The sequence below is a fragment of the Buteo buteo genome, chromosome 3, assembly GCF_964188355.1.
Source record: "Buteo buteo chromosome 3, bButBut1.hap1.1, whole genome shotgun sequence".
Taxonomy (NCBI): Eukaryota; Metazoa; Chordata; class Aves; order Accipitriformes; family Accipitridae; genus Buteo; species Buteo buteo.
In genome coordinates, this window is record NC_134173.1 from 13,788,486 (window position 1) to 13,860,574 (window position 72,089).

Genomic DNA, 72,089 nt, shown 5'->3' on the forward strand with positions numbered 1-72,089 from the left:
GAGAAGAAAGTTGAACCAGATAACCTCCAGAGGTCACTCCAACCTAAATTATTCAGTGATTACATGCTAAAATCTGTTTTCCCTTTCTGTGTGACTACTTAACTAATATTCAGACTCATGAAGATAGCCTTCTGTTAGAAGGTATCCATCTGGGTATTTTACTAGTATAGATCTGTTTATTTAGAAAGAAGATACAGGGAGAATATACTATTTTTTGAACCCAGCAGAGACAAATACCAGAAGGCAGTTTATCAGCTCATAATTAATATTTCCTTTTCTATCCAGCTCTGTGTTGTAGTTTAACCCCAGTTAGCAGCTAAGCACCACACAGCAGCTCGCTCAAATGATGCGCAGTGCAATTGCTCACCACCTGCCAATCAACACCCAGTTAGTCCCTGAGTGGCGATTCCCCGCACCCACTCCCCAGTTCCTATACTAGACATGACATCCCATGGTATGGAATACCCTGTTGGCCAGTTTGGGTCAGGTGCCCTGGCTGTGTCCTGTGCCAACTTTTTGTCCCCCTCCAGCTTTCTCGCTGTCTGGGCATGAGAAGCTGAAAAATCCTTGACTTAGTCTAAACACTACTTAGCAACAACTGAAAACATCAGTGTGTTATCAACATTCTTCTCATACCTAACTCAAAAACACAGCACTGTACCAGCTACTAGGAAGACGATTAACTCTATCCCAGCTGAAACCAGGACAATCTGTTAAAAGAAATTTTCCATCTTCCTTGTGGTCACCATGCTAGTTCCTCTTCCCCCAGTTTCTCTAGGGGTTTTCATTTTCAGCACATTCCCGCTGACATGCCACCCTTGCTTTCCCAGCCCATTCCCAAGTAACCAAGTTAGTTTCAGCTGGCCCTTGCTCTGGCTTTCCTGCATTCTGAGCAGTGATCTGTCTTGTACCATGTAATCCCTAAAAGTGTTTTTTGTTTGTTAGGGGATTTTCTTGTCTGTTTTGGTTTTTTTTTTGGTTTTGGTTTGTTTTATTTGTTGGGGTCTGGGAGTTTGAGGTTTTTTCTTTTTTTAGGCAAAAAAAGTCAACTGACATTCTTAACACAACTGTCTGGCTAGAAAACATAAATTATCTTGAGATTGTGTGGAAGAGAAATTATCATAATTTAGATGAAACTAGAAGCTTTGACATTTCATAACTGCATGATTTCCTTTTGGAAAAGTTGACATTCTCACTGGAAGATGTGAAAATAATAAGAGCCCCTCAGACAGGCAGTTGACTTATCATTGCATCAAAATTATATCACAAGATGGAAATTTCACTGTGGATGTGTTTTCTTATTGTGATAAACTCATTTTAAATCATAAACTCATATTCATTCTAGACATAACACCAACAAGTTCTTTCAAGGTCTGTAAATGCTCAGAAATGAACGACATGATTGCATAAAGTCATCAACAACCTCCATAGCAATATAGTAGAAGTATATCTCTATTCTTCAATAGGAAGTTTTTTCTATTTGTCAGTTTTTGGGGGTTCATTTGAGGGGTTTTTTTTAAGACGTTCATAAAATGCCATAGGCTTTCAGAATTCAGTGACACAAAAAGCCCACCAAAGAAACATTAAGGTGTTTCTTTCTTATTTTAAGATATAAATAATCTCTGTGTAGACAGAATGTTTGTAGATCTACCATTAACTATGGAAAAGTTAGATTAATCTGGCAGTTCTCTTACTTTTTACTGGCACTTATGTATAGTTTCAAAATAAAAAACAAAGAGGTGAACTGAAAAAATTTTAGCTATACAGTTCCTTGCCAAAAAGGTCAGCTTTTCTCAGACTTCCTGGTGTATAGCTCCATATTCCAAATAAGAATTATTTAGAGTATAGTATATTTTAATAGACATAATTTATTGAGCACTTTCTAAAATCACTGGTGCGTAACTATGCATTTCCCTTTATGTGATTCATTGCTCTCTGGTTGTACTTGAATCTCTGATTCATATTCTCTAATAATTGTATTGTGTAGGAATCCCCTCTTTGGACTGTAAAGGTTGGTATAATTATTGCATCTCAACCACTTTTATGGTATGTACATACACATCTTGTTGGGCACTTTTGCACTTCAGCACCACATGGCTCCTTCAGTTAGAACTAGTAGCAGTAAAAAGCCTACCTTGACTTTTCACCTCTTTACTTGTATAACAATTCCTCTCCCTCAAAAAAGAGTGCATTCTGACATAAAAATGAAGTGTGGGTGAAAAGTTCTTAGCGACTTTTTCCGTTATAGGAACAATAATGTCATTGAACTTTACACACTGATTGGCATACAGAATGGCAGCTATACTGTAAGGTTATTGCAGAACAGAAATTGGGTGTTGGAGAAAGATTTTTCTGGTTCTCCATTCCACATTGTTACTGAATGTTTTGAAGCAATACATCATTGCTATTTTTTTTGCTTACATTATCTCTGAACATTATACATAGATTGTGAATATTTTTAGAGGTGTGTTTCCTTAGACAAGTTATAGGCGGCTCTATATGGTCAGCTATTTTTTTTTCTTTTGCAATACAAAGAGTAGTCATTCAGTTACAATAAGATTCACATTTGGTCCAGAACATGATGTAGTAGTTTTAACTGTCACAGGAATGTATTACAGGTAAATCCTTAGCATGTATGTAAGAAACATGTATTACTCCTCTGATATAAACTTTTGAAATAGAATAGTTCATCTTTAACCTTGATAACGTGCGTATAAGTTTTGACTTTGCTGGAGTCAGAATTTCATCCTCAGAGGTAAAATATTAAAGAACTTTCTTAAAGTCACTACAAAATGTATTTCAGAACAGTATTTAAGCACAAATATTTTAGTTATGCAAATAATACTTAATTTCAAAACATTAAAGAAAAAAGTCTGATCTCAACTCCTTGCACTGTCACAGGGAAAAAACACTGCTTTCAGGCATGTTATCTGTGTTCTTCTTGTTTTAGTCTAACAGAGCAGAAGTTTTGCACAGGAAAACAGGGCACAAGAGGCCATAGGATAATTTTCACATGTTTCTTGAAGCATAAAGCATCTCCTGGTTTCACATCATAATTTTCCTTTGTTATTACTTGTTGATACTTGTGAAAAACAGAAATGGAAATACATTCAAAAATACTGAAATAAATACAGAATGGTACTTGGTAAAACCTTCTGCATTATTGAACTAAAAACCGTAAGTAGCAGCATTTTAAAAAGTATTAAGCTCTTACAAAGTATTAAACACCAAAAAAAGAGTATTCAATCTGCAATAGGTTTTGTTTTAAAAAGTATAAATAATTGTCGTTGAACATCTGGAAGTAATTAAACACTAATGTGTTTCCTGTCATATCATTCATGAAGTCCAAAAAATGAGAAGCAAGAAAAGGTTTCAGCAATTATTTATGTGTTTTCATATGTATTTATAAAGTTCTTACATTTATACATACATTACAGCTTGCACATATATAAATAAATATGTGCGAATGTGTAAATGTAGAAGTCTGTATACGTCTATACCTGTATACAGAGAATTTAGGGTGTTGCAGTACCATGCATGTGTTTTAGTAAAATAGATGTGAGGAACCATGCTAAACCAGATTTTTTAATTACTGTAAAACCATTTGTGCAGATCCCTGAAGAAATAATGCATTCTTAAATGTAATAATTGATTTATCTTTAGGAGCAGTCTACTTTTGGAGACCATTATTTTGGGCCACACTGGATTTAAAAGCTGTGGTTAGGCCTATCAAGAAAGCAGGAATTGCTCTTGCCTAGACAGCCTCTGCTTTGTGGAAAGTATTATAGAGATAAGTATGGAACAATATGCATGTAGGTTTATGTACACAAGAATGAATTTCTATAAAATAGTACAGCTTCTTCTTGTCTCACAACTTCATGTCCCTTGAACTACTTTCATTCTTGGACCAACAAAACCAAATCAAATCTGATCCTTGTGGCCCTTTCATACAAACTTGCTGAACCGCAGACTGAATTCTAGGAAGACATTAACAAAAAAGTAAAGTTCAAGCAATACAGATATTTTAATAGAAGTTTCTTTATGTTTATTTCAAAACTTCTGTGACAAAAAAGTTAAAACTAAGTGAGAAGAGCAAATATAGCCTTCTGGACTATTATGCTGGATTAGATATGGCCGTTTGACCACTGAGTATATATAAACATACCTTAAATATGCATATTTTAAAGAGCAGTGTACAAGATAAACTGTAGCTTTTATGTTGATGTTATTGTAGTACAGACATCGTGGTAATTGTTGGCATACATACAGTAAAAAGGCAAATTAAACTACAGAGAAGGCCTTATTATGTAGGTTTATAGGGAGCAAACATAGATTTCCAGAGTTTGGTTTAACATTTACGAGTTCTGCTCTAGGATATACACATTGTATACAAAACCAGGCAGCCATTTATGGGTGTGGCCCCTGGTATATTTCAGGGGATAACACAATGAACAAATGGATTTTAGGAGTGGGACATGAAAATTTAAATGTATTAAAATGCATGTGGTGAGCATCCGTCTTCTGTTGTCTGTAAAAACATTTGTTGTCATGAAAAGGCAATGAGTCATGAGTGACTTCCTTTTTCTCTCTTCTCTATAATTTCATTTCCATCAGAGAAAAGCAGATGTCAGCTCCCTGAAAGAGAAAACAATGTTTGTTATCATAAATAGTGGTTGTCAAATCAATACATCCCTCAATCTGGCTCAAGCTAAATGCCCTACTTGGAGTCTATGAATGAAGATGATAGGAGAAAATTTTCTTGAATATCATTATCCTTATCCTTTCTGGGTCTTTCAGAGGAAACAGAGTTCTCTTCATTCTCAGCCATAGGAAGATAGTAAGAACATAAGCATGTACTAGAAAGTAAAATCATATGTTTTTTCTCAAAGTGATACTGCAGTGCTGGTTTGAGTCTCTCACTGCTGCTGGGTGCATCTACACTACCATTTTAGCCTGAATAGCTAGCTGTGCTTAGTTTGTTTTGAAAGCTGTGCTTTTTGAACTGCTTTGCTTCTCGGAGTGGAGCAGCGTTGGGAGTGCATGAGCTAGATTTCTTTCAGATGAAGCTGTTCTGGAAGATGCTCTCTAGGACCACATTGAATGCCATCCATCCGCTATTGGGAAATCAGGCTGGTGAACCAAACTAAAACAAGTCTAAAGTAAACAGGTAGTGTGGACGCTGGATCCTTAGCACCATCCATTTCACGTGGTAGATTCACTGTTACTGAGCTACTTGCTGGCATAGACATAATCCTTATGTCCACTCCTCTACTGGAAAGTTTTTCAGGAATGAAAAACTTTCATTCTCTCTTCATCCCTCAGTTACCACTAGTTTTAATATTTTAATTAGGCTAAATACTAGCATTGTGTTGCTGAGTCAAGGAAGGACTGTTAGTTACCTTTTAAACTTCTTTGAAATTATCTACCCCCTGGATCTCCATATTCAAGATCAGCCATTCACTCTAATCTTACTGGACAAATGGGGATTCTATCTCTTGGCCGTGTAAAAGGCAGCAACAAGGAATATAATACAAAGTGTAGCAGCCTTCTGCAACCCTACCCCCTGCTAAGGTTTCAACCACATGACAATGTTAAACCCTTGTCTGTTTGGACAAGGAAAAGATGGTGGGTGATTCAGAGGTGGTGTATCTGCAGATCAGAAGAGTAAGATAGATGTCCACACTTTGTACCTGAATTTGAAAATCCTATCTGTTCTGCCATTAGCAGTACATACTTAACTTAGCATATTCTCTGAATATTCAGCTGAGTTAGGTTAAATATCAAGACTCCGACCTTTCTATTTCTGGTTTAAAGTGTAATATTAATATGACAAAAGGCTATCTCTGTTTATGAAAGCTGGAGGTACTCTGTCACTGACGAGCAAAGTAATAATTCAGCTTTCCTAAGTAGTAGCAATTTTATTAAAAAAAACTACCAGTTGATCTTTTGTTCTCTCCTTTCTGGGAACATTGTAAAGAATCTTCCATCAAAGTTATGTGCACAAGGTAGTTCAGATACCAAAAGCTGACTCAGTTTCTGGAGGCAGTCTAGCTGCAAGGTAAATATCCACTATGGAGCTCTACTGCTGTTACCATTGCCTGACTCACTTCTGTGAAAGTTCAGTGGTTTGCTTCATTTACGTGTTCATGTACATTATTTTCCTTAACTTCTTTTCCTCTAACTTATCCTAATGCACTATAACATGAGTTGTTTTTCTCCTGTCTTACCCATTCTGTCTCTGTTCCTGATTTCTGTGCACCAGTAAATTCCTGTCTTGCCAAGCTCAGGCCCTCCCCCCTGAACATTTTCTTATTGTTTTCTGTCCAGGGTTTCTTTTGCACACCTCCTCACCCAGCAATTCCCGGTCTGTTCCTGCCCAGAGATTTTTCTGACTAAAAGTCTGGTTTTTTTCTGTTGGTTTGCTGCTTGGTTTTGTTTTTTAAATATAAGAAACTTATCTCCAGCCAGCACTACCTTAAATCTGATGTGTGTGTTTGGATAAGGATGCATATACATGTATAGAGACATGAATTTAAGGGACGTCAGGCACTGAGATTCTTGTTTTGACTTCCTTTACCAATATGTCTTTTACAAATGTTATTCTAGCTTTTGAGTCTTCTGTCATATGTGGAAGGCCAATAAATCAGATCAGATGAGTGTAAAGTGTTGAAATTAACTCTGTATGATGACTGCCTAAGTACATGCATTGCTTTCAAAGGGAAAATGGCTTTTTCCCCCTTCTCATCTCTTTGTATTACCATAATCTGAGACACTGTTTGTAATAACAGTAGGGTACGGGGGGGGGGGGGGGGGGGATAAAAAACAAAAAAAAACCTAACAAACAAAAACCACAAACAAAAAAAAAAACCCAAAAGTATGACTTAAAAATTGTCAGTGGGCTTTTAAGTACCATCATTTGCTTCAGAAAAACCCAAACAAAAGTACCTTTATTCTTTTGTTTGTGTGCCAGCTTCCCAGCTGTTTGCTTTGTGGGTCACCAAGGGGCTTATTTTAGAAATGTCAATCCATAATACACCTGCTGGATGGGCATATTTTGAGAAGAAAAAAACCCACACAAACCCAATTAAAAACAAAACAAAACAAAACAAAACCAACAACAAAAAAACAACACAAATTTTTCATGCAAGTAGAGCTAGAAATACAAGTTTACCAAACTAAATTTGTGCATTTGCATCTGGTATCTAGTCTCTTAGAGGTCATGTCCTCTAGGGGCATAAGAAGAGGATGACTTTTTTGCTTGTGGGGTGGTGATACGTTCTGAAAACCAATGAGGCGGGAATCCCTTTTCAAATATTTATGAACTGTTTCATACCCTGGAGTGGTGGTGTGTCTGTATAGTCTCTATAATAGCAAACATTATGTGTCTTAAAACTAGCTAGCTGATATACCATGGAAGACAGGAAAAAAGTTGGAATACAAGAAAGAGAACAAGTTGTCCCATGACCAGAAATATTACTATATTTTTATACATTAATAGTGATTTAGAAAGGGAGAGAAAGGAGTCTAAAAATAATCAGGTTTCTACATAAAAATTACCTTGTTGCCTTTCATTAAATTAGTTCCTTGTTATTTCTCCAGCATATTAAACTAAACTTGTAGCTGTACTTAGGGTATAAGTGAACTGCTGTTTCTCACCATTTGCCCTTTAGCATGACATTTTTTGGTGTAATTTTCCTGCTCTGAAAATGACCAAAAGACTTAGTTAACTTGGAAAGATCACTCAACTTATCCCACAAATGCCAAGACTTTCATGTGTTGGGATGAGTGACAGAAACCATGTGTGACCATTGCATGAACAGGAGTGGTATGAAATGGCAAAAATGCTACCAAAATAACTGAATTTCTTAATGAGCCTTGCATGTTAATAAGTACTTCTGGAATCGGTTCTGCTTGTCTCTGAAGACTAGCTACCTGCTATCTCTCTTTGTAGAGATTATGTGCTCAATCATAGTACATAATTGGTGTCCACTATCTGCTAGTAGTGGCCATCACTGGTCAATTAACCTAACCTGTCTTCTATTCTGACAAGCTCTCAGGGTTTACACTTTTTATTAATGTACCCTATACCATTCGAGTATCCCTCGTTGATTATACCCCAAGATTGCAGGGCTGTTTCCCTTTTTTTAAGGTTTGGGACTTGTTCTACCTTTTAAATTACCACTAACAAGAAATGTAATATTTAATCATGATTTTTAATAACTGCTTATTACTTGTTTAAAAAGTTAAATGTCTTTGCAACTAAACACATGCACAGAAATTACTCAGTGAGCTGGCTCCATTACCCTTTCAATACTTAACTTTCAACAGTAGTTATTTTAGTTTGGAAGAAATAAACTTCCTCTAAACTACAGGTGAGCAGAGAAATCAGGTATGTTTCCATGACGTGAGGCCAATTAGAACATGTTGGAGTAATAGTATATACATCAGCCAACACTGACATAATGGTAGCACAGATTTATCAGTCATAGTGAAAATTTAATTACAGATTATTTGTTTTATCTTTTTTTAAGAAATACTGCATGGTCTTGTTTCCTTTTTATTGATCTTTCTATATCAGGCTGAATCAATAGAAAATGGATGTGAATTTTATTCATTCATAGAACTCAGAAAAAGTTTCAGGTTAGTGTTTTGTTTGGTATTTTGGCAGTTTCATGATGTAATAAGCTACAAATATGTGTTGGTTTGGACAGAACTGACTGTATTCTCACATCCAGTTCTATGGAAAATGCTCTTCTCATTAAGAACTAAGATTTTGTTGTGAAATGGATTCAACTCTGTCAATAAAAATTTATAAAAAGGAAAAAAAAGGATTATTCAATGATTGTTCAGATGGCTAAAAAAAATCTATTTGAAAAACAATTGTTTGTGAAATTTTTTTGGTCAATTTTAATCAGAACTTCAGTATGCCATACCACTTCAGTTTTGGTAGTTGGTGGGTTTGGGGCATTTGTTAGGGTTTTTTTAAGATAAAATTTTATACTAAATTAAAATCTTTGTGTTTGTTTTTTAAATGACGATTGAATGAAAATAATTTTGGCATTTCCAAATTATATTTGACTATAACTGACATTTTCCTGTGGAAAAAAATATAGTTTAATTACAACTGTATTCTTAATTGGGAAAACTCTATGCGAACAATTTCTATGATATGTAACATTCCCTTCTGAATTCTGTGGTAGTTCAAGAGATTCACTTCTCACTCAGAACTTGGTATTTATAGGGGATTAGTCCTTTTAATGTCCTCATGGACAAAAATGTAAGTATACAAGTATTTTAAGCAACTGAAAACACATTACTGAGCATTTCTAACTCAATACACTAAAGCTTTTAGTTCACCTAAAGAAAACTGCCTCCTTGTTGATATCCTCATCTGTTCCTCTCACTTCGCTAAACTTGGGATCCTAAGTAGGGGTAGGGCCTATTTTGAAATTTACAGGGGAATTTTCAAAAGCTCCTATTTGGAGGTAAATCCCCTTCTGCTAAAACCTTTCTTTTCCTTTGGAACACACCTGAAAAGAAAAATGCCTAGGCTTTGTTGGTTTTTCCTAAGTTCTTGATCTAGTATAAGATAAAATTTCAGGAGGGAAGAGTATCGGTGATACTGAAATGTCAGGTAGCTTAGAAAGTTCAAGGTACTTCAGAAAGCAGCAGAAACCTCAAAAACTATAGGTCTTTTCAGTTACTCTACAATGGAGAAGCAGCAGCAACTAGAGAAGGCAACAACGTGCTATTGAATTCACGGTTGCATGATATGGAGTAAAAGTGCAGAGTTTAAGCAACAGGAGAATTGGAAAATCTTTTTTTAGCACAATGACAATTGTTTACCTGCTAAATTTTACCTGGCACAAGCCCTTTGAGAAGCAAGCCACTCCTCTTCAATGAGACTGGTCTCCCTGACGAGATCATGCTGAAGAAATGGGCTGTTGCTATCTACAACTGTGTCTTGCTATCATTGTCACTTTTTCTCCCATTGTACCAAGATGACAAAATTGTTCCAGAATGTCTCCAGGTTTTGTTGCCGATTTTCACATACAGTGAAAATCCCTTCCTCTGCTAAGTAGCTGTATGTGATGTTGCTTTCAGAAACAACTGGCAACGTATTCAGTCTCTCCTTTCAGTCAATATAAGACATAGTGTTATGCCTATAGACCAAGCAATAGCAACTGAGCAAAGCAGCTTAAGTGTCTTTTATGTCCTTACTAAAAAATAAGAGTGTCTGGTAAAAAAATCTGGTCTGAAATAGATTGCTCAGAAGGTATTGGACACAACAGCGGTCTTATGTTAATGTATGACTCACTGATGCCTGCCAACTGCCAAATTACTCCTGATATACCGTAAGTTAATAAATAATTTACTTGCTGTTAATAGATCCAAAATCTGAAGTTCCTGTTGTAGGACTATATTGTGCCAAGTCATCCAGACTTAGTAATGAAAAAGCCAAAAAATGATGTTGAGTTAAAGTGCTTTATGATGTTTACTCAAAGTGTCCTTGGACTATCCATCATAAGCACTTGGTTCTCGGTAAAAACTGTAAATCTAACTTTCACAGTCATTTAATATACAAACTTTTTTTTTTTAAATAACAATTTTTTCCCCAAATAACTCCCCATATTTCCTAATCAGAGCTGCAAAAGATATTTGAAATTCCACATTTATTACGGAATGTAATAAACAGGAGATGGACTCAATGATCCTTATGGGTCCCTTCCAACTCAAGATATTCTGTGATTCTATGTATGAGGAAGAAAGCAGCTGGCTTGAATCTTTGACTCCATTTCCCTCTGTAACTGTTACTATTTGCAGAGCTGAACATGCACTGTTAGCACAAAGAACAAACTTCCAATATAAGCTCCTTTTCATTCTTCCACCTTCTGTTCCCATAGTGTATTGGTTTGGGGCTGAAATGCTTCGTGCTGTAAATTAAATCAGTCAAGTAAAGAGTCAGTCACAGCCTTCCTTCAAAGGAAGGCAGCTTAGAACCAATTTGTCAAAACAGCAAAATTAGGAATATGCTTAACTAGATCATGTGTATAGTAAAAATCAATGTAAGAGCTCTGCTGAAATATGATTTTATTAAAGAAAAGGGACTACTATGAAGCTTCTGTTTCCAGCTTCCCCCTCACTTACAGAAAGGCAAACTTTTGTCTAGAGCTGTAAAACACAAATTGGTCTCTAGTTCAACACTAATATAAAGACAAGTAAACTTGACAATACAGCTTAACTCACAACTTTAAATTTAACCAGTGACTAGCAGCAGGCAAGGAATCAACAACTTTTATTACACAATTATTAACACAATTTTAATCTTTTTTTAACATAAGCAGATAAAGATGAGCAGTAAAAAGGTGCAATATTATGAATTTTTTTCTCCATCAATATTATAGAAGTGCATTAAAATAAGTATTTGTAAAGGAGATCAAATAAATTGACACTGAACACTTAATTAACTTATGCTGAACTTGATTACCCAGGTTCACCAGGCTCTAGAATTAGGTTATTATGTATAATTACATATTGTGTGCCGGGATTAAAAACAAAATAATATCATTTACAAACTCTATAGTTTACTGCTAGAAAAATAGTCAGGAGCTGCACAAAAAACATTAACACGTATGGTCTAATGGACTGCACAAATGACTTTTAGCTCTGGTTTACTGCATAAATCATAGATCTTTGCTTCTTTCCTCTAGCCACATTGCAATTCACTTTGTTACTCCTCCTATAGCCCCAAGAGACTTTATTTTCAAAATTACTTTTATCTGTCATGCCATGTAAAATGTGCTTTAGAAGTCTGAACAAAATAATGTCAACTACCACCCTTTGTCACTTTGCTCCATAATCCTCAGAAAAGTCAAATATATTTGTTAAACTAGAGCTGCTGTCCCTGAATTCTTACTGATCTGGAAGTTAATGAAATCTCCTCCCTCAAAATAACTTCCTTAATGTACAAACTACACTTCAGTTAGCTTCAAAAGATTCAGTCCTACAACAGGAAGGGGTGTTTTAAGTTACTGAATACTAGGTAAATTTAGTCCAGAAATTACTTATTTCTACCAATCTAGAGCACAGTAAATAGTAGGCCAATTCTCATCATTCTCTCTCTTAATGACTCTTGAGATTTCTAGTATTGCACATATCTTTGCCTTGCTACAATGGCATCCAAATTAAAAATCAAACACAATAATTTCAATTATGAACTGTCATCATTGAATTATAAATGAAAGAAAAGTAAATCTGAGGAGAAAAAAGTTAAAGACAAGCAAAAAATAATGGTCATCTCAGAATACCTTTTATATATCCTTCTCTTAGAGAGTTTGGACAATGGTACCATCTTTGAAATCATCTTGGAGAAGTTCTCCATCCACAAATTCAAAGACGAAGTTTATTATTTCTAGAATTAGAAGTCAGCTGTCCTTGAATATGTTGTCAATAGGTCAAGAGTTGTCATTGTAGAGTAAGTGTACTTCATTTTGTAAGACTTTACACTAACTTCTTATACACTATTTCAATAACACAATGCATTTCTAAACCAAAGAAAATTCTTAAGAGAAGCTCCTAAAGGTGTTATCTTAAACCAGTTGTGTAGTGGAAATTAGAAATCTCAAATTCAGATAAATGCAACTATTTCTCTCTATTCACAAGGAAGAGTCACCTCTCCAGAGTTTGAAGTTTAAACGGCAAAAGCAGTGTAAGATGAGGAGCTGCCACCTCTTCAGTAACAACAGGATTTAAGCATTCCACTTAGAGAATGACAAAACCATTTTCATGACATTCCCTTTGTAGTATCTTTGCAAAATACTGACATATTAGCCTTGAAGCCATATGGTGTTATATTCTTGCTTGGGGGGAAAAAAAGAAAAAAAAGGAAAAGAAAGAAAGGAAAAAAAGTGTGTAGAAACAAAATTAAAGGTCTGAGACAGAAGGGCTACAGAAACTGAAAGAAGAATATGTCGCTGTCTACATCAGAACAGGTACAGTTTCTATTGCAATCAGTGTTTTTGCAGTATTTTCTCATACACATACCCAAGTTAACACCCTCAGTCTTTTGTGTAGGTCTCAACATGAGCTAATCCCCAAGATTCACTCTTGGGGAACATCACGGAGTGCGCGTTGCCAAAGCCAGACCAAGGCAGCCAGTCACAAAATAACAACATTAACCCTCCAAAGACTGTGCACTCTTCAGAGTCTCCCTGAAGCTGCACAACACAGGTCTTTAGAGTTTGACTGAACACGTTTGCAGTCATCTTTTCATTGACTCAGTATGTGCATGTGTTGGTTTTGTAGCTGGTGACGACAGTCTTAATAAATATGCAGTAGGCATTTAATTGCTTCTGCTCTTGAGAGCATGGAATCTCAGAACATGCTTCTAGTTTGTGTTCTAGATTGTCGGGGGTTTTTTCTTTTTTTTTCCCATCTTCTGAAGGACTTTTAATGTCACTGTAGCTTAATGGGATTTGAAATTTTATTTCAAGGGAGTCCAAATGTTATTACATCCCATAGAAAGGAAGCTTCTAGTTCTAAGAATCATCTTTATTACTTGTGCAATTCTTAAGGAGAATGTTTTAAAGCTGAATTATCATCAAAGGAGTCCGTGTATGTTCCTGTCTGTCTCCGGAAAGATTTCTTCTATCTTTTTAATTATAGTAAGGAATTTGCTTAAGCTGCACTAGAAACCTAAATAACTTCTTAATTTTTAACAGCACTTTATATGACATTATCCATTTCTCTACAGAAGACATAATATACTGCCTAGTCTTCTTTCCAAATTAAACTGTAAACGGCTGTCAGTCACATAGCATTTTATTAATACTTTTAATAAGAAGCTCTTCATTAGTTTTTTCAAAAAACTTTGTTCACTAGATATCAGCAAATGTCAACTCATTACTCACTGGTCCTAAGGGGCAGAGAAAGGAAAGGAAAGGCCCCTACATATTTTATTAAAATTTTAAATAGATGACAAGTATATTTGTGCCTAAATGAGAATTCTAGGGTTTGATTTTCATAAGTATACTGTCTGGGGGAAACAAACCCCTCAACACAACCAAACAAGAGAGGACCCAAATTGAACTTTGGCATACTACCTGAGACACTCTATCCCCCAATGTCCAAGATGGGTTTGCTATTTATGAGGCCTGAAGTAAATGTAAGATGTCAAAGCTCCAAACTGGAGACTAGAACAGTGGCGTTTTTCTGTGGATGACTGTATTAGAGATGGTAAATTTGGCAGAACATCTGATGCCACGAATGAGAAGAAAAGCCAAATTAATCTCTGATTCACAGTCTTCCAAGAGTCTTGCCTCTAACTCAATAGTCAAACTATTTTTTTGACTACCAAAGTGGTTTTTAGTTAATCAGCACTTATGGGAAAGGGAGTATTAAAACATTAATTATGTAGTTGGGAAAGAAATGTAATATTATTTTAGCCCAAAATAAGTGCAAATGTTTAAATTAATAAATATTCTCTAGGAGACCAGAAGATCCTAAATCCAACCAGGGAAAATAAAAATTTGAAGCTTAAAAATTCTTTTCAAAATTTGTAATGGTCATATCATTCATGGATACTTTACCCTGTGTTTTGAGAAGCTTCAGCACATAACCTAAGCAGAACTGTGGTTTTTTTAAAAGAAATCTTTGTTATGTTCATGTAGCACAATTGATAATGCTTATTGCTGGTGTTGATTTCAGGTAAGAAGTTGATCAGTAAGTGAATATGTAGCTAATCCACATTTTTGAGTTTGATTGCTGCTCCATTTGCTCCATTTGTAAATGTAGTTGTTATTTATTCATCAACAAGTTCCTCAGCTAGTGAAAAATACCATAGCTTAATCCACTTCAGTACAATTACATTGATCTTTCACATGGCAAGGTTAAAACAGTTAGGGCACATCTAAGTACCTTAGAATCATAGAATTGTTTAGGTTGGAAAAGACCTTTAAGATCATCAATTCCAACCATCAAGCCAACACCAGCATGCCCACTAAACTATGTCCTGAAGTGCCTTGTCTATGCGTTTTTTTAATACCTCCAGAGATGGTGACTCAACCACTTCCCTGGACAGCCTGTTCCAATGCCTCACAACCCTTTCAGTAAAGAAATTTTTCCTAATATCCAATCTAAACCTCCTCCAGCACAACTTGAGGCCATTTCATCTTGTCTTATCTCCAGCCACCTGACAGAAGAGACCAACACCCACCTCACTACAACCCCCCTTCAGGTAGTTGTAGAGAGCGATAAGGTCTCCCCTCAGCCTCTTTTTCTCCAGGCTAAGCAACCCCAGTTCCCTCAGTCGCTCCCCATAAGACTTGTGCTCCAGGCCCCTCACCAGCTTGGTTGCCCTTCTCTGGACACGCTCCAGCACCTCAATGTCTGTCTTGGAGTGAGGGGCCCAAAACTGAACACAGGACTCAAGGTGCGGCCTCACCAGTGCCCAGTACAGGGGGACAATCACCTCCCTGCTCCTGCTGGCCACACTATTTCTGATGCAGGCCAAGATGCCGTTGGCCTTCTTGGCCACCTGGGCACACTGCTGGCTCATATTCAGCCGGCTGCCGATCAACTCCCCCAGGTCCTTTTCTGCCAGGCAGCTTTCCAGCCCCTCTTCCCCAAGCCTGTAGCGTTACATGGGGTTGTTGTGACCCAAGTGCAGGATCCGGCACTTGGCCTTGTTGAACCTCATACCATTGGCCTCAGCCCTTACTTTCTTTCCATTTCCATTGTCTAACTTGATTAATTTCAGTGGCCTAGTTCCTCATTTATTTGGGACCAGTGTGTTCAAATTCAGACCTTAGTAACCTGGTTTGATCCCTGGATCAAATAATTCACGTACTAATTTAGGGTTACCAGCTGTTCCTTGTTCACAGGGGAACACCTCTTGATACCAATGCCAGCATAGACTGAGGATAGAATGTATCTTTTCTTAAAAAAAAGGAGTAAACGTGATGCAAGAAAACACACCTTACCTAGAATTTGGAAAAATTGTCTTTTCCTTACCTTATTTACCATTTCATTGTCATTCTATTACTATTCCATTCTCCTTTACAAAAGCTGAGAGAATCGTTAACACTAGGTGCAGTACAGGAAATACATTTTAAAGTCAAATGAGTTCACCTGAGTTGACAGTCATTCTGTATGCTGAAGAAGGCCACTGGAAGGCTTGATCCTCAAACTGTAGTGTTCTGTCATGTTTGAATCCCTAGGAAATAAAGGACTCCTGTGAGTTGCAGATTTTACTGGTCTGCGAAAATCATTGGGATAACTTAAACCCAAGTATGATGTTCCATGGTTTATAGACATTTGTGCAGGACTACCATCCTCTCACATATGTTCAAGGAGAATTGACTAACCAAAACCAAATATGGAGACAATTGCAGTATTAAGTATCATAAAACCCTGCATATATCTGTAATGAATTAGTTTGTTACCTGAGTCTATTTAGTTTCCACACAGTCAATTTGGTCTTGAATTGCAACAAGTACTCACCATAATTGTTTGTTTTTCTTCCTCTTTATTCACTTTGGTTTGTTGAGAACCCCAGGTATTCTAGCTACTTATTGTCTACAACATGCATGCACACACAAAATTATATAGTGGAATGAAAAAATGCAGTTCTCTGCAATGTGGTTATTCACCTAAAGTATCTAATTTTAGGGAACAATTTTCTTTTATCTTTAACTCATTTTATCTGCAGAAATGCATTTAAGTAGTAAATGCTTTGTAATAATCCCCTATTGTAAATTGCTGTTCCCTCTGAAGAAGGGACCATACTTTTCTGCTTCATCTGACCTGGGTTTTTAGGAAAACAGCTTCTGCAGAAGGAAAAGGTATCTACTTTACATAGGAAAGGGATGGAGAAGGATATTTTAAGATGACTGACTCCAGCCTGAATGCTACCTAAGGCAGTCCAACCGGAGACCAAGAAGAGAGAATGATGCCTTTCTACACTAGGCAGGTAGGGGTTTGAAGATAACAATAATCCTTAGAATTGGTTGAAACTTCATGATCAATCTTTTGATAGATCCAGGTATCCATTCTCTGAAATATCCCTTATATCTTGGGAGAATGGCAATAGTAAGTATATGTGCTCTGAAGCAAGAAAAACTCTGTGTCACTTGTAAAAGAAATCCTAAAGAGAACCGCAGCAGACCAGTGTGGGCATTATATATTACAAATCAGTGTTTGCAGTCTGATTAGCTTTAATTTTTAGACACCCATCATGACTCTTAAGGTTGAAATTAATGATTAGATATGTAACAATGTGTGGTTGATTGGGGGAAATTTCTACGGATTAGGAAGAAATGATGTTTCAACTCCAAACCCCTGTAGTGTTTCATATTTTGAAATGTTACTATTATAGTAAGGAATGCCTTTAATACTCTGAGCAGGGCTTGAATTTAGGTGTGAATTATCAAATTAACTTTTCTATATGTTCCAGTGATTATTTCATCATGTATACAAAGCTGGCCATCTCCAAAGGAGGAATAGAGAGACATTTCAGTGTGATCCAGGGCTAAACTGGCTTGTATGGAGTAAAGTCTGCTTCTGCCTCCAGTGAATTTGACCAATTTTCTAAAAGAGAAAGGAAAGTTTAATAGGCTTTGGCATAGAAGAGGCTTATTCATGTGTGTCCTCTTTGGAAACCTTATTATCCTGGGATAAAGTCCTCTAAAAAATTCTGAAACTCAGAGTTTCATTCCATGTTAAAATTTCACATGACTGTATGAAAGGTGTTTTTAATATTTACATAAATATTTACCTCTTTATTGTCTGGACTGTCATGAGTCAATGTTCTTTCTGACAACACAAAAAATGTGAACTAGTGAATGAGTGATGATTCAGTGCATAACCAGCTTTCAGAAGCCTCTTTCTCTATTTCTAGACTTGTGCATGACCCAAACCTAATTTGTTTTGGTTTTCTGTTTGTTGTTTTCTTTTCAACAGAGCTTCTGCCCTTCTACATTCAAACTATTCTGGAATCTAAATTACCTGAAAATCTGAAAGAAACAGCTTTTAATGGTTTGTCCGATTGAAATGCACTGAAAAAAATTTGAAAGAAATTTTGCCTTGTGGAGGATCTGAAGGTAAATATTACCACCTACAAGAATTTGCACAAAAAGCCTAATGTTTTGTTTTTCTGCACAGAACTTGATCTTCATTATCTTACAACTAGAACATAAATATCAGTATGATACTATGGGATTTTATCGCACTGATGAGACAGTTACGCCTCCATAAGACACCACTGGGGTTTGTGATGAAGTTTCCAGGGGTTGCAAAGCTGTCGTAATTATCTGCCTAATGACTTTTTTTTTCTGCATGGGTGCATGGAGCTCCCGAAAGAGGGTCTAATCTATTAGCTGTGTGGACCATTAACTATATCCAGATTCAGAGAGCCATGAAGACGAGTTTTATCCTGTGTCGCAGGCTGCATGTAAGACAGACATATCAACTCTCCACTTTACTTAGATACATAGTGCATTACAAATAGGACGGGAAACAGTAAAAATTAAAGAGAAAAACAGATGAATCAATGAAAGAAATAAAGAAATCTTCCAGTGACTCTCAAAGCATTCTTTGTTTCCCATTGTACTAGATGGTCTTTTTACTATTAAAAATGTATAAATGTTGAAACCTAGTGCACTCCCAGAAATTCTTCACAAATTACAATAGTAATATGCAGATGGTGTTCAAAATGTTTCTGCTGCTGCAAACATCAACGCTAACTCTGCAACTCCAGTGATATATGTTTTTCCTAGTAGTCTGATTATATTTGTAGGGTGATGCAGTGAAAAGAGATCGTAGTACATGTTACTTTTACTCAAGAACAGCGTGTGTGTGTGCGCGTGCACACGCATGCAGGTAGGGAGGTGTGTCTCATACAGGATCAATTGCAGAGTATGACGATACAGTCTTTATGGTTTAAGGGTTGTAGGTGTGCCAGCTATAGGATGGATGGATGAATGTAAGCTATAGCCCAAGGAGCTCCAAAGCATGTAAGAGAGTGTTTGAAGAAGTCAAGCCTGAGCAGCCCAGCTCCACTCAGTTGGTTGTTTAGATTTTTTTCTACTCTAATGAGACTTTCTTGCTTAATGTTCAGCATGTGATGAACTGATTAACTGAATTTGAACTGAGGCCATATTCTTTACCTCTTTGCATGCCCTTTGGTACAAGTTTATTGTTCCTCTTCAGGCAGCCGTACTCTTCTCTTTCTTGCATACTGGCACTGCAGTTATCCAGTTTACATTTTATGTGGATTGGCGAGAAAATATTGATTTAAAGGTTTAGGTATCATCATGAATCAAAGAGACTTTGTTTAGGCTTCAAGATGAATTGGAATTCAATTATGCATTCCTCTACTTACTTTTATAAAATGACAACATAACAACATAATTTACCTTGCTGCTTTTTTTTTTTTTTTTCCCCTTGTGAGAGATCGTGGGATTTTAGTAAAGAATATTTAAGGTTTTTCAGGTAATTCACCTGATTAGAGCTGGGGAAAATCTAGAAAAGGAGGATGATGCAAACTGTCAGAATGAAGCAGTTGGAGAGGAGATATGACTGGCAGCAATTGTTTCAGGTGGAAACAGTGTAAAATGGAGAAAAACAGACAAAACATGTCCAGATTTGAAAATCAGTATTGGTCTGGGTGACTTTTCATTTCAGAATTTCTAGCCCATATTTGGGGAAAAAAAGCAATGGGGAGGCAATAGGGGGTCATTCTTCAGCCCAAATATCACTGAGAGTTAATGTTTACATGTTCTTTTTAGCATTTACTTCTTGTTCTTAAGTACTATACTTAAAAGCCAGTAATGAACAACCATATTGTGTAAGCAGACAGCCATCAACTGGACTGTGATTGTTTGCAGGGAGTTCATAATTTTTGACAGATCAAGAATTATTTCCTTAAAAAGACTGGCAGAGATGCATTACTTTTGGTTATTCTGATTTTGCAGTCTGGTTATTCTGATTATTTGATTTTTGGGCAGCTTTATATGATAGGAATCAATTATTTAGATATCACTTTTGGGGGTATGTATTTGTTGAGTTCTTGTTTTCTCAAGATTGACCTTAAAAGGTGAAATCCCTGCCTCCCAGCTGTGACTCACTGGTTTGGCAGCACTGTCTTCCAGTGCCCGGCATGGCCAGATGGCTTTGCTCTCACTAGTGTTTTTCTGGGCCTAAATACAAGGGTGCAGCAAATCCTTAAACACTAGCAGCTAGACAGGATGGTTGGAAAGCAGACTGTGATACAAGCGTGGGCTTAGACCTGGCCTGAAAGTACAGTGTTGACGTAGCCTTAAATTCCATGTTCATTAAGTGCTTCATATTGTAAACTATAAAATGTTATCAAGTCCTTAGGAAACAGAAAATAAGATAGCCACTGAGAGAAAAAAAATAAATGTGTACCGTATGTACACATAGCGCATAGAGAGACACTGCCTTAGATACATTATTATTAGCGCTCTTCGTGAACAACGCTACTCACTATCATCATACTTGGAAATTTTTTTATATAAACCTTGTTTGGCAGTAGCTGTGAGGAAGCTGAACGTTGTGATTTTGGGAAAGTGAGGGCTTGTCATAGCCCCCATGCCAAAAGGACACTGGAAAGGGGGTACACATGCTCAGTGCTTTGCTCAGGGCTGGCATCTCAGTGCACATGACCTGGGTTTCGGTTTTCTATTTGAAAGCTGATAACCTGAAGCATGGTTGCATTGCCGTTCTCAGTCATGCCTCCCCTTCCTTTCCTCCAAACAAAAATAACCATTTTGTTTTGTCTTACATTGGTGGAAAGTTCAACACAGATAAAAGTATGTAAGTAGCTTAAACACATCTGTCATTGGCACATGTAATGTTTAAGCAGAGCTGTAAAAGATACCAAAAAATTGTGCTTGGTCTTGAAAAGTGACAGTTACAGAGATGCCAGCTGCTTTGCAGTCATTGCAAAACCTATCTCCAGAATCGGTTTCTGCCTTTTTTACAGAACAGAGCTGACATCTGAAAGACATGTCCGTGGAACAACAGTCTCTACAGAGCTGCACTGAAATCCCTTTTGTCACCACAATGACAAAGCATAATAAAGTAATAATGATACTGCTTCAAGAGCATCACAAGCACAAAGTCATGAAAAGAAGTGCTACCAAATGCTTTTGGTATTCTTTTCCCCTGTGCTGTGGCTCCAGGCCTACAAAGGTTTATGTACATAAAGAGCAAAGCACAGTGGGACTGTTCATGTGCCTCAAGTAAAACACAGGCTAAATCTTTGTAGGCCTGAGACTTTAAGTTCAGGCTATCTGCATATTAATTTTCCTAATACATATGTATTATATAATATATGTAATACATATGTAGCAATTGCTACTTAAAGGAATGATTCTCAATGTGAAATTTATTTTATTTTAAAAACATGTATTGTTCTTGCATTTGGCAAAAGTGTATCAGAGCTCTGATTCATTGTTTTTTCTTTAATTTAAAGGCATTGAATTTAATGTCATTCAGTCCAGTGTACTGAAAAAGCTTCAGATGTGAAATCCCTTGTGAAGGCCTCAATATTAGAATTGGAAATGATAAGTCCACCTCAAAGTCCCTAATGTAAATGCCTGAAATTTTACGGTTGTTTTCTTGTACTGAGTGTTTCAACAATTCCCTGGAAGGAAAAGTACAAGATGATGGGAATGACTGCTTCTGTGTCACCTCTTTTTGTCTATGCCTTCAGATGCTGCTATTTTTCTATGCAGTCACATGCAATAGAATACGTTGGGTGTTCAGCGTTTGGGACAGACATGGATCAGGCCATGTGAGCCCCTTTACAGCGAAAGATTACCTGGGTCTACTACTCTGAGAGTTCTGCCTAAATCGAAGGATGTGATCAGAGGCGTATGTGGTTTCCCAGATGTATGGGACAAACATATGTGGTTTCCCAGAGGTGTGGGACAAACATGTATAAAGATCCTTCAAAACAGATCAACACGTTACTTTACAAAAACATCTCTCTCACCTGTAGCAATACTTCCTAGGAGAACAGGGAATGACTAAACAGTAATGTACCCCAAAGATTCAGTTCAGGACAGAAAATTCATTTTCAATTCTTCTTCCAATGAAGCTGTTAAAAGCAAAGCCGACAGCTATTCCAGACACAGTGACATATACTCCTCAGGCCCCTGGGCTTGGCTCTCCAGCCTTTTGGCATCAAATAGGCTAACTTCCCCTCTCTATTTCCTTGAGAATCTCAGACATTTACTGGACTCTGGCTTTGAGTCTGATTGTAAGGAGAGACAAATACCACTGCTCCCAGATGCCCTTATCCAACCCCAAAGAGCTTTCATTCACAGTAGATTGCACAACCGTTCAACAGGTAATGTTCCATCTCCTTTCCTACCTGCTCTGATGAGGACCAAAAGAAGAAGTGACATGTCACGAGTGTTTTCAGGGACACCCAATTTAGCAGCCACTAAGGTGAATGGGATAGGTCATACCTTGTACTGCAGTTGTTTAAAAGTAGCAGAGAGCTGCCATTGCATCTATTGCCATGGTTTGTGAGGCCACCTCTACAGTCATAACAGCTAAAACTTTCTTTTGATAAAAGCTTTAGATTCTGGAAGAGAACAATGTAATGCTGTACTGATGCACAATGACTGGATCTGGACTAACTATATGTTTCCTGGTGTTTTCAAAAGAGACAAAGATTGCTGTTCAGAACTATTTCTAATGAGGCAAGAACAGATGTCTTCACAGACCTGCGAAAGCTGAAGGGGTATGAAATTTTGTTGTAAGTCGTGGAGCTGTGACTGAAGTGAGGTGTCTGTAATTCACATCAAGGTCCTGAACTCCTTGGATGGATGGAAGCCTTGCTGCATCCTAGACAACATTTCAACAGCCGGTGGCTACTTTGGATTTTCTCTACGCTCACCTTAGATGAAATACCATTTTCATAGGTTGGGATCGGATTGTAAGTGTTCTTTGGTTGAGGAATTCCAGTCTTCCCCATTTCAAATAAATGAGGCTCTACAGCCAGAGCAGCAGCATTCTCTTAAAAATGTCTGACAACAAATCTCACCAGTACATTAGTTTAACTATTGGTGAAAATTGTGAACTCTGGTGGAGGAAAAGTGAAAAAACATGACACAAATAAAAGCTGAATGAACTACATGACTGAGTCATCAACAGCCAGAGATCTTTTTCATTACCAAATGAGGGAAACTAAGACTCAAATCTTTTGGGTCTCTCAAATGTCATCAGAGTTCTCTGCAACCCTGTGCTGAGGCAGATTGAGCATGTAAAGGTGACCAAGTACATCTGTTTTAATTCTCCAAAGCTATAAATAGTCTCTTGGTTCATTACAGTTTTATTTATTTCAGAAGAAAAATTAATTTTAAAAAGACTGAACCTATCTGGTTTTGCTCCCTACCAGAATGGTTACACCTCTGTATCATGGATAAGATTTTCCAGAGCAAGTTGTGCTTTTCATATCCTGTTTTGTGAGCGTGCAACTTGAGACAACATACAGAGGCCTGTTTACAGAGCAGTTGCCTTCTCAAAAAAAAGTGTATGGATCTTTCAAGCAGAATCAAAAAAATAAAGCAACAAAAAACTGAGGCAAAGAAATGTATGAACAAAAGAGTTATAGATTTCCTTCTGTGTATGTCATTAAAGAGACAGTCTTCTACAGCATTGCTTTTCAAACCTGATTTTGTATACTGAATTGCTAAACTCAGAACTAACTAAATGAAAGCATTAATAATGTAATCTATCTATGCCATATATTTTTATTTCTGTGGATTGCTTTCAGAAATGTCAGTCTTCTCTGCTAATACAAATTATCATGCATCAGTAAAAACATGCAATTTGGTATAACTTTGTTTTCCAATTAGAACTGGAAGGCCTGCCTTGAAACCTAGCTGAATGAACTAGAGAAGCTAGGTAATGCAATTGGAGGCTGTGGCATCTCTGTGTTGTATTTCAAAGTCCTGTTTTAAGAGTCTGTCTTCGGAAAATAAACAGGCAGTATCTCAGTTTTAAATATCGCATTTGCGTGACCTTTTATAGCAACATCTCACCTGTAGCAAGAAGGTCAGTGCAAAAGAAATAGTTTTAAAAACACTAGTTCTTCCCAACTCTCACATGGAACTAACACATAATAGCTACATGTACCTGATATATACCTGTAGTATCTAATATTTATGTAACATCTATCTATATGTTATGAGATATGCAATATCTGTAAGATATTAAAATATATATAAAATATATATAATATCTAACATATATAAACTTCAGAGAACTTTGTATATATTGGCTATGATCCTGAAGGAATCTCCTGTAATGAAACTTGGAAACGTGCTATGTTTATAGCAACTTTTTGATTAGAAATTTCATTTAGAGTCTTCAGTCTCTGAATTCAGTTGGGAGGCTCAGAGGGAGGATATTAGGTGGATGCATACATTTTTGCAGGTGTAAGAGTATAAATGAAGTCTTTAGTTCTGTTAGCTAGGAGTTACATTTTAAAAATATGCTTTCCGTATTTAAAAGATCAAGTTGCGAGTTTGTACGAGTGGAAAATGCATACCCAAAACTTAGGCACACAAGCAATGCTGAGTGTTATATATAACAGAAAAAAGCATTTGTACTGGCCAAGCCCCATGCCTGGCTGGTGTTGCGGTAAACATTTCTCCCAAGTGCTTTTTCTTTTTACACAAAAAAAGTTCAGTCTTTGGAAGGCACGCTGGGTTGCTGTCATCATTTATCTAGTTAAAAGCTGTTATTCTGTGAAGAAGGAATTCAGAGAACAGCAGAGCTGCTCAACATCATTGTAGAACAGAGTTTGTTCTGAGGATGCACCGAACCTTGGAAGCCGGACATAAGTGTTGAACACGCAGACCACGTAGGTGACTGCATGCACATTGTCTAAACATTTCTGATTGGTATATGTTTAGAAAAAACAAGCTCTCTGCACCATTTTTTTCTAAGGATATGACATCTTCATCTCTAAATTCTCCCAAGCAAGCCTGAAGGGCTTGAAAATGTGTTGGTCACAGAGGCTGATGACAGACAGAACATGATATTAGAAAAAAGGCACTGCAAAATAACTTTCATCTTAAAAATTATTAATCCCCTCTCCTCCTGGAGCTGAAATTCCATGAAATGAGGGGGATTAAACAGAGTACGGTGGCATGTTGCTAAGTGCTAGCCATTTCACTGCAGGGGCTATTTGTCAAATGATGCTGGTAGAGTATGTAAGGTAGTGGCATTACAAACTTGTCTTAGAAGAGTGCATTTAAATGTCACTGTACAACCATGTGTAAGAACTCTGGTATCACTACAAAGTTATACAGTATTTCACGTCTGTTTCATCTCTTTGGGGTCTACAAGATTGTATTTAACAATATTTTAATAAAAAAATGGTCACACAAAACTTCTATTGAAGACAAGCTTTGACAATAGTTCAGTAAGTTTGCACTTCTGCAGAAAAAGTAGTGTTATCAAAGTAACTGAATGTTAAGGTACGACATTCAGACATCCAATCTGATATTAAATGGTATTAAATCAGAGCACTGTGATGAATTATATTGCAATAAATAAAAATATTCTAATGCCTTATTCTTTTTTTGTTATATCATGCTTTCACTATTTATTTAATAAATCATTAGAAATTAAAGATATTTTATGGAAGAAAATAAATATTATGTTCCAAAACAGATTGCTGTCTTGGGTTCTTCTGGTATTTTTTCATGAACAAAGAAAATGCTCTTGGGGAATTACACATATTTCTATCAGTGTGTAAAATCTTATGCAAATATTTCTGAAATTATATCAGACACGATACTCCATATCAAGATGGGTCATGCAAAATCTTCCATCTATAGTCCTGACCTTCCTATGAGGGGAGACCCTTTCCAATTGAGAACTGACACGTCAGAAACACTTAGGATGAGTCTTCCTATGCAGGAGAAAATACAACTGCCTTGGTTGCTGTGTGTGGCACTAAGACTCGGGCTAGAAAAGAAGTTTAACTATCTCTCTGAATGAACTCTAATTTATTAGGTAATTTTTTTTCTGTGTTGTGTATACTTGAGAATGTTGTGCATGTCATCAACAGAGAGTTACATATTCTTTAATATATGGTATTATACCTGGTATAGTTGGTACCTATAAGGTAATCTGCCCCGGTGCCTTGATAGGATAGAGAATGAACTACTGATTTGAATTTACAAAGCATTCTTTTAGTCACACTGATGGTCAAATTTAACACAGGGCTGCTTTCACAGAGGGTGGATATACCTCAGCTGATTTAACCGCAACTTGTGGTTAATATGGAGGTCATCACTGGGTACGTAGAGAAGACTGCACTTTCTCTGCCACCAGATTATATTTCATAGGTATGCTTGTAAAGAAAACAGAATCAGATTCGTGGAACCCTATTTGTTTACAATTTACAGTAAAATTGTTCTTTAAAGGCCACGTAATCCATGAAGACTATGTTTAGTGATTTAAATGGTAGCCTATTTAATAAATGAGGACTCAGTCTTCTGCACCTTGGCTGATCATGGAAATGGATTTTTTTGTCCCTGTCACAAACTTGTCCTAATATTAGGGGTAGACAAAAGTAAGTTTCACCTCAAAAGAACATTTCTTCTTTCTCTGTAGTTGTATATGTAACATTGAGATAGTACATGTGAATATCTGTGAAGTAATTTCAGGAAGAGCTATATAAGTATTTTCTTTTGGAAAGAAGTGTCCCGTTTTGTTAGGCATTCATGTAAATAATGCATGGGAAACACTTGGGAGCTGCTGATCAAAATAGTTTTCTGTTGAAAACTTGATTTAGTAGATGAGACAAAAAGCTTTTCCCCTTGAAGTTGTTGGCTTAAATGAGTTCAAGGTGAGTGCTAGCTTAGGGAAGGCTCCAAAAAAATGAGCGGTTTCATTTCTTGTAGAACTGCCACACCAAGTTCAACATGTCCCTGGTAGAACTGTTTGTATTTACTAACAGTCTTGGCAAAGTGTTGAAAAATGGCATGAGCTTGAATACACACTATTGTTTTCCAACTACCACCAACTCTTTGAGCTCAGAAAAAAGGACTGCAAATACCTTATCTGCTTGTTTACTTTTGAAGGTACACTTTTCTGAAGTCACTCCATCACTGAGTGAACTGCATTTCAACTACGATAATAATTTCAAAACCTGTATTTTCAGCCCTGCCACTCACAAAAGAAAGGAAAGACGCAGAAATAATTCTGCCGGCTACATGACTCCATGAAGGCCGCAGGTTTATCCCATTAAGGACAGTATTTAATTAGAAGTAATGCATGGATCTGTTTTCTAATAAACACTGTAAAGGTCATCTAATTAGATATTTTATTACAAATAAATATTCTCATTTTGTTATTCTCCCTTTCCATTCATGCTGTGCTGATTTGTACTGATAGTTCTTTTGCTAGTTAGCTATCCAAGGAGAAGGGGGGTTCTATACGTGTGGGATTCATTCCTTGAAGAAAGGCGAGATTTCATCTGTTTTCCCATGGATGCACATTGGATTTAAGGGCTTTTCATTTCCCTTTAGTTCTTACGCTCATCTTTCTTGAAAGTAGCAGGCAGAAGTGATGACGTGCCATCGTTCCCTCACCACTGGGCCTAATGTTGTAAGTCATATAAAACAAGGAACAAATGTTTTCGGCTCTGCTTTCATTCCTTGTTTATACAACAGAGTCATAACCAATGAGTAGTGTGATCCAAAGAGAAATAATAGCAGCTCCCCAGTGTACCAGACCCATGCAAGACTGAGCGTTGATGCCTTCTGGAGGAATTTCTGTGGTCCTTTTCACTGTCTTGCAGAATAGGTGCCGCCTTACAGCCACAGACTGGTTCCTGCTCTGCTTCCTGATACTTTTAATGCACTACACTTTTCAGCTTTCTACTCTCATCCCTCTGTGCTTGAACTTGGGAAAAAGACCATTAAACACGAGTATTTCAGGCTTAGTATAAAATTCTTATTTGAAATAAGGAGCTATAGGTTAGGAATTCCCTGCACACAGCTTAGCTGCAATTTCAGGGCGTGATTAATTTCTCGGCGCAAATCGTCAGGCAGACACCCGCAGGGGTTCCTTACTTGTCCTTAAAGCAGAAGATTGAAACAGAGGAGCGCTCATTCATAGATGAGACGGTAATTTTACTATTGAGATACACCTGCAAACTTTTCTCCACATCGAAAGCTACCATGTAGATTTCTCTGCAGTTTTCTGACACGTTCCTTTCCGCCGCCGAAGCCTGGGTACGAGGATCTCTAGGAAAACGCCACACGCAACGAGAAAATCGAATTGCACTGGGAAGAAAGGCACAAAACTCGATGGCCAGAGCTTTGCCTTACCCTCCCTCGCACCGCTGCTAACCTCTCGGCAGCAGCCACACGAGCTGAGACGCGGGAAACCTTGGCAATACCCGGCGATAATAACCTTGATCGTGACATGCATTACACGTTAAGGCGGGAGGGACCGGCGAGCGCACCGCGCCCGGGTCTTGCAGGCAGCGGGAGGGGGGCGGCCGCTCGGTTCCTCAGCCCAAGGCTCTTCCCTTTGGGATTTTTCCCTCCCGCCCTTGCCGGGATGCAGCCTTCCTCCCTCCATCCCTCTCTCCATCCCTCCCTCCCGGCGCCGGCGGCTCCGCCGTCCAGCCCGGCCCCCTCCCGCACCGCCCCGCGCCGCCGCCAGGTGGCGCCCTGCGCCCGCGCTTGGCGCGGAGCCGCGGGCGGGGCCGGGCGCGGGTCCCGGCTCGGGGAGGGGGTGCGGGGGTCGGGGGGGGGGGGGGGTGCGGGTCTGGGAGCGGAGCCGCCCCCCGGGGAAGGACCGGTTCAATAAAGGGGGAGCCGCCGCCGCCGGGGTGCGTGGGAATGGGGCCTTTCGGGGTGCGGTGCGCGGCCTTGTGGCCTGAAGTGCCCCAAACGCCGCGTCCCTTTTAGTGGTGATTAATTAGTCTAATCGTTATTAAAGTTTACGACTTCCAAATAGGTTCCGCTTGGTGATGCTGCGCGGCGCGGGGGGCCGTTAAGCTCTAACGTGGCGGTGCCATGTTTCCACGGGGGCGACTCAGCCCGACGGGGTTAAGTAGAAATAAGGGGATAAGGGCGGGGGTGGGAGCGAGGGGGTACGGCGTTCCCCTGCCGCCCGTGAAGCCTCGCCCGGGGTGCGGGGGGGGCCGGGGCCGGGCTCCGCTCCCCTCCCGGCGTCTGAATCCCTGCCGGGTGCGAGAATGTGCGTGTGTGCATGTGTGCGTGAAGAGGGGAGGAGGGAGGGAGCGGGGTGGTGGTGGTGGCGGCTGGGGAGGGGGGGGGGATTATTGGCAATGGGCGGGAGAGAAAGAGGCGACTCCTGTTTCCTTTTCTTTCTGCCAGCGCAATCTCGGCTCATTTTCTCTAAGCAATACAAGTTCACGGACGAGCTCCCTAGCCAGCCCTCCTCTCCCGTCATGGACCTCCCAGGTAAACCAGGCCGTTCTCCTCCCCGCCGGCTGGTCCTTTTGCAAAATACCATTTTAAATGGTAGCTGTAATAAGATGCGGGCTTAGGGCAGCGGCTAGAGATGCCTCGGGGGAAGCGTAGGGGGGATCTCCCAGGAGCGAGGTCTCGGGGCGAGCGGGGAAAAACTGAGACGCAACTTCCCAGGGAGACGCCGGGTGAGGGTCTGCCTCCTGCCGTGGGTGTGCATGCCGGGGTGGGAGCCGGCGGACGCCCCAGCCGGCCGCTTCCTTCCCGAGAGTTGTTTAGGGGGAGCCGCCGGGATCGGTGGCAGCGGAGGGAGCCTGGCCTGGGGGGGGACGGGGACGACGACGACGACGACGACAAAGGTTTGGGAAGTAGGAGCCGATGCCCGAGCGCAGCAGCCCCCGGGCGGGGAGGAGGAGGGCGGCGGCGGCGGCTCCCGGAGCCCGGCCGGGGCAGCGCCGCGGCGGGGACGCGGGCTCCGGCCCCCTGCGAACCCTCGGGACAGCGGGGCAGCTCCAGCGAGGGGGAGAGGGAGCATTAGCAGCGACCCCAAAATCTCCTTCCGTAGCGGCCGGGGCGTTAGGAGGCGGACGTAGAGCCGGCTGGCAGCCGGAGTAAAAAGTGGGGCCGTGGGAACTCGCCGGGGTTTGGCGGGGCGGGAAGGGGACCGTCCGAGGCGCCCACGGGGTGCTCCCCCGTGGGCGCAGGGGCGAAATCTGCCGCGCTGCCCGCCCCCCCGCCCCCCGCCTCCACGCACGGCTGGGGCTGCGGGACCCCCCGCTGCTGGGGGACGGGAGGGAGAGCGAGAGGCGAGGAAACGCCGGGGAAGCGCGGTCTCTCCCCGCCCCGTTGGGGCGGCCGGGTCGGCGACGGGGCGGGAGCCCGCACCGGCCGGGGAGGTGGCGGGCGGCGCGGTGCCCGGCTCCCGCCCGCCCGCTTCTCTGCTTCACCGCCGCCTTTGCCCTTGCCAGGCTGCTGCGCGCCGCCCGCCCTCTGAGGAGGCTCCTTCGCCCCGCGCGGAGGAGGAGGCGGGCGGAGGAGGAGGAGGAGGAGGCGGAGGCGGAGGAGAAGGGGAGGAAGGCGCGGCCCCAGCCGCCGCTGCCCAGCCGCCGTCCCGCAGAGCGCTGGCCGCGGGGCGCCGCGGCGGCAGCAGGCGCGCAGCCCCCTCCGCCTCGCCCGCCCCCGCTGGTGGTGGCGGCGGCGGCGGCGGCGCGGGGCGCCCGCATGGCGGCGGCGAGCCGGAGCGGCGGCGGTCCGGCGGTGGGCATGGGGCGGCGGCGGCGGGGGGCGCCGGCCGAGCCGGCGGGCGGCGGCGGCGGCTGCTGCTGCTGCCTGGCGGCGGCGCTGCCGCTGCTGCTGCTGCTGCTGCCCGCCGGGTGCCCGGTGCGGGCGCAGAACGACACGGAGCCCATCGTCCTGGAGGGGAAGTGCCTGGTGGTGTGCGACTCCAGCCCCTCGGCCGACGGCGCCATCACCTCCTCCCTGGGGATCTCGGTGCGCTCGGGCAGCGCCAAGGTGGCCTTCTCGGCCACCCGCAGCACCAACCACGAGCCCTCCGAGATGAGCAACCGCACCATGACCATCTACTTCGACCAGGTCAGCCGCCGCCTGCTTCGCCTTCGCTGCTCCCCCCCCCCCCCGGCCCCTCGCCTCCCTGCGCGGACACCCCCGCCCCTAGCCCCCCGCCCCTACACGCCGGGTTCCCTTCTCGCTCCCCCGCCGCCTTTTAAGCCCGGCCCGCCCCCTCGGCAGCAGTTTTGCAGCCCAACTCCCCTGCAAGAGTTTGGGAAGTTTTGGGGTTTTAGGTGCCTGCGGGGCTTTTCTGGGGCGCTAAAGGAGGGGACGCACGCACGCTGACTTCTTGTCCGGTCCCGTCGCCAGCACGGAGAGAGTTTTACGTGCGAGTTTTTGTGCCTCAGACGCTCGCCGGGGAGCCTTGCAGCCCCGCGTTGCCCCGGGCAGTCAGGGACGACCCGGGGGGCAAGAGCGCGGATCCCTCCCCCCCCCCGTCCTCCCCTTCGGTGCTCCGTGGGCAACGCTCGTTTTCAGGGCAAGGGGAGGACAGATTTACCGATGGGCAGTCGCCGGGTCTGCCCGTTCCGAGCGCATTTGGCAATGTTACAGCATCTCTCCTGGGGAGGGAGGGCTGAGGAAGAAGAGGGTGTTTCCCGCCTTGTCAAACGAGGCGACCGAGGTCCCCGGTGGGTTATAACGGAGCGGTGTTATCCTGCGCGGAGAACGGCGGGCAGAGCCCGGCCGGGCCCTCCTGCCCCTTCCCCGCTGCACCGCTTGCTTCCCGGAGCCCATGCCCCGTCCTTCCGCTTCCTTTTTTTTGCTATGAAATTTACTTTTTTTCCTACCGCCTCTGACTCCTGAAGTAGTATTGCAGAGTCAGCCAAAATCAGCACACGCAAACTGTTTTCGCTGGTTTGTTTGTGGTTTGTTTTTTTTTTCTTTTTCCATCTGTCTGTCCGACTGTCATTCATCTGTCTACCTGTCCCTCCTAATGAGTTTGCACAGCTATTCCTCGCATACAGGATCTTGTAAAGTCAGATCAGTCGAGGAAAAGGGGAAAAAAAAAAAAAAGAACTTGCTTCAGGTACAGCATATTTTAGACGCTTTACCCCACAATGCACAGTATTTAGGAGTTTGAAGGCGTTCCTCCCTTGGTGCTCCCACAATAATGGATTAATATATTTATTTTTTTTCCTTTCTTGGAAACAATAGAGTTTGGCTATTTGGGAGGAAAGGCTCAGGATTTGGGGGGGGGGGGGGGAGGTTTTTTTTCCTCCTGCTTTGCATTTTTCTTCCTTAAAACAGAGATTGCAGCCCGCGAAGCTGAGGGTAGCCGGGGTGCCGTGGGGACAGGCACAATGGAGCAGCTGGTTCGGGCTCGCCCGCTCGCCACATGGGATAGCCATGGGCCCACGGGTTTTTCTTCCCCTCCTTACCTGTGCCTTTGGAGCCAAATCAGGCTGCCCATCGCTGGAGCTTGGAAAAGGAGGGAGAGGATGAGCCAGGGCCGGATGCCCCTCAAATCGGCAGGTTCCGCACCGCCAGCCTCTGCGGGGCCAGGATGCAGCCACCGCTTCCCAGTGAGGCTTTGCACATCTGCTGGAGGGCTCCACTCTTACTCTTTTTTTCTTTGTTCCAAAAGATGTTGAAATATATGGCAGATTGACTGCTATCAGGGAGGAGGAGCAGGCCCACCCCAGCCGCACAGCCCTCCAGAGGGACAGGGAGGCATGAGCTGGGAGGTGTTGCTGTTGCTGAGCATCCTCTCTCCCCCTTCGCCCCTCTCTGCAGTACGATTTTAGTTCTATACCCTATTAAATCCGAGGGCAGGTCTGATTTCAGTAGTGCTAGCTAAAACCCATACATTTGCATTATGAGTTGATGAGTTTCGGGGTTTTTTTTCCTCGCTTCTTTCCCCTCCCTCCTTTCCTTCCCTCCACCTCCCTCCCCTCCCGCTTCTGCCACCTTTGCTTTATTGACAGTGCAGTGTGGACATTTGCACTTCATCTAACAGGCTTTGGAGATCATTTTTGCGTAACTAAATCGTTTTATGAACTGTGATGCTTTTTAAATGTCTCTGTAACTTGGCTCCTTTCCCCTGCACTGCACTTTTAATTGTGCTGCAAATGCCATTTCGACTAGGCTTTGTATCGGTCATGGAGCTCATGTCAGATTTGCACTGGCGCTTTTCTAAGGTGGGGTCTGATTTCTCTCTTTCTCTCTCTCTTTCTTGTTTTGTTTTGGTTTGTTTGTTTGTTTACTTTCCAGGTATTAGTTAATATTGGCAACCATTTTGATCTTGCTTCCAGTATATTTGTAGCACCAAGAAAAGGGATATATAGTTTCAGTTTCCACGTGGTCAAGGTCTATAACAGACAAACCATCCAGGTGGGTTGTGATCTAAAGAAGACGCTATCTTCCCTTTTTTTTTCCAAATGCTCATTTCTAGACACTAAGGTGCATTTACAAAACCAGCAAGCGAAGAATGAGACTGTAGGTTATTTCAGTGAAAGGGGTCTGTATGCATGACAGAAATCACGCATTGCCTTAGCTTAATTCAACCCTGTTTCTAACCTGCACAAAAGTTTGGTGATGTGCACAGGGCAATAAAGTCATTGAGAGTATTGAGAAAACTCAGATTCTCTCTCTTTGCGCTTTTTAGGTAAGTTTAATGCAAAACGGCTACCCAGTGATTTCAGCTTTTGCAGGGGATCAGGACGTCACCAGAGAAGCAGCCAGCAATGGGGTCTTGCTCCACATGGAAAGAGAAGACAAAGTGCATCTCAAACTGGAAAGGGGTAACCTCATGGGAGGGTGGAAATATTCAACCTTTTCCGGCTTCTTAGTCTTTCCGCTATAAAAGAAGGCTGAATAGGAGACAGATCCAGGAGCCGGAGCAAGGATTCAATCGTTAACGACACCCTGAACTTGGCAGCACATGACAATATTTCCAGTCACCCCGTCAGACTGTCACGGTAGAAGAATGATAACCTTCTAAACTCCAACATTTGCTTTGAATATTGACAATTCCTTGGGAACCTGCGCCTCTAATTAGTTTTAGACGACAGTGATCTTTAGGAGAAATGAAATTATCGACCTGAGCAATTTGTACCTGTGATTGTAAAGTCAATTTCGGATTTTATTGTTGGGATCATTGCCTTTCTTATTCTTCTTTATTTTTTTCCTCTCTTTCATTTTTTCCTCTTTTTCTTTCTCTCGTTGTTGTCCCAATGAGACAAATAACTTGGACCACACAATTGCTTTGTCAAAGGCTCGCTCCAGAGCCAGAAGAATGAAGTGTTCAGCCCAATGAGGTGTTCTTTCCATGCTTTATTTCTTTGTGTTGTATAGCCTTAAGGAAAAAAGAAAAAAAAAAAAAGAAAAAAAGCGAAAAAAAAGAAAAAAAAAAAGAATGGCTTCAGTCTCAGTCCTGTATTTTTCTGGGGGAGGGGGATTTTGGACATTACTGTGTCAAGAAGTGCTTTATCCAGTGAAGCAAAATTTGCACGATTGGAACCTTATTTGTTTTGTGTTGTTCGTGTTTTTCATCGGCTTTTTATTTTTCCTGATTTTTGTTTGTGTGTGCGAAAAATGTAAGCTAGATTGATCAATAAGACAAAACAAAGCACATATATACCCTGTAGCTCTACGTAAAGCTAACCAGTGAACAATTCTGTCTGCACTTTCCAGCTGATCTTTATAGACCTATTTAGAGAGAGAGAAAGAGAGAGAAAGAGCGAGAGAGCTACATGATCCTTCAATTACAATCTGGAAACCGGTAAAGGAACTGACATTTCTGAATTGTCCTGACATTTCTAGAAGCAACAATGGAGGCTTTGAATATCTTCTCTGACCGTACCCTAAAATATATCCTTTCTTTGCATTACCGAGCGTATTTTGGGTGCTTTTATCTGATATTTATTTGATGTATTTGTCCACTAATGCTTGAGTACACATTGTGGGAGCACGGAGAGATGGCAGAGCAAACTCTTCCTCTTCCAAATTAAATAAAACCCTCTCCACTTGACCTGTCCATGGCAAGTATCGGAGGAGTTGCCACTAGCATCTTTGACAGCCTTTGGGAGAGGGGCCTCTGAGGATCCGCAAAGGCATCAGAAGTTGCACGCGTGCCGTGCGCTTATTAGCCGTGTGTGCTCTTCCCAGTGCAAATGGCCTCAGAGTTCTGGGGTGGACTGACATCGATACTGGAGGTTAGGAAAAGTTGTTACCCCAATCGACAAGAGGTAAAATACCAGGCCAGCGTCAATTGCATCCTTTTGCCTCATTCTCAATAAGCAGGTCTTGGTTTTTTCACTTTTTTAATGAAGGTTGGTGTATTAGACAGTGTGCTGAGGAAAATCTTGCTTGAGGAGATCCAGGAGGAGTGTTTATATTATTTTATATGATTTTTATCTTCATTTATTTAATTTGAAATATTTCATCTTGCTATTAATCCCACAAGGGTGGATGTGTATAAGAATTTATTTTTGTCAGATTTACTCCTCTGCCACAAACAAATACAATGCAAAGGCATTTGCAGCAAATTGGTGGTAGCTATGTTGTATTTCAAAATTATGGTGGACATGTCATTTTCATTGTAAATTTATCATTAAAGGGACAAAGTCAATTAAAGTCATATATTCTTAAAAAAACCCCTTATCTGTGTTGCTTATGATACCTCAGACGACTAAAACATAAGCCAATTTAATATTTTTGTGTATTTTCACCATTGATGTTGTTTGTTTGCTTTGGCGTTTCACTTTGCCGGTTACTGAATGAAGAGGTTTCAGGTTTGTTTTTTAATGGGTTGCATTTTCTAGTTCTCCCTTGTGCATTGGCATGACTGCATTGGTTCTAGTTACAAAATATCACAGGGATATGTTTAAATGCGTGAAATAAAACTTGAGTCGGCAGCAACCTCCTTCTATTAAAATACAAAAATAGTTATGAAAACAGTTGTCTTAGTGGTAGATATTGCAAAACTACTTTTAAATCTAAGTTTTTTTGTTTACAACTTGATCATATCTCTCCAGAAAATAGACACCGAGGTGGGTTCAAGGTCCCAAGTTTTCAGTTTCTATTACGTTTCCTCAGCCTTATTTTGAAATTCTGCCTACCATAATCACTTTCAGTTGTCCCACTTATCTCAGTTCATCTGGCTTGAGTAAGGCAATGACATCTTAGTTCTGGCTCTCTCCTAAGCTGAATGAGGCCAATGACAAAGTTTGCCTTGGACATATTCTTGTAAGTTTCTTAAGCCATTGGAGCTGCAGAATCTGAATATCCCACTTCATGTATTCAAGTTCAGTAATTTTGACCATGGTTATTTTATAAAGCTAAATATGTTTATATGATAACCAATGTTCTCCTGAATTTAAAGAAGGTCTCTAATATACTGCCTCTCCCTCTTCTACTCATGTGTGCTTCGTGCTAAGCTGTAGACTTAGGACTGTTATATAAAGAGTTAAATTAAATGGAAAATGGGCAGTAAATTCTTATTGTACACTACTTACAGTCACGGTGCTTTTTTTTTTTCTTTAATGTTCTTTGCAATATTTATTCCCTTTCTCCTTTTACTTGATTTTGTATCTGAGTTTGAGAAGGTGCAGCCTACTTGTGATTGGAAACAGTAGACGTTGCTATACATATAAGGCACAGATATCATGATGTATTTTATGTTAGAGGGGGAAAATGTGCAACAGCAGCGCTGTAGAATGCAACAAGAAATATTATGTGAGACCACCTAAAGGAGCCTCCCAGCACATTAAGAGTAGGCTTGTCTAAAGTCATTTATATAAATAAATTGATTGGGTAACATCCAGAGTTGGTATAAATTTAATGTTGAGGGGCACCATGAGGGTTAAGTGTAAAACATATATGGCAGCGAAGCAGGCCAATGGCACAAAACCAGCTCTCGTTCCTGTGGGAGTAATAACACAATATTCCTTCCAACAACTTTCAGACTTTCTCATAAGCTGCTGTGTGACATGATCAGAAGATATTCCCATGAAAACACCGTCTGTTTGACTGTTTCCCTTCCAGGGAACAATCTTCACCTGGGTATTTTTGGGTACCACTGTTTTAGAGTTTCTTCAGTGTACTTTTGGCAGGGTAGAAATCGGGACCTGCACTAGGAATGATAAATACTCATTGTATACTTTGTTGCCTTCCTCTAGGTTTTTGAGTTTTATATCCATAGTTTGAACACGGTCTTGACAAAAACCTGTGTGCTTTTACCTCCCCCTGAGGCAGTGGGTGTGATGGATGTGCAGTGTCTCTCATTACTGGTCAGCATCTTGCAAGCTGGATCTGTTTATTTTGGGTGGGAGGAGGAGAGAGACAGAGACATGAAACTAGGGAGTTGTTTAGAAATTACATTGTGTTTGTTGGCTGTGACTTCTTTAACTTTTAAAAAGAACATTTTGTTTTTATTGACCAAATTCGTATCTTGGACAATCTGTCAAAGTAGAAGATAGGTTAAAAGGGCTTGTTTACTGATGGAGTTATTCAGAAATAGCTGAAAATGGTTTCATGTCCTTGTAATGTGACATTCATTTCTGGAATAGGCAGGGTCACAGGTAGCTTTGTTTAAAAATAGCTGTTATAATTAATAGTCTGCTTCAATCCAGGATAACTTTCTAGTGTTAACAAGCATTAAAAAATTGGTGTCATTAATATACTTCATCATTTTCATGGGTAGTGACTTGTCAGCTAAAGTCCATTAAACAGTTATATGTAACTAAAGAGAAATAATTGATTCACCTGTTTTTATTTATTGTTGAAAGGCCAAGGTATGTCTTTGAGGCAATGCTCAGTTTCTAGATTTGGAACCACACACTGTCTTGAACAATTGTTCCAGGATCATGTTTGATGAGATGAGTCATGCCCATTTTTAATCAAGGTGGTAAATAATAATGATTCATTGTAAAATACCCGTTTTCTTAATGGAGGAGATTCTTTTATTTGACTTGTTTTCATCTGTCGGAATGCTCAAACCAGAACTTCATGATTCCTGGCCACCTGTTAACTAGATCACATGAACAGGTTATAAACTCCTGAGAATTATTGCTGTGCATCGTGACTGTAGTTAGACCCAGACTAGGTGGCTGTGCAGATGACAGGCAAACCTTTTGATCAGCTGCTGATATATAATCAAGTATCAGCAAAATACAAGTGCTCCATATTAAAATAAATATATTGTCATTTCAATGAAGAGGCTAATCCTGCTTGGTTTATTTACTTCAGTAAAGTCCATTCTTCTATAGAGGAGCTTATGAAAAACATCAATAGCATTTGGCCTGAATTGTAGGATTTGGATTTTAGTCATGATCTACTCTTACGTTTACTTTAAAAATCAGTGACGGTAATCAGTGCAAACCTTTAGTTAACCCAATAATCATTCTTCTGTTTAAATGTATTTCAGTACTAATAAAAATTCTGATAATGTAATCAAAATCCTACAAATATAATTTGAATGCACATTTTAAATCCATTCTCAAAACAGTAATGTTTATGGGCTTATCCAACATAATAATGATCTTTTTTCTTATTAGCTGTTATCAATAAAATCCAGAGACCACTAATTGTATTTTGTACTATTTGAGTGTAATGATGAAAATACGCTTCACATGCCAAGTATATCTAACGTACCACATTTCTTCCTAGGTAATATACGTTAAAGTATTTTGTGAATCCCCTCTGCTATTCAACAGCAAAACAAAGGTGCCTAACTTGCTGGGTCTCTGCAGATATACCACAGATAATATAAATAATGGCCTAGCAAGACATGGAGAAGCAAATAATGAGTACTATTATGAATTCTGCATAAAAAAAAAATTATATATCTGCATCAACAGAAATTCAGGTTGTATTGACAAATGTTCCAAAACTCAGGAAATATTAAAGTTAAGTTTTTAAACTAATGTTACTGACTGATACTACTTCCATTGTAATAATGAAGTATTATTTTTTTCTATGAGAATCTCAAAAAATTTAAATTATTTTGTGAGATCAGCTGTATTAAAAGACCCTTGTTCAGAGTATTGATATAATGACTCAACAGAAAAACGTTTATCAGTTTGTAATTAGTAGTTATTATGTAAAATTGTCATTACACCTGATATATTTCAATTAATTGAAACTACTTATTTGAAATGCTTTTATTTCTCTGTGTGTGAATATACACACAAGTGCATACACATATATATATGTACACAGGCATGTAAAACATACATTTTTAGCTAGGAATGGATGGGCAGAGCTCTGACGTTTTCGTATATAGTTTGGCCTTCCTTTCTCTGAAGCGTTACCCCCAAAATAATTGTTATTTTATTTATTGTCATTCTAAACTTGAAACTGTTTATCGGTGCTTATAACCAAAATTATACAGAGGAACAGCAAATGGCAGCATACGTTTCAGTCCTGAGAGCTGCCACAGTTTAGGTAATATTAGGGTAAAGGGAAGCATAGAGTTATTAATAAAAGACTTTCATTGCTTCAAGTGCTGTTGAAAGCTGTTGTGGCAAGTGATCCTATAGTGATGTGTGGGAATTGCTTGAAAACATCGAACAGGGAGCTATTGCAGACTGGAGGCTCAGTTTGTCCTCTTGACACTGGATGGGAAACCTGCAATACATATTATAACTGAAGGAGAAAATACGTGCCTATACTTAGTTGTTTAGCAACAATAATCCTCATATGCTGACTTAATTTTGGTTGTGTAACTGTTTTCTGTATATGCATTATATTGTCACATATCAGAACTAAGAATACAGTGACTTCAGTGGATAAAGGATAAAGGGTTTTCCAACTTTGTATTTGTTCAACTAGGAGAAATAACCTAGCACAGAAATTACATTGCTCCTACAGGCTTTTGTGCCAGACAAAATATGTAAGAAATTATTTTAAAAAGAATGTTTCAAGTTCTCTTAAATTATTTATTGTTACCAACAGCAGAATTTTCTCAGCCCTGTTTGTAATAGTATGGCTGGGAATATTTTAGGATGGAGTTTAAATGGATATAGCTAGACTCTCTAACAGGTGGCTTCTTCCCTATCCTAAATTTTCTGGAGAGCTATGTGTCCTCATTAGACTTTATACTCTCTCTGGATAGAACTGTCCCTTAATCCTGACTGTCAAGTAAAACTGGTCTTCCGTAATTACTTCATCTGGGTAGGGAAAGCATCTATTATTCTTCTTCTTTGCAATGGTTTCTATTGTTTTCTTATACTATATGGACTGTGCTAAAACTATCCAGTAAAGGACCTTCCCGCTGCACTTGCCTCTCTAAGACACTTTCATTTGTCTTCTTCTGTCCTCTCTTACCCTTTCATTCATATTTGAAAGGCTTCTAATGTTGATTTTTTAAAAAGTATTTTTTTAAAATAATGCTTTTCCATTCAGCTTCTCATTCATAACTGTGTGAAACCTTGTTCATGCAAAATGATGACAGCTTTAGTTGGCTGCTCACAAGTTATCTCATCGCTCAGTTCTGCGGCCAGAACTGTCAGATAGGACAGTTTCTCAACCCAGTCTAGTTGAAAAAATAGAAATCTAAATAAATTAAAAAAAAAAAAAAAAAAAAGTGGGAAATTGGTCTGCATATGATGCAGTGATTTCTGGTAAATGTTTTGATCCCATTCAGTCTGCTTTCTCAGAGACCACAATTTACATAACCAAGTGACTTAGCACCTCTCTGTTTTCTTAAATCCATTTAAAATATCGCTATGAACAGGGGTACTAGGAATTGCCCCTTTTTCTTTTACAGCATGTTTAGAAAATACAGGCCCTCTTGTATAAGTGTTAGGGCATTGGACAAAAGTGAGAAATCAGGTTTTCAGGTATCTGAGTGATCCTTTAACACCTTGTGAGAATGAGAGAACAGTCTGCAGGAATCAGAGGGGAAGGGAAGAAACCCTCCTAACAAACAGAAAGCTTGCTAACTATTCTTTGCACACATACTAACCTCAAAAAGCATATGGGTACACACACACACATGTACACGTGTGGACCATGTCTGTAAGTGACAAACCTTTGTATGTGAAACACTTTCCCAGAGTTCTAACTTTGATGCAATTAACAAAATTACATGAAAATATGCATGCAATTTAGGTGGGATTAAACGTACACATGATTAACGATTGTACCGAACTATTTATAAGGACAGTGGCTCAATACAGATATGTTACACAGTGTATTCATAGAATCATAGAATGGTTTGGGTTAGAAGGGCCCTTAAAGATCATCTAGTTCCAACCCCCTGCCATGGGCAGGGACACCTTCCACTAGACCAGGTTGCTCAAAGCCTCATCCAACCTGGTCTTGAACACTGCCAGGGATGGGGCATCCACAGCTCTCTGGGCAACCTGTCCCAGTGTCTCACCACCCTCACAGTGAAGAACTTCCTTGCATCTAATCTAAATCTACCCTCTTTCAGTTTAAAGCCATTACCCCTTGTCCTATCACTACATGCCCTTGTAAAAAGTCTCTCTCCAGCTTTCCTGTAGGCCCCCTTTAGGTACTGGAAGGCTGCTATAAGGTCTCCCTGGAGCCTTCTCTTCTCCAGGCTGAACAACACCAACTCCCTCAGCCTGTCTTCCTAGGAGGCGTTCTCCAGCCCTCTGATCATCTTCATGGCCCTCCCTCCCCTGGACTCACTCCAACAGGTCCGTGTCCTTCTTATGTTGGGGGCCCCAGACCTGAACACAGTACTGCGGGTGGGGTCTCAGCAGAGTGGAGTAGAGGGGGAGAATCACCTCCCTCAACCTGCTGGTCACACTTCTTTTGATGCAGCCCAGTATATACTTGGCTTTCTGGGCTGTGAGTGCACATTGCAGGTTCATATTCAGTATTTCAGCCACTAATACCCCCAACTCCTTCTACACAGGGCTGCTCTCAATTCACTCATTGCCCAGCCTGTATTCCACTCAAGCATGGAATGTTGCACTACGTAACAAATATCGAAGCTATTCCTGAGCAAACTACAAAATTATCTTTACAGAGCTATGAAAGTCAGAGATCAGAGTGCAGCTAATACATTTCAGACCACTGGACATATTATAAAAAGTGCAATAAACCTTCAGGTGTTTTTCCCTTCCCCTCAGTCAAGAAGTAGCTTACCTCCCGAAAACAAAAATGGAACCCACATGCACTGTATAGCATGATCTAATTTTTACTGAGAGTATAAAGAGGCTTGCTTATTTGCCTCCATGTCCAGATCCTCCCTAAGGTGGTTGCTTGTCACATGCTTTTTGCCTGTGCACTAGTGTTTTTCAGAGCTTCATAGGTTATGTCTGAACTAAATGATTGAAAGTTGATTTGCAAGTGTACTTTAGCATGGTAAACCCATAAGTGGCAGGCTTTCTTACCACACTACTGATTGTCAGATCTATTGTAAATAAGGCTTAACGTGTCTACATCATGTTTAGAAAGATCCAGGCTCAGGATATCTGTTGGATAGAGGCTGTACTCTATTGATGCCCAAGGCAGTCAGGTGCAGTGAAAGACAACTTCAGGCAACATTTAATTGGCGTGGCAAAGTACAGACTCAGTATCCCAAGAATACTCTGGTGCTGGAGCAAAGATTGCAAATCAATGTATGCTTTCTTGTAAACAGTATATGTGGTGCATGAATCCGGACTGGAAAAGAATTTCCCAGCTATATATAACTGCCCAATAATAGAGATTTAATGATCTATCAAAGTAATCTCCATAGGCTCTTGGGCAACTTACCATTTTGATATTCCTCTACTGGACTTACTCCCCAGTGTCACTACCTTTCCTGTCCTGGGAAACCAAAGCTGGGCCAGGTACTCCAGATGTGGTCACAAATGCCAAGTATAGAGGAAACTGATCTGCTGGCTACGTCCTTGCTAGTACATCCAACTATGCAACAAACCTTTATTGCTGCAAGACTGCACTGCCGACTGATGTTCAGCTTGTTACCCCAGGATCTCTGTTTTCTGCAAAACTTGTTTCTATCCAGTCAGCCCCAGACAATACTGCTGCATGTGGATATTTCATCCCAGGTTTAGGACTTTCTACTTGCCTTTGTTGAACTTCATAAGTTTCTGTCAGCCCAGTCTGTCAAAGTCCCAATGAACAGGAGCCCTGTTGTTTAGCTTATCAATTTCTTACTCTAAATTTGGTTTCATCCACAGGCTTGCTGAGGGTGCATTTTGCCCTGTCATCCAGGTAGCTAATGAAAATATTAAATGGTGACAGCCCTAGTACTCACCTGTGAGGAAAACCTCTAGTAACCATCTGGCAAATGGATTTCAAACTGCTACTCATTACCCTTTGAGCCTCCTGAACCAGGTTTCCAGCCATCTTGTAGTCTGTGCTTCTAGTCTATATCTCTTCAGCTTGGCTACAAAGACACAGTGGGAGACCATGTCAAAAGTCATGATAAAGTCAAGGTAAATAGCATCCCCTGTCCACTAAGCCAGTCATCAGAGAGGGCATCAGGCTGGTCGGACATGATTTTCCCTTTGTAAATCCATTGTGGTTGTTCCCATTCATCATCTTGTCATTCATGTGCTTATGAAGTGACTTTTATATGCAGATTTTCTCCATAATCTTCCAGGAGAGGGAAGTGAGGCTGACCAGACTCTAATGCCCCAGATCCTCTTTCTCACTGTTACTGAAGAGTGATGTGACACTTTCCATTCTCTAGTCACTAGGGACCTCTCCTGGTCACACAGTTTTTGAAAGGTGACTTTGGTCAAGCTCCCTTATCATCAGATGTATCTTATGTGGTCTCATGAACTGATGTATAATCAATTTATTCACTCAGTTGACCCTTAACTAACCTTTCCCTACCATAGGCAGTACCTCTTTCTCCCAGACTCTTCTGTCACTAGGCACAGAGACTTGGAAAGCCAAAGGGCATACCTTATCAGTAAAGACCTTTGCAAACAAAGCTTTGAACACTACAATCCCTCCACATTCTCCTCACAAGATCCCCTAGCCTTCCTGTCAATATACTTACAGAGGTCTTTATTTTTGCTATTCACATTCCTTGCCAATTACAATTGCAGCTGAGTTTTAGCTTTCCTAATTCCATGCTCAATCAATATTTTTAATCTTCTTCCCGGTTGCAAGGCTTCTTTCAGTCTCCTAAAGAAGGCTGCATCTTATTTTGCCTCTTGACCAGGAGGTCTGTAGCAGAAACCCATCACAACAGCTTCCTTATTAGCCTCCCTTTGATCCTGACCTGTAAACTCTCAGCTGGCTTGTGGACCATTTCATGGCAAAGCTCCATGCATTCAAGCTGCTCTTCTGGATAGAGCATAGTCTCTCTTCCTCCTATTCCCAATCTGTGCTTCCTAAAGAACCTGTATCCACCCATAGCAGTGCTTCAGTCACGTAAGCTATCCCATGTGAGCTTCTGTCACCCTGCAACTGCTCATGACTTCTAATTCCTCTTTGGATTTTTTCCTCATGCTGGAGGAGTTCATGTCCAGGCACTTGAGATAGGTCCCCAGTTATGCTGTTTTCTTAGGGGATGTGTGAGAATCTTCTTTATTGTGTTGTCACCCAGACTCCTTGCCCCCTGTTGTTCCACTTCTTTCAGGCTTTGGTCTTCATCCCTTGAAAAATCTTGTTTAAAGGCTTTGTCATTAAGTTGGCAAGCTTGTTTGCAAAAATGTTTTTGCCCCACTTTGTCAGATGGAGACAACTGTTCCTTATTCCTGAGAGAGGGTCCTGTGGTCATATGAGCGAAAACCCTGCATGGGATATGAGCCACACAGGTAGGTATTGATGCACAGTATACTTTTGCTTCTACCTGAACCTTTCCCTTTCACTGGAAAGACTGAGGAGACACCACCTAACCTCTCAGGCTCTTCAGGGTCACCCCCTCTTGATACTCTCTGGTTTCCCCTGGCCATTGGTACTCACATGGGTGAGTAGCAAGGGGTTATAATCTAGGGGCTGGCTGAGCCTCTGCAATATTTCTACAAAATCCTGGATCCAGGATGCACTCCAGATCTGCTCAGAAACAGGTAATAGGTGAAGAGATAAGGGTCCTGAGCTGGCATCCCTAATACTAACTCATTGAGGCTTCATGAGAGGAGAGGAAAATTTATGATTATACTCTCTGACATTTGGACAGTATCTCAATGCTTCAGCACCAGCTAATCTGACAATAGAAACAATGATGTACTTTCTTCACTGATATTTTTACCATCATGTATGTTTCTAGCTCTGAAAGTCAGGCAAATATGAAGCAACAGGAATAAGCATATGCCAGAAGAGACAAGAAATGAAATGAAGTGACAAATTGAAGAACATGGAAGGCAAGAGAACAGAAGTAGAAAGAAAGCAGGGATCCTGTTTGGAAGGTGTTGTTAATAGGACTGAAAATGATTTAGTGTAATGATAGGTAGGGCATGGGGGAAGAGAAATTTGATGTAAAACATGGGACAGGTCTTGAAATACTGGAATAAGAGTCAAGAGACTAGGATTTTTTTCCAACAGGGGAAAAGAAGGATTTACAGAATGAGAGGCTTGGGGCAGATGCAGAGAAAGAGAAAAAAGAATACAGAGTGAACAAGGGAACAAATAAATGGTGTTTCAGGGCCTGTAATTCATCTGGTCAGACCGCAGTGAGAAGTAGGTATAGGGAAAGAGAGTGAAAGTGTTACCGAAATCTCGGAATAAAAACTTATCAACACCAATTTAGTGTAGATAAGCAGACACTTCTTTATTGATGGCCGGGTGCGCGGGCGAGTCCTCTCACAAACCACGCACACCTGTAACCAAAACAATACACCTTATATTAAACTCACTTATGCATATTCATGAGATTACAAAGATATCATTTGCATATTCATCAGATTTCCAGGAAATCATTTGCATATGTTAATGTCCATCACGCAGGCGCACTAAAGGTCTCTGGTGGTCTTCTAGAGTCCTCTGGTGGTCTTTCGTAGTCTTCCTCACTCGTCCGCTTCTTGACCTCTCAGGTGTTTCCAAGCAGCAAGCTGGTGTCCATAACGGTTTCCTTAGCCTCTAAAACAAACACTACAAGACTACCAATCTTTGTCAAAACTTCTGTGGTTAAATGATTTTGAACAATACTTAAATTCTTATGGTTACACATTATACAGTTCCTAAGCTCCTAAGTTTCTAAGGCTACACTTCAAACTCAACACTCCCATACTTATGCTTCACAATCTTCTACTTTTTAGTCAAACCAAACTCTTTTATAATCAGATTTTAATTTTCTTTTATCTTGTTATCTAAGTTCTAAATGTTCCTACTAGATGATTTTAGCCAATTTCTCCGGCCTTGGTACAGGGCTATACAGGGGATTTCACAGCAGGTACTGGTTGGGGTTAAATGTATAAAATACAACATACATATGATTTTGCTAAAATATTAACAAATCAGTGACCAATTGGTAACAAAAGGAGCTGTGAAATCATGCAATACAAAAAATACCTGATAAGAGCATCATAAAGATGTTAAATATGGTCTGATGTGGCCATGGAGGAACATGGCAAAAGGGACATAGCTTTTACAGATGGTTTCCAATTAGAAGAAAAAAAAATCACTTCATAAAAACAGGTGAAAGTTTTAAGGATTTGTGTGTTTGTCTCAAAAATGCATTGATTGGACAGAATTCTGAGCACTTCCTTATTTTTCTTATCTTGCTTCTATTTATTTCAAGGGCTTTTGTACTCTCTTGGTTTTGTTAACCACCTTTTCATTTATGCTAGCTCCTCTCATTCTCTGCAAATGACTCACCAGTCCTACCAACTGTTGAAAATGTAGCCAGCATGAGTAATCCCCTCCTAACAATGCCAGTGGGAAGTGAAGGGTGCATTGCTTCCTAAGAATAGGTTTCTTTTCTTGACCCATCAAAAGAGGTCATCAGACTCATTTTGGGGCAGCTAGCCTGCCTCTTTCTCCTTGTTTCCCTCTGGTGTGCTCGGCATGCTCCTTGCGAGAGTGTCGCTCTTCCAGAGAGATGGTCGTTCTGTCTTGCAGTTTCTCCAGATCTGGCCATGTGCAGTGAACAGTCTGGCTAGTTGCAATCCTTCTGGCTCCCAAACGCTGATGGCAAAAAATGGAAAAATAAACGATGCATGTTTTGAGTTTATACTTTTGCTGACCTTTTTTAAATCTACTTCAGATTTAGTTGGAATATTTCAGTTTTCAATTTGAGGTGGGGGATGTAAAAGAACAGATCTTTAAACACCCTTTCATAGCCTTTTTTTTTAAAAAAAAAACCTCTTTTTTTTGGTTGTAGTATGTGAAGTCAGTGAATTCAAATAAACACAGTGAATATAAACACTTCCAAAGGAAAAATGCACTTACTAGGAGCCATCCTAACACACTGACATGGCCCTGAGGCACTCCCAGCCCTGGTGTCCCTGCCCAACGCCGGGGCTCCCCCCACCCTGCCCACAACCCAGCACCCCATCTCAGCCCCCCAAGGCTGTCAGCCCCTGCCCCGGCGATGCCCCAGAAGGACCCGTCTCCAGCTTCCACAGCCTGACCCTGCCCGGCCATGGGCTGCGCCAAACCGGGCCTACCTGCAGGCCCATGTCCTGGCCCGGCCTTGGCCTGTTCCCATCCCCGGGGAGGTGCCGGACGGCGGGGCTGGGGATGTCCCCCGGCTGCCTGTCCCTGGCTGGGGAGGTGGGACAAGCCCTGCCCTGAAACCCCTGTGGGGACCCCCCAAGGCTTGGAGAGGCTTCCAGCCCCTGGAAGCCATCAGCCCCCTCGGTGCCCTGACAGACACACTGCTGGGCGAAGGAAAAACGCCAAATATCTCATCCGTTGTTTGTATAATGGTTGTTTCAGCCCACACGAAATAAGCAGGAAGCCGCTTTGCCACGTCTGTTGCCAGCACTTGGCCTACCATACTTTTTCACCATAAATTGCAGCTTGCTTCCTCAAGAAGAAATTTTGGAAATGTCGGGTATCATTAAAGCATCTGGTGCAGTAAACCCGATAGCTAAATGCAGTCAATAGGTTGTGGCCTAATCTCTTCACCAACAACATAAAGAGGTGCTTCATGCAAGAGTTGATTCAGCAAGGAAACAAGGTGTATTTAGTGACTTATGTGGTCATTAAAATGCATTCATCCTGTGAGGAACTGGCAGATACCCCAGGGATGAGGTTGTCCGTAGGTGATCAAGCTTTTTTTCACTCAAGTTATTATTTAGATTTTCTTATTTAGGGAAAAGTGATTTTTTTTTTTTTCCAGTGGCTTATTTCTCCTCTACAATTTACATTGATCCCTCCAGAGTCTGAAGCACTGATTTATTAATTTCAGGTGTCTTTTTAAACAATTAATTGATTAATATCCGGTCTTACTAACTTGAAACAGTAATTGATTCTATCCTCATTTAGTTCAGCTGGGATTTATTTGCCTTCAACCGGAGCAAGGCAGGCCTAGGCACAGCGAGTTGGTATTTGTTCACTATTGCTGAAATGTCACCATTCCTATAACTGGATTTATATATATTTTAAGGCCATTTGATCATCTTGCCAGGCTGTATAGCATAGCTTATGGTTTTATCGGGTTAGGAACTCTATTTATCCAGTAATCCAGTTACTGAGATAATAATTTGTCTATGTATTAAAGTGCATCTTCCAGAAGAAAACATATTACAATGATCTTTTCAGTAGATGGCAGTGCTGGGATTAAAACTGTTGCTTGACTAATATGCAAATTCCTGCCTGTCGGGATTTAGGTGTAAAAAGGCTTTTCAGGGCATTCTCATCTTTAAATTGGGGCTCTAGTTTGCTTGGAATGCTGATACTGTGGGGAGATTTATTTCTGCTGGCTCAGAAAGTGTAGAAAAATAGATCAAATACCACAAGTGCAGTCAGTTTGCTCCAGAGATATGCACGAACAAGCTAAAGCTGTGGAAAACACGTAACCATAAAGCTCCAAAAGTAATAGTTCCTCCACTGCATATGACACAATCCACTTCAATTGCTCTCTGTAAAATGGTGTTGCTAGCTGAGATGCTATAGGGTCTGAATACACAGCTTCTGTGTGGAAGTGTTTTAATTTTACATTCATTAAATGTTATCAGAATCACTGTGGTATCCTTATATTATGGAGAACTTCTCTATATATGGCACTATAAAGGACTCCATTATGGGTTCTTGTGACTTCATAATCCATTCCTTAAATTATGATGAACATTTTTCTACCAGGATGTAATATACAGTTTAGGAAGTTCTGATTCCTGATAAGGTCTAAAATAGAGATTTGTGTCCCAACAAGAAGTTTTTTTACAAACAGGATCATTTCTCAAAAGGCAGTTTGACAGGAATCTCTTTAAAGACCATTCATCTTAATGGCACACATTAGGTAGTTCACATGGAAAACTGCTCAGGAGTACAGAATAAACAGTAATAACTTCCCATACCATTAGGGCTTTGAGAAAGAATGAAGGCTTCTCTTGGGTTAGAATTGTCCTGTACCTGTGTGGACAACAAAGGATGGTTTATTGTGGCAATTAAAATGCATGGTAGCAGCATATCATTGTTTATCTGTTGGGAAAGCAGGCTAGAGAGAAATCTCACAACTACACAGAAATGCTAAATAATGTATTCCAGATCACACACTTAAGGTAATAATACTAAATCTATGAGCAGCTAGGAATTCTCAGTTATCTTGATGCTGATGACACCTGTATTGACACAGTGCCTCAGAGAGGCTATGGAGACAGCACCTATGGAGACAGCAACTTCTCTTTAAATACAGCCCCAAAGAAGGGGAATTTGATATTTTTCATTAATAGCAATGTATCTATGGGAGATCTGGATTGATCCTATCCAATGGGGCAAATTATCATAACAAGAGGAAAAAACCAAACCAAACTAAACCAAACCAAACCAAAAAACTGCTAGCATTTTTCAACATAAGGAAAATGGAGTTCACTTCTTCTAGATGCTAAAGGTCAGATAACTTGTGAATTCTTTTGACAGAAAATTGAAAATATTTTATAATTAAAAATCATAAAATAGCCTTGACATTTATAGTGGCTTGTTTTCCAGAAATTCTGTTAATTAGAAAATTAAAAATCTGAAAAAAGTTCTACTTGGAGTTAAAGCATTTCCAAGGGAAAGGGAAATATGTTCAAACACAATGAGGTTTAGAAAAAGAATATTTGGGAGTAAATGAAATCTATGTTCTGAAAATGTTGAACCTAAATTGGCAAAGGAATTCCAAACTCCTGTTCTGTTTCAGAGGGACTTGAAGACCTAGGACCTTCCAAGATGCTTCAGACTCCTGGTTGTACTACGGAGATATCTTTCTTGTGCCCAGGGTCTCAGGAGTTCAGTCCCCATAATCAATAAGCCAGCTTATGACAGATCTATAGCACTGCTAATTCTGCAAGACCATAGATTTATCAGGCTCCACAGCAAGGACTCAGTAGCCATTTTTATGAAACAAAGTCAGGGTGTTTCAGTCTGTGCACAGTAGTTGCATTGGCTTACACTAGCTCAGAATCTGTTTTGTTTTAGCTGAGACTTTACTGTCAGAAACTAAACTTCACAAAAACTTGACTAAGTGTGGCTACTTATTGTTTATAATTAGTAAATGGAGACATAGAAAATCACTTTTCCAGAATAGTAAAATTAGTAAGAGAAGAAAAAATTTGTACCATTACCTTTGACTGCATTCCTTGACTACATTCACTACATGCAAGGTTCATCGTTCATCTCTGAAAACAATTCCTGAACTATGTAATCTCATACCTAAATTAGTGTAAGGAGCTTGATTTCAGCACACTGGAAGATGTACTAAAATAATGAGAACAAGAGAATTTACTATCCACTTTATACTCACATTCTGCAAAGAATTGTACAAACCACAAAGCAATGGAAGACTGAACTCTTGCAAAGAATATGCTAACTTTTTATAAGACAAGAGATGTCACTTTGAACCTGAGAGATATTAGAATTCTCTCAAAAGAAAAAAATAGCCTTCTAAATCCTATTTGTAAAATGAAAAAAGTAGCTAAAATAGTTTCCATTGGCTGGAATGAATTCTTGTTCTCTTCAATATAAGCACTGATTTCAGATCTGCTGGTACATAGGTCAGCTGCCTACTTCTCCAGCAGACTAATACTTAGTGAGAAGCAAAACCTGATGCTTTTTACGCTCTTGAATTTTTACTGTGTCGTGCAGTGAGGGGTTGAGATTTGCCTTCTGGCAAGAGTATGTCCCTCTTAACTCATGGATGACCTGGGATCTTTTGAGGCATAGATATAATTGTAGAGTTACAGCTTCTCTGCAGCATCCCTTAAGCATCTTGTCCTAATGGCAACTCTACTTCCTCAGAAGTCATTGGCTGGAGTGATCCCACCTAACTCCATTCTCAAGGGCCTCCTGAAGCCAGAGAGAATGAGTCTGCACACTTTAATGCTGATTTTGTCAACATCAATTTAGCAGCAGAATAACCCCATGGCTTTTCAAGGGAGAAGGTGGTTATTAACTGTGATTCAATGTATCGATGTATCACTGTACATATGTATATGTCATTGTGTGTTGTAGGTACCTTATAGACATGTATGAAGTTGAGGTCCCAATGTGAAGAACTTCTGAACTAAAAAAAAAAAGGGGAAAAAACCCAAAGATGACAAGGCAAACAAAGAATACTTTGTCAGAACACATTTGTAAAGCAGATAGTTTTGGCATTGTATTCTGTTCTTGCTTTGAAATCTTTTAATTTTCCCAGCCATATTCATCCCTTGGCCACAAAATTCCATGGAAGATTTTGCAGTTTGGGAATGGAGTATTTGGGAAGACAGCACAATGTAAGTTTAAGAGAGAGTAGTGCTTCTCTAAAATACAGTGTCTTTGGTTTTCCTACCTCCGTTTCTAAGGACTTCTAACCCATTCTTGAAGTAAAGGTACTTCTGCAATGTTGTGTTGAGAAAACAAAGAAAGAAATGTAGAAATATGCTTTTGAACTGTACTGAGAAGGACATAAGAATAATTAAACTCCTGAAAAAAGTCTCTCTCTTCCTAAATAGGTACAGAATTGTGTAGGTTGTGTAGAAAATCTTCAAACACAGTTTTGTTCCCTTTCTTTATTCTACCCTGAATAAAGCATTGGCAAAAGGGGACCAAAAGAAAAATCGTTGAATTGAGCATGGGCTTGAAGGAAATGAGAGTGATTTCAAAAGATATTTTTTCCTTTTTCATACGGCCCTGCCTTCTTTGGGATTAACTTTTCTTTTAAACTTTACTTCTTTCCAATCATCCTATTAACACAATGTGCCAAAAGAATGATTTGGTTCATTGAATTAACAACCCCCTAGGTACTTGTGTCTATTTTGATCTCAGTTACATTCCTAAATAACAATAATGAAAAGTCTAAGATCTTTCCTTCCTGGTGTTTGGTTTCATATATTCAAAAGGGTAACGTTTTATTCTCTTAGGATGTTTTTACTCTCAACCACTCTTAAGCTAGTCAGTGTAGTTTTATAAATCAAATGCCAAAACCACTTTAACCAAAATCTATGATACATCCCTTGCTTAAAGGAGCTGCATCATTTTAAGACCATAACTGTATCATAGAATGATATTGCTTGCTTGAGCTCGTCAGGGGTGACTGGGGGGTAGACTGGGAGCTTAAATCTCAGCTGAAACTATTCTACTCTGTGCCATTCTCTGAAGTAAATCCATACAGGTGATGTGGAGCTAGTAGCTCTCTGCAGGCTGCTGAAGACCGTTACCTAGCTAGTACAGTAAAACTCAAGGACAGGGAAATGGGATGCTTAATCTCCATGGTTTCATTCCTGAAACATCTTAAATAAATGAATTATGTCTGTATGGAATGGACCATTTTAAAGTAGTATCTACAACAGTCATGGAGGGGTTGGGTTTTTTAATTATTTTTATTTCTTGCTGCTAAACAGCTTTTTGGAAAAAAACCCCAAACAACAAAACAACATAAAATTGAATATGCCTTGATGAAAATTTAATTTGTCTCATCAAGCCTAATTCTCATGTCTGATATGCTGATTGATGGTAATGGTGGAAGTGGTTTCTGTAGTTAACTCTTATGTTTAGGATAATATGTGGAGTATTGTTAAGAGAGACATATTTTCTGGTGACATTTTAAACCAATAGTAAACAGTGAAAAAGAATGAAGCCTCTTTACTATGGGAAAGGGAAGAAAACACACAGATTGGTTCTCTGTTTTATGGGTGATAATGTTTGACAACAGGAACAAACTGGTGAACTTCATTGACATAATTCAGTAAAATCAAAAGACCTGAAGTTTAACACGATAGGCCTCCTTAGATTTGCTTAAGTAAAATATTTGTGTTGTTTAGATTCTGGTAGAGATAATTCACACTGATAATTGTATGAAGCAGACTGTAGCAGGAAGGATTGTGCCTTGAGGAGCAGGAGGCTGAGAGTCAATCATTCTTTCTCATTTGTGGCAGTCAGCTGGTGTGGATCAAATGAGTTCTATAGAGCCTCTTTAAAGGTAAATTTCAGGAGAGAAACTGTTTCCTTTGTTGTGTCTTGGAAGACATTTTGGGGTAGACAGGTGTAAAGAAAAAGGTCTGTGGATCATGGTCTAGTCAGGGAACTAGTTTTGCTTTGTTGTTTACTTTGTGCTTGTTTGCATCTGGAAATTCAATTGTGCCCAATAACATATCACCTCGAAATGTGGTTCACTCCTTCCTAAGCTATGGCAGACAAAGTTTGGACCATGCAGTGTTACAGGGAGATCCTAGAAAGAAAATCTTTCAAGAAAAATGTGTACAGCCCTTGGAAATTCCAAAACTGGTAGTTAACATAGTGAAAGAGGACATTGTGCTTTCTGATTGACTTCAGTAAAACTTATACACTCTGTATCATAAAGATAAGGTACACCCCATAAAAATAGTTTAGAAAGATAATGTTCTTCAATGCTAGCCATAACAGTTCTCAGAGAAGCTTTGCTGCGTATTTGGGTTATAGATTCTCTGGTTTTGCAGGCATTTGGGCCAAACTAAAAAGCAGCACTAAGACACAGATACTGCTCCCTTTGTCTCTTAAATACTGAAATCTGAACACCAACTCAGACGTGCATCATCTGTCTGTGGAGCCTGCACGAGTTACACAACATTTGAACTGAATATGAAAATAACAGGGCACACTATATAGGAAGACGTAACTGTTAATATGCCAGTTTGAATTTCTGTGGTGAGATTGGTGCTCTTTTTATTCCATGCTAGGATACTAGTGCAAACGTGTGTCATCTGTGACATGTATAGGCCTTTCTTAACAGGAAAACCTAAGGATAACTTAAAACCCAGCCAGCAACAAAGCACCAGAAGGCCACTCGCTCACTCCTCCCTGCTGGTGGGATGGGGAGAAAACATAAAGAAACGCTCGTGGGTCGAGACAAGGACAGGGAGGGATCGCTCACTGCTTATGGTCACGGGCAAAAGACAGGCTCACCTTGGGGAAGAAGCAAAATCAATTTAATTTGTTACCAATCAAATCAGAACAAAGATATTAGGCAGTAAACCCAAACCTTAGAACACCTTCCCCCACCCCTCCCTCCTTCCTGCCTCACCCTCACTTACGGGGAATGGGGGTTGGGGTCAGCTCCCCACACCTGGTCTCTGCCGCTCCTTCCTCCTCAGGGGAGGAGGACTCCGCACCCGTCCCCTGCTCCACCGGGGGTCCCTCCCACGGCAGACAGTCCTCCACCAACTTCTCCGAGGCGAGTCCTTCCCCGGGCTGCAGGTGGGCATCTGCTGCCCCGCTCCCCTCCATGGGCTGGGGGGGACAGCCTGCCGCCTCACCGCGGGCTGCGGGGGCAAACCCTCCTTCTCCTCCTTCCTCCTCACTGACCTCGGTGTCTGCAGAGGGGTTCCTCTCACATCCCACTCCCCCCACTCCCTGCAGGTTCCCCTTCTGAAATCCGTTCTCCCAGAGGCGCTACCGCCGTCGCTGACGGGCTCGGCCTGGGCCAGCGGTGGGTCCGACTTGGAGCCGCGGAAGCTTCCAGCAGCTTCTCACAGGAGCCGGCCCTGCGGCCCCTCGCCTGCTACCAAAACCCCACCACACAAACCCAAATCAAGCTAGAAGATAGGACACATAGCGATAGTGCATGTCCTAGTGCAAGAAATGACAAGACCGTAAGCTACTTAACACCTGTTGTCAAAAAGCAGTATAAATAAAATTTCAGTGTGACTGCTCTTATATACTATCCATTAGTTAACAATAATGTATTGTAGTCTGAAGTCAGGAAAACACATTCACAATAAAAATATCTGGGAATATGCACCAATTTCTATCTTTATTACGTTTGACTACATCCTTGAGTTTGGTTGTAGTGGTATTTTCCTGCTTGTTGACTGCAGTTCAGTAGATCATCAAAATGTACTACTGTCAAATAAAAAGGTTGTATAGCAAAAAGATGTTGTCAGCAGCTGCACTTTTTTCACTTGATCGATAAACTGTAGGTAGCACAGTTCTCATATCTGAAAGGGATGCACAGCACGGTCATAGGAATACAAAATACCTGGTTTTGTTACTAAAATACTGGCATTTGTTATTAAATATGCCAATACACTAGCAAAGATGATAATAGGCATTTGTGACAACAGGAGCCTGCTCTGAGCTACTGGTCACTAATGAGTTAATGCTGTACTCAGCTACCTAACTGCAGCTGTGAATAGTTAAATAATGAAGCTGGGATGAAGGCCCAATGAAAAAGTCAGACAAAAGGTTATAAGTCTGAATAAATGACTCCCTGATAGTCAGTAGAAAAAGAATATTAAAAAAAAAAAAGGGGAGGGGGAGGGGGGCTGAATAGAAGCTGTCTTAGAAAAGTGTTATGAGAATGTTATTATTGTGTGGCTTTTTCTACCAAATTGTTTTGCATACTGCAGTTAGGAGCAGGTGAAGGTAAGAATTATGATATTTGTAATGATGGATTTTATGCAAGTACTTATTTTATTGATTAGTTAATTTATTGCTTGGATAATTTAAGTCTTGGAAAGGTGACTTACTATGTTTTGCCTACTTCAGTTTTACCAAATGCTTTTTAGTTGTTTGTAGGTATTCAGAAATTATATTTTAAAGATTTAGAAAATAAATGGATAAGTCATTCTTCTTAGCTTTTATGTTTGGGGTGGTTTCTTTTAACAAAACAACACTTCTGATGTTTTCAAAATGCTTATTTCAAACTATTTTCATATGCTAGGAAGCTACTGTTAATTCTTTAAGCTATTTTCTCTCCTTTAGGGCATAGGCTTATCTTCCTGAATTATGACTTGGTCTGCCTATACTATGTTTAAAGCTACATATATATTCAAAAAAATCTCATTATATATGAGGGCATATTACATAAAAACATTTTTTACCGTACTCTAAGAAATGTCTTGGTATAATGATATGACAAAATAATGCATATACTGGAAAAATGTACGGAGCTGGGTGCACTTCTAGCTAAGAAAAATAAAATGGGAATTTAAGCTGCAGCCTAACTACCTCCAGTTCTGAAAGTAATCACTGGTGTCCTCATAAACAGTACTGATAGTGGTGAGAGATAGGGAGATGTAAAAGAGATCTGTAGTTGAGTGAAGAACAATAGTGGCAGAGTAATAAAAATGGTCTACTAGCAATCCTGTCACCATTACTAACATAAGAAACAGTTCCACCACAGCATCAAAATCCAGGCGAACTTGGTAGCTGCTGGGCCTTGCTGGGGGAAGAATAGATCTCAGAAAGATGAATCTTTACCTTTCTGTCTTATAATATGTTTTCAGAACATCCCTAACATGCTGCTGTGTAACTTTCTTCACTCAGCACCTATTCTCTGTCTGAAGGAGAATTTAGAGATGAAAGTTGAGGGGTTTATTTCTTTATTTATTAGCTGAACTGTGGGATTGATGACTGAAGTCCTCAGCTCTGGGTTTAGTAGTATTAGCTGAATTCCAGCTCCATGCAGAAGTAAAAACTAGGCATGGATAGCTCCTTGCTTCCCTGTGCTCTGGCTTATCTCAGAAAGAAACCTGGGCATATCAGTCAGAGGAGATTTACACTCCAGAGAAGTATTTGATCTGGCTGATAGCAGGGATCAGGATCTAAGAGTATGCTGTGGAATTCTCTTATGTTTAAACACAGCCTCAATCTTTTATGAGGGGGAGCTTGGGCTGAGTAGTATAGATGCTATTCCATTCAGAGAAGGAGCATGGAAAGGAATGTGTGACTTCTCTGTAAGATGGAAACCATGAGGATGGAAGGCTTATACATCTGGAGGTTGCATAGGAAACATCTTATCTGTAATTCTAAGTATTATTTCCATTCCCCCAATTTATTTTTTCCATTATTGTGCTGGAATGGTGCTTTTTGCAGCTGCATGTTATTTTTTCCATCCAAGTGTTGGCACAGGAGTAGTGAAGAATACGTTTGCGCTTTTCTTCATGTAGCATCAAATGACTGGCAACGTTCTTTGGCTCAGCTGAGGTCATATGTTAAGGATGTCTTGCCTCCTTCTCTATTGTAGTGATTAGTGTAGGCCCCTGCAGAAATTCAGAATGCATTATTTCAGTGTTGTCTTCTTACCACGACCTACTAGAGTGCTTCCAGAGGGGTGGTGAAGGCATGGTGCAATTTTGTGATGAGGGAAGTGTTTTCTCCACAGGAGTGGTTAGCTATGTGTTGTGGCTCCTCTGCACCAAATTCCTGAAGTAAGAGCATCTATTCTGAATTCAAGATGCTATGCTTTCTTATATGCTTTAAAGAAAAATACGTTGTTGCTTACTCTGACCCTGCTGTGCTGCATGAACTTCATTGAACCTACTTAGGAGAGCTGGAGAAGGGAAGTTTTGCATATACTCATGCATGTTATTTCTTGGGACTTGTCGTCTTTTGTTCTGTAACTTTAAGTGGTTTTTGTTTTTTTTCTGTGCACAGAATTGCTGCCCATTTTCTTTAGTGTTGGCACAACTTCTAGCTGACAGGTGGTGTATACTCTCTTATATGCTTTTTGCTCTTAATATGCTGATTTGAACTAAAATTCCCTTTTGACTGATGAATAAGTTGTTTACTGTTTGGAAATTGATTATCTTGGGTTATATGCTGTTTCTTAAAAATAGCAGTTGTTTCCATTGTAGTCTGATTTTAGAGTTCCAGAAGCACCAATTTGGAACACATGAATGAAAGCTATTTCCTGGTTTGGAAAAAAAATAGATACTAGAAACCAGTATGTCCTCACCTGATCTGAGAGCACTGGCAAGCCTGATCCTTTACTCAAAGGTACCTACTTTTGCCTTCAGGAATAAACATTGATTTATACCCTCTTGACATCTGGTTCACCTTTTTCTATGTTAAAACTTTGTTTCAGGAAGGGGTCTGAAGAGGACTTGTCCTCTGTGTTTTCTTTTACCCATTCCCAGTCACTTTAGGTAACAGAAGTCTGGTCAGAGGGGTCGGTCCCCCCCCCCCCCCTTCCTGTTTCTATTCTTTCGGAAACAGCAAATGCGAATAGGAGGGTCTACAGAGCAGTCCGGGCATCATGGCTTACATGCAGAACAACTGATATCTCCATTACAAGCATGAAAAAGTCAGGATAACACTGTATAAGTTCAGTCAATTGTATATATGTGTGTGTGTATATATATATATTTTAAAAACCTGATGTGTCTCAGACTGCCATTTCTTATGTGTCTGTATTGCACCAAGTGCAGGAAACCCAACCTAGCTGTGGCCCCCTGGTGCTTTAACAAGATAAATATTAAATAATAAAATTTTCAAAAGTATGTTCAAATGACTTAAAAACCACTGCTAAAATAGTTCTAGAAATACAGTGTTAGTAAAGCAAGCTGTAATATTTTTATTCGAGTGTTACAAAATACTACACATCTTAAACTGAACTCTAAAAAAAAAAAAGTAGTCTTGTTGGATGTAAAAACTTGTGTACTTTAATGTAATACTCTGGGAATTCCACAGTTTATGATTTTAAAAAGTTTTATAGCTTCAAGTCTCATAATGTACTGGAGAGCTTCCTGTTCTTGTGATACTTTATATCAGCGAGGTTTTCCAAGTGCTATGTGTGCTCTCATTTTAAACAAAGCGATATCATGATAGACATCAATTGTGATGCATTTAATGTCATGATATATCACTACTGCATGAAACACTTGGTCTATATTAGTCTGTTTGAAACATAAAGCTGATGCAACTGATGGTGCACACTGTTAGAACAGAACAGTTGGTATAATGGAAAATAGTGTGAGTAGCTGAGTGGCACTTCATATCCAAGGCTATTTAATATCCTATACTGCTGGAGTAATATTAACATATATACTTTTTGAGGGGAAACATGTTAGTCTAGAGTAAAAATAATTGTTCATAAATCAAGGGGGGGGTCATTTATCTTAAAATTTTGTGAATCAAAAATGCTGTTTCCATGGCTACCATTTCTGCACGTATTTGATTACATTGTATTGTAATTTATGGCACAAAAACACAAACCCCACCAGCAGTATTTGAATTAGAATGTAGCAGGTTTATAGCTTTGTTTGGCCCCAGGCATAAGTAATAAAATCCTAGCTTTAAGTACCATTGGGGTTTATGGAATGAAGACATCTGCATTATTGTAATAAAATGTTCCTTAGTGTAATAAATATAACTGACAGAAGTGCATGACTTCCTTTATGAAAAATATGTTGATAACAATATAGTCTTTAAATACTGAAGAAACTGACTATTAAAATTTTATGTTTCCAGTTAGAGACATCTGTTGAGCATTTAGCTGGTATTATCAGTTTACTGCTGGGTATACCTAATAAGACTTTTAGTTTACAATTAAATTGAGAAATACTGATGAAAAGAAGGTATTAACCTTCTGCTGATTAATGTTTTTTAACAGTTAACATTTTAATTTTGCAATAGATATTTATGAACACAGGGTAACGGATTGGATCATAAACAGTTTCTTTTGCCTTCTCCAGGAAGCTCTAGGGGAATTTACATTTACAATTTGATCAAAAGCAATTTCACTGTCATATTTTCAAAAATGGACAAAATGCTATAGATGTTCTAGTTCTTACTTATTTTTACCAATCTATCCCCATTTATATGCTATCAACTATTCATTATACAGATGGTTTAGGTGTACTGGTTAACTGAAAATATTTCCAAATCACGGTAAAACATACCCCAGCTGTGCTGTTGTTTCTATTTGAGATATTCTATCTTCTTTTCCAGTTGATGTCCCTGTCAGAAGCTTAGTCTAATTCACTTCACTCACCTTTGCTTATTTAGATGTATATAGCCCTCTTTCTTTATTGAGTAGATTATTTTTTCTTTTTTTAAATCGTGGTTGGTAAAGGTGGGGAGAGTTGCATGTACAAAGGGTTTATTCCCTTCAGTCTTGTTTACCCTGTATTGGTTAGAAGATGCTGAATCAGTTTGCATGAGTTAATCTCACATCCAGTATTACATTGCTCAGATTGCAACTGTATTGAAAATAGTATTGAAATACTGGTCTTTGAAAAGTTTTTTCTAGACACAGAAGGAAACTAATTTCTTTTCTGGATCCAGTGGATGACCAGGTTGAATTTCTGGCTATGAAATTTTTCAAGTCTTGAAAAAAAAGAAGAGGTAAAATGATCTATGCTATCTATACCTTTCACTCTTTAAAACTAATCTGGTTTATTACCTCAACATTTAAATTAAGAAGTAAAGCAAAAACCTGTTGTAAACTCAACAGGATGTTTAACAAAACCTTGGACCTCTAAAGAATAAGATATTAATTTTCAAAATGTAGTTCCAGAAATAATGAACAATACGTTTTCATTGTAATATATTATGTGAAACGAACTTTCATATACTTTATCCATAAATCTAGCTGTTCCTGTTTTGCAGACTTTCTTAAGCGTTTATGTGTTACGGTTTGTTTTGAACAGAGCATCTCCCTAGATTTTGTTGTGCTGCAGGTCCTGCTTGAACACTTGCTATTTTGCAGTCATAGCCTTTGGTTGCTAGGATAACAAACATTTCTGCTCCCTGACTGATGGCTTCCCACAATGATCACAGGAATGTTTTTCTGTCTTCTTAACAACTCTAATGTATTGAACTTTCCCTCCTCAGTCTAATTATTCCAGCCAATCCATTTACTGCTTTTTGTTTCCTTTTCCTTCTTTCCTTGTTCCTTTCCATGTTTCCTTTTGTTTGGTTTTCTTCTGTTCTTTTTTTGTCTCCTTTCTTTCCTAGTCTCTCTGTATAGCTTCGTGATAGTGCAAATACGTCAAAGACGAAAGGCTTTACCTTTGCACTGTCACAAAGCTGTGAGTGTCAAACATTGTATGTTGGTACAAAAACAGATGCTTCAGCCCCAAATAAAAGGAGGTGCCAGACTTGGACTTAAGGCTATTGCAAATAGGAGAAACAAATAATAGATAACTTCAAAAGTCCAAATTAAAACTCCAATATTTGAGAGAATGGCCTTTCCTCTTAGACAATCTCAAAGGAGTAACTTGTGCTTCTACTAAATTGTTTCTACTTATGTCAAACCATGTCTTTGCTTTTGCTGTCTCTGACCTCCTGCATGTGGAAGGCACTTCTAATGAACTTTGCCAGTGGAAAATCACATGTATGCTGGCCTTTATCTTAGTTGGAATCCTCTAATCGAGGTGTGTTTTTATTTTTAAGCATAAATGAAATACATGAAAATGGAAAAAGTGGTTCCTAGGCTTGCTGTAACTTTTTAGAGGAAGAAGAGGTTTGAAGATTTTGTTATCCCAAATAAACAAGCCCTATGCCCCACCCCCTCTCCCCCTCCCTCTGCCATTTATGTTCCTGGCCATGTTGGGGGCATCTTTCTTTGAGACAGAACTCAGAGAAAGCTCAGCTACTTACAGGGCAATATTATTGTGTGGTCATGATTGAATCTTGGTGTAATCAATATTATTACCTGGTGAACACTAAAGGCTCTTTGAGAAAATTATTATTTAGTGATGATTCAAGTGAATATCTGAAAAATACTTAATTTTTTTTACAATGGCATTCATTAAAAGGTCTTCCTATGTTGCATATGAACTACATAATCTTAGGATTATCATGAGAGGTTGGCATTAGTATTGTCATTTTGCAGTGAACTGAGGCTAACTAAGTCTAAATTACTTTCTCAGGTTTATGCTATAGTTCAGGACAAAGCTGAGAATAGGATGCTAGTGAACTTAAAATTATAGTTGATCCAGTGGGTGTCCTTAAGAGTGAAAAGTTACTATTTAAACTTTAAGTAATGTTATCATTATGTAAAACATAGGACAACAAATCTGAGCTCTCTGGTCAGTTATAAAGTAAGGTACATGGTATATCTCACTAAATGACTATGTAAAGCAAGCCAACTATTCAAAGCTTTCTCTCAGCTGTGTTCTCGATATCTCAATAAAGTATTAGAATATTACTACTAGGTAAGGACTTGTGGGGTTGAAAATACTGTGTACTAATGGACTTTGGTAAATGACAATATCTTGCTTTCATCATTATACCCTGGAATTAAACAAAAGCTATTCAAAATTATCAAAGAAGTTGATTCAAAAAAGGGAGAAAAGATGAAAGTTATAGAGAAAGGTAGACTAAAAGAATCTGCCTGACACAATAGCTGGTAAGACATGGGGATTCTGCAATTGTTGGCAGCAGGCATGCATGCACACACAAACATGCACTTTTAAGAGTCAGAGTATGAGTAGAATAAAATAAAATATAGAATTGAATCCCTGATTATTCCAAGCAGTACGATATGAATATAAAATGCATTTTAAGACGTACACTGTTTAAAGTAACACGAGCTAATATCATTATGAAAGTACTTTCAAAAATAAAGAATATCAAGGTGAATCTGGCCCTAGCACATCATTAGTACTGAACTACATTCAAAAGATCAGATCATATCCTGTTTTTATCCCACAAGATTCAAGGCAAGTTCAATACTCGTTGTCACATTTATTAAGATCCTAGCAAAGGCTGTGGTTTTTGGGGGTGTGGGATGTTTGTTGGTTGTTGTTGTTTTTTTTAAGATTCTAAACAAGCCATAAACTTATAGGTATAGTAACAATAAATAGTGTGGGGTTTTTGATGGTACACAGCTTTAATTTCACTTAATGATTTGAAACTTCTCAGATATCCTGTTAGAGATAAGAAAGAAAAGTCTCTCTGAAATCTCTTTTGGTTATTTTGGGGAGTGTTTGTAATGCTTTTGGGAGCATTTATATTCTTCAGACATGCATAAAGAGTAAATGTGTCTATGGGTTTATGTCTTGGCAAATACACATATACTCCCATTCCCATAAGATAACCAGTGTTTGCTGAAGTCTGTTATGAGCTCCCTCTTCTTTAACATACTATCTAGCAGCTATTAGTTGCTGAATTTTGCAGTTGTGTCCTGCAATAAGTCATACACTTGGATGAATTGGTCACTCTGTGCTCAATTTACAAAAAGGCTATGAATCACATAATCAGGATTTTTTTCTATAAAATCAGAAAGAAAAGTATATAGCTAAAGATTAGTCAGAAAAATCCGATGCTTGCATATTTAAGGGAACAGGTTGAAAGCAGAATTAACTGTTCACGCAAGGTGTTTATTTAATTAAAAAAAAAAAAGTTGGGGATATGAGCAGGATTATTATTAAAGCTTCCCATTGGAATTAAGTAAACTTTTCTGATTCCAGGCTTTTAACTAAGTTATTTTGCATCTTGTATAAGAATTTGGTTACTTTAATGCAAGTCTTTCCTTCTGTTTGGGATACTCCTGTTTGTATAGAATGCTTGAAGTGAATCTTTCCTATGGTGATTAGGGAGTGAAGATGGAGGCTGTCTTATATGCTACTGATAAAATCAGTAGCAGAGATTAAATTCTTCAGAAGTGTGATGAACACAGTTGGGATGATGAGCAAAGTTGGGATCCAAAGCTCTTTTGGTTAAGTTTGCTCCAGTCTTATTTGCCACATTTGGGTGATCTTCACTACTGAGTCCTTATTCAACCTGATTTCTTCCTTTTCCTCTAGCATTTTGATAAGACTCCTCCCCCACCCCCCTTGCCCTGTAAGGTAAACATTTAACTTTACTTCATTAAATATTGAAGCATTTCAGGTCAAATGGGGCATTCCATATGAAAAATCCTAAATCTTTCTTGTTTCATAACAGAAAACTTTTTTTTTCAGAATGGAAAAAGAATTCTTCAATTTGGTTATACCTAAATAAAAACATGCTTTCGACATTTTTTTTTCCCCAAAATGTTTCCTGTTGACAACTAAACAAGCAACACAGAAATGCTATTTCCGTTTCTGTTGTTAAATAAAGTGGCATCATTCTTCATTATGCTCCTATTTTTTTATTTTTTTTTAAAGAGAAGCCTATTTCAGAAACATGGCATCTTCTCCGACTACTCAGTTTTTATTTGCCAGTAACATATGTGTCGCTCTGTAATAGTTTTGTATGATTACACGGAGTAAAACGTTTGTATTATCAGAGTTGCTTGTTGGTGGCTGGTATATGCTTAATAAATGTCACTGTTCCCTCCATAATTTTTCTGCTCTTGTCTTTTCTTTTCCCTTGATTGTTTCCAAATGATGTTTCAGACAATAGAATGCTTAGCAGCAATCTTGCTATTGTTTTTGAATGAAACAGAGTAATTACTTTTAGTAGAGTTTGTACAATCAGACCTTACCCATGTGTGGGACATTGTGGAATAAGAATTCTCACTGATTACTCTAGTGAACTCATGACCATTAATTTAGCTCAAGTGAATTTCTGATTTGATGGAAAGGCAGCAAACTGCATTTTTGGGTTGGGGAGGAACACAATGGTCAGAAGTGCAAAGCCAGTGTCACAGTTCAACCACCTTATGTGTTTGCAGCTATTTCAGTGCTAAAGTAGGAAGATTGTTCCATCAGATGGACTTTGCACACATGTATACTTTAGATCTTATCTTTTGTGACTAGCTGCTCTACTGAAATTGATTTAAGTATATGGGTACTGCTGTTTAATCATGTGGATGCTGTGGATCAAAGGCAAATAGAATCTGTTCAGCTCTGCTCAATATGTACATACATACAGTGTTTACTTCCCTGAATAAGGTTGCTAATTTTGTTGGACTTGTCCTGGTTTCAGCTGGGATAGAGTTAATTTTCTTCCTAGTAGCTGGTACAGTACTGTGTTTTGGATTTAGTGTGAGAATGTTGCTAACACACTGATGTTTTAGCTGTCACTAAGTAGTGCTTAAGTTAAGGATTTTTCAGTTTCCCATGCTCTGCCAGCGAGGAGGTGCACAAGAAGCTGGGAGGGAGCACAGCCGGGACAGCTGACCCCAACTAGCCAAAGGGTTATTCCATACCACAGAATGAAATGTCATGCCCAGTTTATAAACTGGGGGAGTTGGCCAGAAGGGGCAGATCGATGCTCGGGCATTGGTCAGTGGGTGGTGAGCAATTGCATTGTGCATCACTTGTCTTTTCTTGGGTTTTATTTCTCTCTCTTTTTGTTACCTTCCTTTTCACTACAGTTATTATTATATTTTATTTCAATTATTAAACTGTTCTCAACCCATGAGTTTTACTTTTTTTTCTGATTCTCCTCCCCATTGCACTGAGAGGGTAGAGGGAAGAGTGAGCAAGTGGCTGCATGGTGCTTAGTTGCTGGCTGGGGTTAAACCACAACAGTACTTTATTGCAAATGTTTTGAAAGCCCTTCTGTTATAAAGTAAAGAAGGTGGGTAAAGCTGACATCTCCAATTACAAGTTTCTATTTCTTGAAAGTCTTGCTACTTAAAAAAATTCAAAAAAGTAGGTTCTCAAAGGTTACACTGCCTTTCTTTCCTTATTGCCCATGTCTTCCACTTTGCCCTACATGGGTATCAAGTAGATGATACAAAACTGGGAGGAGTGATTGATAGACCAGGTGGTTGTGCTCTTATTCAGAGGGACTTCAACAGGCTGGAGACATGGGTAAATGGGAATTTCATGAAGTTCATCCAAGGGAAATGCAAAGTCCTGCACCAGGGAAGGAACACCCCATGCACCAGAACAGGCTGGTGGCCAAGTGCCTGGAAAGCAGTTTTGGAGAAAAGGACCTGGGGGTCATGGTGGACAGTGGATTGACAGTGAGGCAGCAACGTGCCTTTGCAGCAAAAGAGGTCAATAGCATCCTAAGCCGTATCCGGAAAAGCGTTTTCATTAGTGTGAGAGACTGAAGGAGTTAATGTCTCAAACATTGTGGTGGGGCAAGTTCTGCTTAACAAGGAACCCTGCCCAGCAAGGAACCCCAGGTGAAAAGCACCCATCAATCAGCAGCAGCAGGGGGAGGCCGTGCCGGAGGGTGCACAGCTCCCAGCTCCCGTACCGCTGTTCCGATGCGCTGAGGGGGACAGCTCAACCCTGCCGGGAAGGGGAAGTGGCTCCCCAAAGGACCCCAAGCCCGGAGGCTCACAAACTGCTCAAGACACCTAATTAGTCTAATGCCGGCCCAAAGGAGGGGCAAAGATGATAAAAGGACACAAACTGAAGCCCCATGGGTGCAAGCCCACCAGAACTGGATCCTTCGGCTGACTGAACAAACGGTGGACCCAGGACTGGTGAAATCTTTCTCTCTTCCTTTTTCTCTGTCTTGTTTCTCTCTTTCTTTTTCCTTTTCCATAGTCCCTACACCTCATCCCTTTAGACATAAACCGCTGACCAAGTCTGGGACGGGGAGCGGGTCCAGCCGCCCCAGGCTCCTCTCTGAGAAGGAGTCTAGAAAGCAACAGGGTCTGCTCTCAACCTCAGGACTCAACGGGAGGGCTCGCCTTCTTGTCTGCCCTCAACTGATTCCCTGATAAACCAGGCCCATAGTATAAGTTTGGTGATGTAGGGTTAGCACATGTTACACCTTTTACTGACATAGTTTCATGCCAGTTCTTGTTGTTAGCAAATAGAAGTTGAGTGTTGTGAGTTAAAGAGTCCCTGGTGTCATTTTACCTTAATCCTGACCTAGGAATTGGCAAACCCGAGTCATTATCCTGATAAATTGGGATGTGACAAGTAGGTTGTGGGAGGTGATTCTTCCTCATTGCTTAGACTAGTGAGATCACATCTGGTGTGCTGTGTCCAGTCCTGCACTCTGTGATATGGGAGACATGGACATGGGGGAATGGGTCCAATAAAGGACCACAAATATGATGCTTGTAGCATCAGACACAGGACGAGAGGCTGAAAGCTGGGATTATTCGGCCTGGAAAAAGAGCAGGGGGAGGGGGGGGGCAGGGAGATTATGTGTGTCTAAATACATGATGTGGGAGTGGGAAGAAAGTAAGGGTGATGGAATCAAACTCTTCTCGGTGACAGAGCAAAAGGCAGCGGGCACCAGTCAAAATACAGGATAGGTCGGGTTTTTTAATTTTTATTTTTTTTTTTATTGTGAGGATGGTCGAACACTGCAACAAGTTTTCTAGAATGGTTACAGAGTCTCCACTCTTGGAGATGGTCAAAACCTGACTGGAAGTGGTCTGAGAAACCAGTTGTAGTGTATGCTTTTTGGAGCAGGGGGATTGGACTAGAGGATTTCAAGAAGACTCTTCCAACCTCAACCAGTTTGTGATTCTAGACTAGATAAGGTTAATCCTAGTAACAAAAGGGGTATCAATCTACTTTGCAACTGTTACTTTAAGCAATCGTAGATATTTCAGACAGCTCTCACTATCCTGAAAAATACTGCTCTGAACTTTCAGAAGAGGTAGCAGACTATGTCTGATGAGAACCTAGGTCTTTAGGCACTGGCATAAAAGACTCCAGATTTCTCTTGCAAACCTTCAGAAAGAGCAGTTTTAACTCCAGGCAGTGTTCTTAATTTTGTTGGGGGGGAGGGAACTGGACTGCAAGTGATGGGAAAAACTGAACTACCACTTAGTTTGGAAAGAGCTACAGCATTTGCTAGTGTGCTGCAAAATCAATTTAGAGTAATTAAGTATATTTGCATAGAGAGTAGACAAGCAACAAAGAAATAAAAGGAAACTAAATAAGCAAGCCCATCCTGTTGTGTAAAATGCTAGTGAAAGACCGGAGCTTTGATAAGGCAGAGGCAAAATGCTTTTACGTAAGAAAACTGCTAAATCAGAGCCTGAGGTTGCTGTTAGTCCTTGGCTTGTTAAAGCTCACAGCAGGCTGGTGTCTTAACACTGCTGGTGCTTGAGAAACTGATGCAAAAGGTCAGTAATCTTCATAAGTTTCTGTTTGGGCCTGAAGCTTCAGAGGACAATTTTGCATTTAAAAACAAAAAACCCCCAAGCCCCCACAAACCCAAACCCCAACCAAACCAACCAAACAAACCTCCCACACATACAAAGAACACCAACCCACAAGTCCTTCCCCCTAAAAAAAACCAAACCAAAACAAAAAAACCCAAACACCAAACCCCAACAACAACAACAACCAAACAAAAAAAACCCAAACCAAAAACCTTCCCCACAAAACCCCACCAAAACCAGACAAAATAAACCCTAACAAAAATAACCCTTACTGAAACGGCATGGAAGACCTATTGCAACTTCGATGTTAGTGGAAGGTTGCTGGAAGTTAATTAAAAATATCCAGGCAAACAAACAAAGAAAAAAAAGGTAAAGAGACAGAAGTGTAAATGTTATAGAGGAAGATACAATGTGCTAAAGGCAAACTATCTTCTTCTTTGAAAAGCTCTGCCTAATTCAGTGTACTTTGCTGTAATGATTTGCTAAAATGTATCTGTTCTACTATAAAAGAAGGGGAAGGAAAAAGACCAATGCTAATTTAGATACTGTGCATGTATTTCCTTCAAATTATGCTTACAGTATTTCACAATAGTGCCCCATTTCAATTCTACTTCCCAGCTAGCTTACAAGAGTCATGGGGTAGAGATGGCATGTAAAGTTTAATCTTCCATGTCTTGGTGAACTCTTCTAAGTCCAGTACAACAGACAGTATAAAATCAGGACAATTGTACATTACAAGGATGGTTTTCTGAAGGCTAGAAAATGATACATATGCAATTGCTTAAATCCTGTATTGTTCATATTTAGCTTCTCTCTACTTCAACTATCTACAATCAAAATAAAGTATATACCAATAAAATTTCTTAAAAGCATTTTTTTTCTTTTTTTTCTTCACAGCCAGTCTTTCATACAGGGGCAGATCATTATGTGTTGACTCTGGGCTTCACTTTCTCTTGTGACAGAAGTGTTTTTGTCTAAAATTGTCTAAAATTCAGTTAATGGCTGAGTTTTTATTAGACATTAAACAAAAAAAGTTTGAAATGAACTTACATACTGAGACCAGGAGTCTATGAAATTATTTCAAGCATAAAATGGCATATATCAGTAAATTAATTGTTTGTCTACTAATGCATGACAGTCTAACTACTGTATCTGTAAAACAGTTTTAAAAAAAAAACAAAACCACCCCCCCCCACTTATTTAGGCATTCTATAACCTGAAGTAATTAAGTTATGAGGACCTTGCAGTGTATAACCCTAAAGCACTCTCAGGGTCTGCCATCGTTATAAATTTCAAGAAATGTTGTTTGTTATATTCCTTCCTCTCTTTGCCTCAATTTAATACAGTATTCTCTTCAATTTCCCATAATGCTGATATTGCACAACAAATGTTTCTTCAAGAATGGTAGGTTCATGAAATATTAGCACAAAAAAAACCCAAACCAAACTCCAAAACCCAACCCTGGATTTTAGGCTTTAATATTTAAAGAAAAACAAAACAAAAAAAAACCAAAACAAAACAACTGAACAAAAATAAAGGCCAAAAAACCCCAAAACCCCACACTGAAAGCTGGAGTCTTTCTCTAATCAGCCACTGCTGGATTTAGAATTCAGATTTACAGAAGAAGCAGTCTTTATACATATATATAATACAATTGGATTCTTCAGACTTTGCACTGAACAGGACAAGGAAATGAAAACTTAATCTCTAGAGAAATATGAAAATATAACTAACTGAAAAGGAGAAAAAAATTAATATTGCTTTAAATTCCAACTTGACTAGGAACCTACTGTGTGTTTGTATGTACATTAACAAACTGATTATTTCCCTAATCCTACTGAGATTTTCCTTTTTTTTGTGCTAAGTTTTGGCATGTATTCCTCTATTACTTTCACATTAGATGTTGAAAGTTGGATTCAAATATAATCACAAGAACTTGCAAGTCAATATTTCCAAATAAATTTGAAAATAACTAGATTTAAATTCTTCTGGATTTCCTTAAAAAAAAAAAAAAAGCAAACACCAAGCTTACTGAATAATTCAGTTAAAGGCAGATTTCTGTGCTTTTGTTTGATGGTAGTAAGGGGAATCAATTCTTTATTCGTCCTTACAGGGTGTGATTTGACAGCCAGTAAAATTAGTAGAAAGACTGGATTGTGGCTGCACATCTCAGGTGGTGACAGGTTTTTGGCTGCAGTTGACAGAACTTTGTCAACTTTCTGTGTTTGGTTTGTTTATTCTCTCCCCTTTTTGCCTCCAAGACAAAGTGAGTTAGTTACAAGAGATGGGGGAGGTGGGTTGCCTGGGAATTTGGGGTTAAAATGTAGGCTGAGCAGCTCTGGCAGGATAGCTTCTCCTGAAATAAAAAAGGATGTGATGCATTTCTAACTTGAAATTTTCTTCTTTCTATGCATGTACTATGGTTTTTTTAGGACTTGTCCTCCTACCAAAAGCTTATCAGTTTAAATCGCTTCCATTTTCACCTAGATAATCCAATGCAGCTCACATGGTTGGGTTAGAGGTGTTTAGGATGTTGCTGGTGCCTGAGTGAAAATTGGCAGTGACTGGCTCCATCTATTTTCTTCCTTCATCTTCACAGTTCCTTACGTCACCTCTGTTACCAGTTTGACCATACCCTTGCCATTGTTTTGGTCTACTCCTTGCTTACGTTGAACTAGACTCTAAGTAACTGATCACGTGTAGATAAACTGATACAAAAGTATTTTTTGGAGAGTTTTCTTTTTTTAGATAAGGACTTCACATTGTGAACTTAAGCAAGAACTGTAAATCTGGTGTATTTGTACACATAGGAGCAGCATATTTTTACCTGATTCTTGTTTCAAAAAACTGGCACTGCACAGCTTTTGTAGGTGTTGATCTATCTCCCTAAACATCCTAGGTGAACGTTCCTGTCTAAAACTTCTTACCTCTCCCACCCCCTAATTTAGTGCAGTTCAGAGAAGGAACTGTGAGGCCGGGGATCCTTTGCTCATACAAAATATGTTATTAAATCTTGCAATACCAGCCTCCCAAGAGGTGACGGTTCTGCTGGCTGAGACGTTAGTGAAGTACATTGATGAGAAGTCCCCAGAAGCAAAGAGCACAAGCTTGTTGACAGACTTAGTGTTATGTCCTGGGGAGGTTTTCTCTTAGTACAGGTCTGTTGCTATTGACTAATCCTATTGCTGTCCTTAATAACAATTTTCACACTACTGCCCATAAAATGATATTTAAAATTCTTGTTCTGATGAGCTTAACATAATTATATAATACGTGTATGAGATTATTGCAAGTCTTTATTACCAATGATTAGCTAAACAAATTACCCAACAAATTAATAATACACTCCTTAAAAGACTAGCCATGTGTAATTATATATAATTTAGAAATTATTCAGAAGATGGTGCACTGTGTTTTTTCTACAGTATCATATCTGCATTGTTGGAATCAATTTAAATTATGGTCACTTGTGAGTTCCCAATATGTAATTCTGCCTGGAGAAATCAACTATTTTGTCACTGATGCTGTGGAAATATTTTTGTTAGAGACCATACAAAGCCTGTGAGAAATGCTGAATGAAGTCAGACACTGTATTCAGTTGCAGGAATAAACTGGGAGAAAGTCTGTTTATTTTAATCAGGTCAGACATAGACTTTGGTTCACGATCTGGATCCATAAGTATCTGTCAACACAATGATCTGATTTTGCCATCTTAATGTACAATCTACTCTTATATATGTAAATCTTCTAAGGAGGGGTGGGCTTTTTTACAGATTTCTGGCAAGTTTAATGAGTGTGTGTTACATGATACTATAAATACAAACTATTGATTGCACACTTTAATCTGTAACTTTCTAGACTCT

At 39.8% G+C, this 72,089-nt stretch overlaps 1 protein-coding gene and 1 long non-coding RNA gene across 2 annotated transcripts; one reads left to right on the forward strand and one right to left on the reverse strand.

Moving 5' to 3' along the window:
* Positions 1 to 4,072: 4,072 nt before the first annotated feature.
* LOC142028907 (uncharacterized) lies at positions 4,073 to 31,954 on the reverse strand. Its single transcript, XR_012649739.1, has 3 exons — positions 31,564 to 31,954; positions 16,129 to 16,213; positions 4,073 to 4,635 (listed from the first exon to the last, which is right to left on the reverse strand). It is a non-coding gene; the product is annotated as an uncharacterized LOC142028907 (long non-coding RNA).
* CBLN2 (cerebellin 2 precursor) lies at positions 30,563 to 37,764 on the forward strand. Its single transcript, XM_075022882.1, has 3 exons — positions 30,563 to 31,088; positions 33,276 to 33,395; positions 33,670 to 37,764. The coding sequence occupies exons 1-3, from the start codon at positions 30,717 to 30,719 to the stop codon at positions 33,865 to 33,867; spliced, it is 690 nt and encodes a 229-aa protein (XP_074878983.1). The 5' UTR covers positions 30,563 to 30,716; the 3' UTR covers positions 33,868 to 37,764.
* Positions 37,765 to 72,089: the final 34,325 nt, after the last annotated feature.

Coding starts and splice junctions, on each gene's coding strand:
- CBLN2 (XM_075022882.1), top strand. CDS start 30,717: ATGGCGGCGGCGAGCCGGAGCGGCGGCGGTCCGGCGGTGGGCATGGGG. Junction 31,089..33,275: donor TGACCATCTACTTCGACCAG/GTCAGCCGCCGC, acceptor TTTACTTTCCAG/GTATTAGTTAATATTGGCAA. Junction 33,396..33,669: donor ATAACAGACAAACCATCCAG/GTGGGTTGTGAT, acceptor TGCGCTTTTTAG/GTAAGTTTAATGCAAAACGG.